The sequence below is a fragment of the Scomber japonicus genome, chromosome 17, assembly GCF_027409825.1.
Source record: "Scomber japonicus isolate fScoJap1 chromosome 17, fScoJap1.pri, whole genome shotgun sequence".
NCBI classification, from domain to species: Eukaryota; Metazoa; Chordata; class Actinopteri; order Scombriformes; family Scombridae; genus Scomber; species Scomber japonicus.
The window spans coordinates 17,845,507-17,915,834 of record NC_070594.1 but is presented as its reverse complement, the minus strand read 5'-3'; the positions used below and the strand labels follow the sequence as shown (position 1 = coordinate 17,915,834).

Sequence of the window (70,328 nt, the reverse complement as noted above, 5' to 3'; positions counted from 1 at the left end):
GTTATGTGGTCAAATTCAGTATATTTGTATTTGAATTTGGGGAAATATTTAGTTCAGACTGGCTGGAGTTTTGTGCAGCTCTGTCTCAACGTTGTTCTCCATGCACAGCTGGCAGAACCACTCCTCTTTGGGGAGGCATGATTTTTTTTTATGATGACCAGGCTGTGCTCACTGAGTCTGTACTATATCAAGGTAGTTCTTTATTTAGTGTTAGTTACCATGGTCAAGTAATCTGCCACACTATGTTGTCATTTTAGGACCAGATAGTGCAACATTTTTCTTTTTTGCCAATCAATATATTCTCAGACTGATCCTGACTAGGGCTGAGCAATTAATAGAAAAATAATCCAAACCGACATTTAGAAACTCTAATCGACTTAATCTTGCTCATGTCAATTAATCGTGGTGTTCACTGTTGCCATGACAGTAAAGGTTGCATATCTTTAAGGAATTTGAAAACTTTTTCCCCGTGATCATTTTAACCCAAACCATGATCTTTACATCATTCTAATCAAGTGGGTTTTGTGCCTAAACTAGACATTAACCACAGTGTCACACCTTAAAACATCATTACTTTCACTCCCTAAAGATACCACAAAATATCGTGTGAGGGCAGCAGTGTAAAATACAAAACTAAAGAAACTGTGAAAATACATAATTGTTCATCAAGGGTGGAGATAATCGTTCATTAATCGTAATCGACCTTAACTCTCACTGGAGCCGGTTTATATACACCTCACAGTACACAATGATGTTAACACCTGTAGTTCATACATCACTATGTGTGTGACAGGTTGACCTCATTCAGCACCAAGCTATTTGTTGGGTAGGGGTTCACAGGGGGTGCACAGGAGAGGCTGGGTAAACATCATAAACAATTTCCCCCCCAACACAACTTCATAACTTCATAAACCATATAGTAAAGAATGCGTGTATTTTTCCTAATACACCCTTTTTAGCATTCTATTGCTCACATAAAAATAAAAAATACACACACAAGATATCACATTAGTCCAAAATTCAACATAAACATAATCATGCACTAATACAGACACTTAAGAATACAACAAACAAAGTAGTAAGTAGTTCCAAAAAATGAAAAGTCAAATCATCATCAGTGTAGGGAGGAATCCAATCTGAAGTTGGAAACCCATCAAAAGCATCTTTAGCTTTCAACTGTACATATTGTTGAAGTAGACCTCCTACAACATTTCCGATCCACCTGCCTTGGACACTGGGAATACTTCTACCCACTTACTCAAAGTCAATTCCATGAAATCCAGCCTGTTACCGTCAACTCAGCACCCTGAAGAAAAGACACAAGTTGTGGTGCATTAAGAGATAAGCTTGCTGCTCTTTTAGCTGCTGCGTCTGCTTGCGCGTTTCCCTGTGAAATCAACATTGTTAGTATAGGCTTCACATTTACAAATAGCAATATGTTTGGGTAACAAAATAGCCTCCAGTAATTCAGCCACTAGCTTCTACAACTACTACTAAGGAAAGTTGTAGTGTGCCATGGATTTCTTGCAGTATTTGGCTGCCATTGTCAACTTGGGCTTCTACTGCAGGCGTACTGGCCCGCTGCGGAGGGCTGCAATATGATGTTGTCACTGAGCTTGATGTGTAGGAAGGTGGCAGCACTACTGGAGACACAGCGGGTGATCTTGGTGCAGGTGATGATGACAGAAGTGCTGGATACAGATTTGAATCTGACAGGGTTGAACCAGAGGAAATCAGACCTGAAGAACATGTACCCAGGGTTGAGGCCACTTGTGGTATCTGTCCCAGACGTCGAGGGCCTGTTGGTGGAGCCGAGTCCAAGTCTGCATCTATTTGACACACCGGACAGATGGATTCAATTTTCCTTGCCCTGCCTGAGATTTCCTTTCCCTGTACTTGGCTTCTTCTAACCACTTATCATATGCACTCTACAATAAATACAATAAAGGGTGTATACTTTTTTCTTTCCCTTTTTGACATTTCATTATACTTTACTTTCTCTACTCTTTCTTCTCATTGTCTTTTAAGCTCCTGGAGCTGTCTCATACTAAAACCCTTTGTGGGTAAACCACATTCTGCAACCCAGACATCCAGCTCTTCACAACTCATAGTCCTATAATTTCTCAACATGTATAGTACATTACTGTAGGAGCTCCTCTATCTGGTTCTGGTGCCTGGACAGGCTTGTCTTCATTCAGTGCTGTTCTTTTCTTACTACTAGCAGTACCCATTCTAGGCGATTTTCTAGCGGTCCCAGACTTGCTCTAGTAACCCGTTGGTTATAAAGAAACCCTTTTATTCTGATCCTGGTCTTTCCTAGAACCAACTATTAATAAGCAGCAAAATATTAGTTTGCAATTCTGAGAATCACAGTGGAATTTGTTCTCACCAGAAAGACACTTCTCCTGAGTCCTCCTGTTCGCTTTCCACCAAGATTCCTGCCGTGAGTCGACTTCGTCTTAAGTTTGCGGGTCCCACTTCTCTACCCGTTTGTACGGGGAGGTACTGGACATGCACTCTGCCCTGCAGCACTGAGTCCGTCGTCGTCTCACATCAATATTCTGACACCAACATTGTGGTGGAATTATCTGTAAAACAAATGAAATAACAACAAGATAACTGTCTGTGTATGGTTGTATATGTCTGTGTATTGTAGACATGATTGCAGACAGATTGACAGATTGCAGAAAGACAGTTATCTTGTTGTTACTTTTGTCAGTAACACAGAAGGCTTCTGACAGAATGTGTCCTGTATGCTAGGTGGAGCCAGTTTATATACACCTCACAGTACACAATGATGTTAACACCTGTAGTTCATACATCACTATGTGTGACAGGTTGACCTAATTCGGCACCAAGCTAAGTTAAGGGTCAACAAAAACATTCACAGGGGGTGCACATGAGAGGCTGGGTAAACATCATATAAATAAATAATTTGCCTGCCCCCAACACAACTTTATAACCCTAAACCAGTAAAGTAAAGAATACGTGTATTTTTCCTAATACAGGTACTCCTTGGGTAGTCTTGCCACTTTAATGTCTAGGGTATGGGTAGTCAGTATTGATCTCATGATCAATAAGGATTGTTAGGGAATTTAATTTAAGTATTGGCATGTACTGGGTCAAACTAGGCTTTCTGGTCATCGCAAGGCCACACCAAATCTTGACTGTGAGACACTGTCTCCCCTTGAGATCGTAGTAGGCAGTGAGGCTGCACTTTTGGGGAAAAAGGGAGGCACCCTGATAGTGTTGCTATAGCAGCAGGTCAGATATATGTTTACCTGTCTGTCTGAATAGGGTAGAGGTAACTGTAGTCAGAGGACACGGTGAACTCTGTGGGATGGAGGACAAAGGCCCTGAGTTGCATCTAGGCACTATAAGTCAAGTAAATAAACATTTTCAATGCAAGACAACCTATCCTAACCTAACCTACAGGAGTCCAGGATGTCTTGCGTTGAAAATGTTTACTTGACCAAGGAGAAGTGAATGAATAATCAGTACACATTCTGTTGTGATGCTCCCTTCAATTCGGGAAGTTTCTGTCCTCGGGGGATAGTCTTAAACCACACAGATAATGCCACTAGTTGAGCCATGCCCAAATATGGGCAGAACCAACACATTTACAGCATATAGAATTTAGTCTACTAGTCTACAGATAAACAATATTTGATTTCTCTTTTTTTTTTAAAGTTGATGTGTTTCTCTCTCTTGTCATTTTTAAAACGAGTCTGGAAGCCATCAACAACGCCTAACTTTACTTTTAACATTATCAAAAGAAGAAAAATGTCCTCCCTTCATCCTGGTAACATCTTTGTCTTTCCCTCATCGCAGCATTGTACATCTCTGATCAGTCTGATTGGAGATGATGTTTGGAAATGTCACAGAGAGTAATTCATGTTCTCAAAAGTTTCTGTTCATTCTGTCCTCTTTAGAGAATGAAACTAAATACGCCTCTTTAATCAAGCTAGACTTAATTGCCCTGGCTTAAATCTTTTCTTCTGACAGTAACTGGCTCCTCCAACTATGATAAATAGATCCTTGATTGTATCACTCACTCATAAAATGAAGCAATCATGATAAGTGATAAATAATTCTCAGTGAAAGCCAGGTTATTATGAATAAACACAGAACATTTAAAGCTACTTTGGAGATGCCCAATAGCATTTTTTAGGCCTCAAATACAGAATATTTGGATACATTCCCAGCCTGTAAGGACTCATGTTTGCATTACCATAAGTAACATCCCACTAATGCCACACTGGGTCTCTGACATCATGGAGTCCTATGAACTCTGAGCTCTTATCAGCTATCAGCATCAACCTTTTAAAAGCTAACAAAACAAACAGCTGCAGTATAAATGCCTGGTGTTTACAACTTAAGTGCAGTGGTAATGAGCTGCTGAGTGGATAATCATCACAAGGTCGTGTTTACTACTGAATACCACAACCAACACCACGCTGCATCTTGCTGTCATCACCTTTATTTCATTCAGCTACCATATTTTCATTGTTGAGTAATCAGCTAATTATTTTCTCAATTATTCATTTACACCAGAAAATTGTGTATGAAATTTGCTTATTTTGTCCAACCAATAATCCAAACTTAAAAATTATTCAGTTTATTGCAATTTGAGACAAAGAAAAGCAGCAAATCCTCACATTTGAGAAGGTGAAGCCAGTCAGTTAATCTTTTCAGCTCTACTCAAAAAACAGATACATGACCTGAACATGAGATGCTGGCCTGAGTTGTGTGTCTTTGCATGCATGTTTGTATCTATGCATATGTGTAACAGTACAAATTAGTCTTCAAGCCAGGATGATTCAAACCTTTTTTGACCCTTCATGCCACACAAGTTAAATGTGTGCATCTGAATCCAAGTATTTCCTTTCTGTTTAGTTTTAATGAGCCAAAGATGCAATTAAGTACCTGCCTTCTTGTTCTTGCTTGAGTTTACACAAGTCAAGGAAAATTCATGACACGAAAATCCACTTGAACTTCAAGCCAAGCTCACTGTGCCCCTGTTTCTGTAAGTGGTCCTATTTGGGCCTGTGATTAATGATTGATGGGTGCAGTAGGCAGTATTGACTTACTGCACCTTGTCTTGGCTGGATTCAGAAGGACCACTACCAACTGTGACAGTGTTTACCTTGGCCATTACACTGACTCGCCATCTGCTCTATTTCCTCAGATGGGAAATAATCAAGCTGTGGAAGTATAATTGAACTAGGTCATTCATGCAGACTGACAATGGTAATTTCAAAATGTAACCTTGAAGTGAACAGCTGGTCAGCTTCAACATCTGAACACTAACCAATAATTAACATATTTTTTAATGAGACTCTCGGTTGAATACCATAAATAAACACAAGAAATGTATCGAGTTGTTGTAAAACACACAAGATTATTGATTTATGGCGCAAACAGATCAGACAGTGGTTGTGGAGCTGATGATTTGCAGATGTCTCATAAACTGCATGTGAACTGAAAATGTGAAATACACAGAGTCACAAGTGAGTCATTGATTTGGTCACTCATGACTGTAAAACAAATCTGGTCAAACTTATTTATTCACAACCACACGCTATTGCTTATAAAATGTAGGCTAATTAAATAATTTTAGATTTTTAGGAGAACTAAATCTAGTGCATGTAGTCAACAGCTGCTTGATGACCACAGGAGTTTGATTCATTTGTTGAAGGGCTGTGTTTTTATGCTGACTTATACATTCTTTTCTCCTCCCACTGACCTGTCAGCTTTTGTTTATTGTCCTCCTCCTTACCTGTTTTCAGAGATACTGTGAGAAAACTGATAAGTGGTCATTATGGATGACAAAGCTGCTTATTGTGCGTTAAGAGGCAAATGTTTTGTTTTTTCAGAGGTCCTATTCTTCTCTATTGTTTGTTAAAAAAGACGCCTGAGCAGATTTATTGTACACCCTCAGAACCAAACTCTAATTCAAGTTAAGAAGTTCATATATTTTTGAACTCAAATTCTGGGTTTGAGATAGATGCAAGTGTGTGAGTAGCTGTTTTGATCAGACTGTGAACTTTGTGTGTGTGTGCAAGTATGTGTGTGCGTGTAGTATTTTGGGCCCCAGCCGAAAGCAAACACTTGCTAACCTTCACCTGCTCCTGTCACAACTGGCTGTTTCCCACCAGTAGGTTTGTCCAAGTCTCACCGTATCTCCAGCCAGGAAAACCGAGCAGACTAACCCATTTCAGTCCAGTTTAGTCTAGTTTTACTCTGTGTGTTTTGAAACCTACATTATCAGGAGGAGAAGCTGATGTTTGTTTATCTGCAAGTACCCTGCACACACTATCTTGTATGTCAAAACCCCAACTCACTTTGTATCTCTATAATCACACTTGTGCACATCTTTTGTGCAAGAAATTGCTGGATTTACACTTTTCTTCTTGTAGCTGAGATGTTCTTGTCACCCATCTGACACCATTGTTCCCTCTTAATTCCCAGGAGGCTCAGCTTCTAACACTTTTTTGTTTCCTAAGCATGAACAGAAACTGAACTATGTATTGGCTATAAATACTTCTGTGCTAAGTCTTGTGTAAGAGTTGTGTAATTTGTTGACCGATCATCTGAGCCATCCTGGTTAAGATTTTCCTGTCAATGTGATCAATGTTTTTTCATTATCTCTATCACACTTATGGTATGGTATGCAGTCAATCTGTTGAGTCAGTAGTGGGCCTCCACATGACCTCTGTTTAACCTTTGTGCTGACTTCTGTGCATTGCTAAATAAGAAGGAGCCAGTGGATCAAGTTTACATGACCTCTGCTCTCTGGACAATAGGAGAGGAGATGAGATGAGATGAGAGAGGAGACGAGAGGAGAAACTTACACGAACATATTCCAAGTGGCAACAGATTTTGTCCAAATCGTTGCAATATGTGAAACGCCATCTACAGAAAGAGAGAAAAAAATCTCCTGTGTTCCATCTGAAATAGCCGTAACAGAGAGCCTGTTTCTGAAATGAATATCGTGTATGATGTGTTGAAATGTTCTCATGTGCTGCCATGCAAACTTTTATACTCACCTATAGATACAATTACATAAACAATGTGAGCTTTGCACACATGCCACATGTATTGTTTGTCACTCTATGCTCAGGTGCACTGGGTTCATTCTTTCCTCATTCTTTCACTTCGTTTTTTTACCATTACTCATACTAAATTGTAATCCAATCCATATGGAAGTGATGTGTTCATAATTTACCACTGGGTGGCAGCAGAGATTGCTTTTGGCATATTTCTCCCTAGACTTGCTATGGATGTGATTGATTCTTTGTAATCGTTTAAAATGAAGTAATTCCATTTTCAATCCCAGAAAAGTAAACAACATGCACAATCAAAGGCTCTATAATGAGTAACTAATATTTCTGAAGCCTGTTATTTAAAAACTGAAAATTCCACAAATGGCAGCGATCAAGCAGATAAATTCAATCTAAAAATGAATGGCTTGAAGGTTTTGTTTTGACCCAAGACTCATCTCATAACTGTTTATGACTCTCACTTTGATGAGACCTACCCAAAAATAGTATTGTATAAAAAGACAAACTGACCTTTCAACCAGACTGTGACTGAGAATTAGCTTGATTGACTGATGGATTGATTAATAGAGCAACTAACTAGTGAGCATACCATCTATTATGGCCAGTCACATCCGTCTTATTCAATTCTTTAACCCCATTATGGTTGCGTTTATCACCATATTGTTCATCTCAGTGTGTATTTTAGACCTGACACATGCTTCTCCTATGCACATAAACAAAGCAAAGCTAATTGATCAGCCATAACAATAAAACCACCTGCCTAATATTGTGCCTCATTACACAGCTCTGACCCGTTGATGCATGGGGGTCCAGTGGCACCAAGATACTGGCAGCTGATCCATTAAAGTCCTGTAAATTGTGAGGTGAGGTCTTGGATTGAACTTGTATTTCCAGTACATCCCACAGATGTTCAATCGGATTGACATCTGGGGAATTTGGAGACCAAGATTACTGTGAAGTCTTTGTTCCATAAACCATTCCTGAACAATTTTTACATTTGTTCAGGGTGGCAGGGTACAAAGAGACCACTGCCATCAGGAAATGCCATTGCCATGAAGTGGTGTATTATGCAACAATTTTTAGGTAGGTGGTACATGTCAAAGTAACATCCACATGAATGCCAGGACCTACGGTTTCTCAGCAGAACATTGCTCAGAGCATCACACTGCCTACGCTGGCTTGGCTTCTTCCCATCATGCATCCTGGTGCCATCTCTTTCCCAGGTAAATGACGCACATGCACCCAGCCGTCCACATGATGAAAGGAAATGTGACACATTGGACCAGGCTCCTTCTTCCATTGCTCTATGGTCCAGTTCTGAGGCTTAAGTACCCGGAAAGAAGTGAGCCACAATTTTACATGAAAGTCAGAGTCATGAACCTGTCTGCTCTCATCACAGAGGAATTTGAGAGAAGATTATTTACACTCCAAAGGGGGCAGTAAAGAGCTACATATAAACTCATGTGCAAGCCCAAGTTTGTCATTGCTTCTAGACAGCATAGGGAAAGGAGCTTTATCATTATCCTCTACTTTCTTTGTTCTAGCTCTGTCAGGATGCTCTGTGAAGCCTGGAAAATTTCCATCCAACAATCAGTGCTTTTTCTCTATCCAAAAATAATCCGCTTTGGAAGTCCTGATAAATTATGTGTGTTTTCTTTTCAGTGTAAAATATCAATAACATATTTAATAATGAGGAGCACTAGGAGGGGGCTCTGATTATTAATTTGTTTATAAATAACAGCAGATTTAGTGGTCTTGGGAGGAAAATCAATGGCAAAGTTAATGAAGTGACTTTAGAGGAGAATGAGCCCAGAGTTGGCTTCCAAATTATTAAATTATTTTGTTAGATTTATTGCCAGGGAAATTAAGGAACAGAAGTTAGTTTCAGCAAGTTGCCAGAAATTTCAAGACCTGACTGAAATTAATTTAGGAATGAAGAATGTAGTCAGTATTAGACGTAAGCTGGGAGTCTTGATTGGATCTCTGAGGTATTGTGAGTGAGATCTGCTTCCAACATCAATGAAACAATGAACCTGTCTAAATGATCCTTGGAATGAACCATCTCTGTATGGAAAATAAATTTCACATTTTGCTCAAAAGTTTTTATGAGTGTGTCCTCATAAAAAATAACCTTTGATGTGCCCTTTACTCTTAAAATGTCATGTTCATGTATTTTGCAGCAAAACAAATTGCTTGATTCAAGCATGAATGCAAGTCGATCTACTTTGCAAATCCAGGCTGTGCAGTCCAGCTTTGTGAGAGAGCCAACTCATGAACAGATGCTGAGAGAGACCTGCAAGGACCCATGGTGGAGCAATATAGCCCTGCCCATGTCTAGAATTACACAGTAACCCGAGATTCAGTAGGGTGGGAGAGGCGACCCGAGGGAGGGAACAGAGCAATGTAGGGGTGTGTGTGCGTGTGATGTGAGCCAGATAGAAAAAGAAAGCAAATTAAAGGGGCGTGTGTGTTTGGGGAAAGGGGGACTTGAGAGTGTGAGGAAGGAGTTCCCAAAGTTTTCAAAGAGTGCAGCACACATTGTACTTCTGAATCTGTTTTCAGACCACAAAAACACACACTCACTTGGACACAGTCATTCAGATGTGTGTGTTGGTTTATGAGCAGAGATCTTCTTGACATGTCTGTGTTTCATTAACTTGCCTCTCTTTAGCCAATGGTTGACTTCGGACCTGCAGCAAAGGAGAGGCTGGACGAGAAGAGAAGAGAAGAGAAGAGAAGAGAAGAGAAGAGAAGAGAAGAGAAGAGAAGAGAAGAGAAGAGAAGAGAAGAGAAGAGAAGAGAAGAGAAGAGAAGAGAAGAGAAGCGAAGCGAAAACAGGAGAAGAGAAGAGAAGAGAAGAGAAGAGAAGAGAAGAGAGGAGAAGAGAAGAGAAGAGAAGAGAAGAGAAGAGAAGAGAAGAGAAGAGAAGAGAAGAGAAGAGAAGAGAAGAGAAGAGAAGAGAAGAGAAGAGAAGAGAAGAGAAAACAAATCTTGCAAGGACAGGAAGAATGGGATAGAAAAAGTAATGGGAAGGCTAAACTGTCCAGTTGAGGAGATGGACTGAAGCAATCAAAGGAACAAAAAGGACATAACAATGAACTACAGGCAGCTGTGGATGGACATGTGCAGAGAGCGACTCACCCAGGGACTGCTGCTGCGTTTGGGCATTCTGCTCACTGCTGTGTGTGTAAGCGTTCATGTTTACCTTGAGTCGGGTTGGCGGGGCACACCTGCACCCCTGGCTGTGGGACATCCCACCCACTCTTGTCAGAACTGTGGCCAACAAAGCAGAAGTAAACGGGTCTCTACAGAGCCTGGGGACCAGGGCAGAAGCATTAAAAGGAGAATCTCCTATATCCGTATGCCGAAAAAGGACAGCCCAGCTGGGAAGAGAGACGAAGATAAAGAGGACCCCTCACCTCCTTGCTGTCCACCTCTCCACCCACACAGAAAGGTATGTTTCAATTTAATAAGCCATCAACTTCTGAGTTCTTAATTGCTGCGATTAAGATTCTTGTTAGGTTATCTGATGCTAAATCAGTGCTGTGGGAGACAGAGCAGCTCAATAAGGAGCTTTCCATCCATATCTGTGAGTCACTGGCTTAAAGCTCAGTAATCCCTGGAGGGTGATGAAGGAAGAGCAGAGAGCAGAATCAATGCATGTTCAATGAGTGCCTCTGAAATGCTTTGAAGTTGAAGAAGAGAGTTTGTCGCCGGGGTTTCTGAGACAAAGCTGCATTTCTTTTTTGATAGATGCATATAGTTTAAACAGGTGCAGATTTATCTCAAACAACAAACACGCACTCCCCTATGGCTGTCTTTGCATCACAGACAGCTCTAACAAAGGACCATTCAAAAACACACCCATTCACATATACACACAATCCAGGATTTGACCCTTAACCTATGAAGGGTGTGTTAAAGCACCCGCTTAACAAAACTCCCACTTCCCTCTCTTTCTTTGTATATATATTATATGCCTTTTATTTTTCCTCTTTGAGATATCTCTGCTCTTTGCTCTTGCCTTTACTGTGTCTTTTGATCTCTCCATCCATCCATCACTTTTGTGTTCCCTTCCACTGCCCTTTTTCCTTAACTCTCCATCTCTCCCACCACCATTATACACACAGACATACTCATAAACACACACACACCAAATCCACCTTTCTTTATTCCTGTCTTCCTCTCTCTGTCTCTCTCTCTCTCTCTTGTTATAGCTTGTTCGGTTTTGTCTTTAAATTTTTAATGACTTAAACCAACGAGAGACAGAGAAGCAACAGTGCTGAGTTTTAAATGCCATGACTATCACTGCAGGGCTATTATGCCACACCGAGAGATGGGCATTTGTGCACCATCAATATTACAAACCACCATATGCTCACTCTCCCAGCCTCTTAAAACAAAATTTGTCATATAAGATGCCCTGGAGGGGCCCTGATGAAATTTCTGTCATGTGCTGCTGCCATTTAACTCTCTCTCGCTTTCTTTCTACACTTGCTTTTCTCCCTTAAGGCTCTCATCTCAAAGATCACTGTTGCTCTTTTGCTCTGTCATGTTAACTTGTCCCTGTTCTTCATGCTCTCATCCTTCTTCTTGCTTTTTCATCCCCCTTGTCTGTCTCAATTTTAAACTTCAGGCTCACCTCCCACTTCTAACCCATATTTCTCTTAGCTTTTCTGCCTTCTTTTAACTTCTTGTTCTCTCTCTCTCACTTTCCTGCTCTCTCTATCCAGCTCCCTGCTATCTCCTCTCGGCGCATACTCATGCATAGCAGATGAAATAATGGGCTGGAAAAGCAGGAAGATGACAAGAACGCCTCCAGTGACCTTGATGAATAGCAATGTATGGACTTATATAAGAGAAGACACCTACAGTCGGCAAGATAAAAAGAATGGCCTCATAGCCAATGGCCTGCACAGACTGGTGTTTCCCAGAAACACTGGGGGACATTAGCTTTAAAAGCTCCTCTCCAAAGAAGCTTGTTATAGTCGGCATATCAATAAAAGTGCTATATTTAGAATTTGTATTTGTATTCAATGAGTTCCAGACCAAAAGTGATTATACAATTCATAATGTGAAAATTAGATGTTTGTCAGTTTTTGAAATTGTCTCTGTTCACTGTCATCTACAGTATCTTACAGTGTTTGTATTTTTTACTACCTTGTCATGAGGTCTGGCATGTTAGCTGTAACTTTTAGATCTTGGGCTGTTTCTGCTGTCACCAGAGTTACAGTAAGCTTGATGTTCCTGCAAAGCAACAGAAACTGTTAGCTGCGCCTCACTTTCATCTATTTATGAGCTGCTGTGAATCTGAATCAAACCAGCGAAACATTTTGTAACAGTCAGGTCTACGTTTTCAGCACACAGATATTTATGCAAATGCTGCCACACTGTCACCTATACCCAATTCATGTATCATAGTTTTCTGTTTGTTTACATTGTGAGCATGACTGATGACCTAAAGACAATTGTGATGTCATGCAACAATTCACCCCCTGATTAAAAGATTCATTTGTTGTACACAGACAAGGACAGATATTTTACATTATAATCCCTTAATGGTAATAAAAACACCAAGTTCGAGAGCTTTCAATTATTTTGAGGATCTTCATCCATCAGCAGGTGGAGTTTGCCTGGTTGTTATGCAATTATGTTAAAATAATTTTTCTTAGAACTATAGACACTGAATTGGCACTTAATGCATTTCATGTATATAATAACACACTATTAATCGAATCATGTAATTACATATTACACGATTCGAGTAATATAAGTATCGTAAATACTCAGAAAATTGGACATTGTGGCTTTTATGTTTAAATGTCATACATTGTTGTGTATGGTTGAGCTGATGGTGAGGGATTTATATTATATTTAAAGAGATATATGAAGTTATTATTATTATTCTTTTCAGAAATGACCTCACACCTGAAAGTACATGATGTTTTTACATAATTCATATGTATGATTGGGGCAAATGCTGAAATCACAACTTGTACTTGTTAGACATGCTCTCTTCTCTACTACTGATTTTGCCTGTTTAAGGTGTTATAATTGCGACCCAATCCTGAATGAAACATAGTCATTAACTCCTACCTAGAGCAATCGCCAACACGTCAGTACACAATCATTTGGTGACGCTTTTTACTGCATACCAGCATCAATGTCTACAGGGTGACAGCTTCCAAAACACAACACCAGCTGCTCAGTCATCTTCGCCACAGTTTGAAAATGATGAAAGTTGGATTTTAGCTTTGAGGCTTTCTCTAAGCAAAATGAAGTGAGAAATTGCTTGGAAAAGTTCTTTTCAAAACTCAGCCCAGAGGCTATAGTGAAGATAGGTGACAAGACAGACTGTTGCTGACAAATTCTGTCTCCTTTAATAAAACGTGTGTGTGTATGTGTGTGTGTGTGTGTGTGTGTGTGTGTGTGTGTGTGTGTGTGTGTGTGTGTGTGTGAGAGAGAGAGAGAGAGAGAGAGAGAGAGAGAGAGAGAGAGAGAGAGAGAGAGAGAGAGAGAGAGAACCTAAGGGTTTGTTTTAGTAAAAAACAATCTAAAGGAAATCTAATCTCTTAGCTGTCATCCACATAAATACTCTCACACACTTCCTCTTTAATCATTTACCTCTTGCAGGCTTTCTTCCCCCACTGCGAAAAGCGGAGAGGGATGAGGTGGTAAATTATAGACAGACGTGAAATGTGTTAGCCTAGACAACAGCAGCAGGGATGAAGGGAGATGGAGGGGGGGTAGATAGACAAAGAGAGCAGACACAGCATGCAGTGATGACTCAGCCTTCTGACTTTAACAGAGTAATATACAGACTTCTGCCCTGAAGTCATAGTGACGCACACAAACAAACACACACACACACACACACACACACACACAATGCTTATACTCCAACGCATTTCTATCTCTATAGCTGACAGCCACTAAAAGCTTTGGAAAAGACAAGTAGCTCAAAAAGTCACCAGGAGATGACGCAAATTGCTCATTTGCATAACTGTGCTTCCTACACCAATTCTGCTCTTACCCACTGTTGTTATTATACCTGTCTGTATAAGAGAAGCAGGCGTTATTAGTTCATACTCTGATTTTCAATTCTTCTTATTTATTTGGACAGCACTTTACTTCATTCTACTCTGAGTGTGTGAATATGTCTCTCTGTTGTAGATAAAGTAAGACAGAGAAGCACAGGAACAACAACAACAACAACAATAGAAATATGACTTATAACAGCAGTAGCAGTGGGCAAAAATCACAAATTGCTAATTAAATTGTTTTGTTACTTTTCTTTACAATGAGCATTACAGTTTTTTTATGTTTTATTTATAGAGTTATATTCAGGGTATTCAGAGACACTTCCTGTTTACTATCGCTATGAGATGTTTAGCTGTAATATAATGCTACCCTGGGGGACCCTCCAATTTATCAAGTATTCAATAGTATTATAAACATACTTGTGGGTCTACTTGAAAGCTAAAATAAATATTTGTGAGACTAAGGGGGAAAAGGCAAATGTAAGAGACAATAGAGTTGTATTTATTCATGTAGTCTTCATTATATTCTGTGTGTAGTTCAGTTTTTACAAAAAAAAGTCTTGCATTCAGCTATTTAAACAGAAATTTGGCAAATAAAGCAACAAGAGGAAGTCAGCAGTGAATTACAGCAAGTGTCTTATTACTCCTCAGAAAAATCAACTTTGAAGTCCCCAATTTATGCTTACTCATACGCTGTGAATAGTCCTGGAAGAGGAAATCAGTGCTTAGAGCAACAATTGAGAGTTTCTCAAATTTAACACCAAGATTCCCATCAGTCAAACTGGTTTGTCAAAAAAAATACTGCTTTTGTTTGCTGGTGCCAAAAAAGTTGATTGCTGTGTCTTTTCTCTATAATATATATATAATATTCTTTCAATGAATGAGTCTTTTTCCATCCTCTGCTATTTTAAGATGCTTTGTTCTGGAGAAAGAAACAGTAATATTTCTAATTTAATAGAAAAATGAATCATTCATGTTAAACTTCTTCACATTAAGCCTTTAACTCTTCCACTGCATAGATCCATCTAATCATTTTTGCCTGCCGCTCATTTTACAGTGATGGTATTCTGAGTATGTGAGCACTGCAGTACTTTTCTGCAAGAAATATGGCCCAGCTTTCTGAGATTTCTCCCATATAGGCCAGCTGTCATTCACGTGTCACACACACTCAACCTCACAGCATATATGCAGGCAGCACATAAGTCATAACAAAGAAGCAACCATGGATCCTTTCAGACAGGCCTCACAGTTTTGGAATGTTTTCCAACAATGACAGCCCGCCGAAATGATCATGCAGTGATGTCGAGATGGCAAAAAGGCAATCTTTGCAACAACATGCAATGAAATCTCTGATCTTTTAACTTATCTTCTAACACACAGCCATGGATACAGTGGACACAGCATAAACAAGGACGGAAAATTACATCCACTGATGAGCTTTGTGACTTGTTCGAAGCTTTGAATTTAAATAAATCAGTACACTCCTATACTGTATGACAGAAAACACAGTCATAGTCAGAAATTCCAATACATGTAGTGCAGGTAATCTGAAGCAATGATACCTGTCTCCAAGACAGTCCCAATCATCTCCCCCCTGGTTGTCATAGAAAAGCTCAAATTGATACTTTTTGAAATAAGTTTCTTTTTCTTGTTTTTGTGTGTCCTTTTGCTCATTTCTGCTTTATTTTTGTCTCAGATCTAAGATTTATTAGTTCAGTCTTTTTCATATTATTCAACTATTGTATAGTGGGCTGAGCTACAACCAAAAGTATTTCACTGCCATTATTTACGGAATGTATTTGATGTGTATGTGAAAAGATACATACACATCAAATACATGCACTGATCAATTGGAGGTGGGGCAGTTAACCAGGCGTGCGTTTTCCAAACCTTTAAGTTTTTACTTAAATAAATCCCATCTTTGTGTTGATTATCCAGGTAAATTGTCAAATGCAACGTCTTATCCCATTAAACCAGTACTTGCAAAGGGAGCTACAGCCTGTGGACTTTCTTCTTCTTTCCTTTGTACTTCTGGCCTTTTGGTCCAGCATCTGTATTGAAGTGTTTGTTGTGGGATATGCATATCTACAACGCACCTGAGAATTGCAGTCTTAGCAGGTGTTCCCCTCCCAACAGCTGCAAACAGCAACAATGACCTCACTCGAAAACAAAGGACAAGTGCCATAATGTTTTTAAACAGTATTTTTCAGTTTTATAAGAGAAAAGGCTTCAATGACAAAGACTATCTGGATGGTTTGGGAAATGTACATCTAGTTAACTCACCTGTCTCCGATAAAGAGCAGAGCAGCACACAGCTGCTTCCCTGAGCTCCTTTATGTGAATCATGCAGTGGATGAGATGCCTATCTCCTTTACTAGCACTTCAAAACCAACAGTTGTCATTATTACCCTGTTGATGTTGGCAACAATGGCAGTTTATTAAAAAATAAATAAAATAAAATGCTTGTATGTGTTCATAGACAGTCTAAACAAAAATATAGAGGAGCAGAATTAAATAAATACAGATGCAGCCATTTGAGCTGACTCCAATTCACTCTGAGTAAATTTGGGTAAAAATCGAATCATTTTGATTAAGTTAATTGATTCTACCAAAAACACATATAGGCCAAAACAGCCTGCACTATAATTCAAATCATTTCTTTTAATTAGGTAAGACATAAGTTCATTTCGCTGCAAGGCAAGTATTAATTACTTTTGTTCAAATAGGTATTAACATGATTCCAAATGAATACTTTGTTCCCTAACGTTGATTAGTTCAGTGTTGGGTTAGAGTCAGAACAGAAAAAGCCACTTTGCGCTGTCTGTACCAACCACCACCAACCAGACGGTGGAATTTCTAATGCAGGAACCCAGTGACCTTGGTCTTGTCTTGGAAAACTGAGAGACCTCGGCTCAACTGAGCGAGAGGGAGAGACTGTTAGAAAAGAATGGGAGGGGTTGACTTCTATAATCCCAAAGGTGTGACTAGAGTCAGTTCTCAGGCATCTTTAACCCCCAGCTGGGGCATCTGGGGAACAAGGGAGTCACAAGAAATCAACGGCTGGGAAGGTGACATGTTACTTGCGGGTCACATTCTCCTCTCTGCTGTTGAGCGAAAAATTTCATCTCCTTCACGAATAATACCTACTGCAGGTGGCCTTACATTGTTGTGTATTTATACATTTATAACCAAGATCAATCATGGCCTCTAGTGACAGTTGTTTAAGCAAAAACACATGTTTATTCACCTTCTGTTGGAATGGAAAAGTGTGATAGTGAAGCTTGTATTAAGTCACAGAATCTCTTGAAGTGTAAATATGAATGTAGATAAAAAGGTTTGCAGCAGCTAGAAAAGAGGAATTTCAATGTACTATATTGAGTATTTCAGGCATCCATTGGCTTCTATATTATTACAAAAATCTTCCCTTGCATCACATCAAGTCATCAAGTCTGCATAAATTTCAAGTTACATTCTTGGTGTGAGACAATGCAAGCACATATTTCAAATGCATGTATACTGCATGCAAAAATAATGCAACATTCACATGTAATGCAGCTCAATCATTACTATAATGTATTACGTAGATCAAGCAAGTTTCAAGAGTCTGCTAATTGATTTTTGATTCATGTACAGAAATGAATTGAAGCCAATAGATGCCTGGATCAGATAAAACTCGTACAACCCTGTAACATTGCCTACAACGGTGCAAGAACTTGTTCAAAACATTCTTTTAGTGTTAGGTTGTACGCAACAACAATAGCGGGATAATCAGCTCATACTGTGCGATCACAAGCACCTCAAAAGTAGCTTACACACAAGGTATAATAACTCCAGGCAATATAACATAAGAGAACAGAAATAAACTTGTTAAAACACACACACACACACACACACACACACACACACACACGCCTTTGGTTTCCTACACTTTTGGATCATATCACTGCAGTGACATTGCATCCCTCCTTTCGCATACACCGACCACCCTGCAGATGTAAACAGCTTTACAGAGGTGCATAGCTTTGCTCGCTCAATGTGAGATTAGTGTCCCACCAAGTCTGACCAAGGAAAAACAGGCCAGACTGGAATCTGTGTCAAGTTATGGAAGGGGGGAGGGAGGGGGGGACAAAGAGACCTTTCAGTTAATCAATCACCCTCTCTGTCACCCTCTCAGAAATATGATTTTTAATTGGTGTGAACTTTTTTTTTATATTAGAAACAGCTGAGTGTATCACCCTGTAGCTTGGAAGATATTAGTACTTCCATTGTGTCATAAGAAGGATAATTATAGATCCCAAATTATACTCAGTTTTTTTAACTGGCTGTGAAAGAGGATCACAGCACACAAATGAAAACTGAAGGCTTGGGATTTTTAAATGCAACTCTACCAAACAAACCCTCTCTCCAACATGATGATCAAAACCATACATTGCAGATGGAGAAACAGAGGCCACTCAGTGCAATTTATGCTACTGACTGAATAAACAGAGGGTCTCTTGTGTGTATGCTAACTGCTATCAGGCAAAGACGCCCACCGTAGAGGAAAAAGTCAGTGTCAAACTGTCAAGTCCAGGGTCCCGGTCACACAATACTCCCCTCAGACATGGACGCCTTGTTTGGAACATTCCAGAAAGTTCTCAGCCTCCCTCCCAGCTGATATGAATGAGTGCATTGACCGGGATGCCTTTGCTCCCATCTTTGCCCCTCACCTCCATCACACATCCATGTGTACATGCATTCACACAGACCATGAATATCTGCTTCGTGCAAATGGTACTTTCTGTGTCTCTATAAAGGTTTATTTGTTTAGCAGAAATCTTGTTTTAGTATCATTTGACATGCACCTTAGCTACCTGTGTCTGGTTACAAAGACAACAGACATACAGACCCCCATTTAGCCCAGAGAAGGTCAATGAACCTTAAAACTGTTAAATAGCTTGTTGCTGTAAGCCTCTTTATTCACTGGAAATAATATCTCTGTCTGTCTCACTCTTGCTTTGCACATGGAGTAGTTATTTGATAAATGATATTGAGTAATAATGAGAATGGAAAACATATGCCGAGGAAGGCGCAGAGAAGGGAGATGAAATTAGTAACACAAACACAAGCTAAATGCTTGTAGAGATGGCACTGCTCAGTAATCATGTAGGCAGGACATTAATCTCGCAAAACAACCATGAACATTGTCAGTTATGCTATAATGCAACTAGAATTATACATTGTATTCTCTCCTGCCATCTCTTTCAATTTTCATATTTCCATAATCATTCATGTGTAAGACACAAACACACAGATTGGCAAAAGAAAAGTATGGTCACGAGCCAAGAAAGAAGATCACAGCCTCTCATCGCGTATCTATCCGCCACATTCTCTGTTTTTCAAGATTTGTCTCAGGAACTAGGCCTAAGTGTCATATGGTGCTCAGCATGCTCCCTCTGCTTTTCCCAAGTGAACATCAAACACATATTTCATGATCTCATGTCTGGGATATTGTCCAAGAAGACAGGCACACATGGACTCAGACACACATACAGGTTTAAACTGCAAGCCTGCTGACAATAAGACTCCATCTGCCTCTCGAGATGCCAGATTGCAGCAGAGTAAAATTCAAGAGACAACAACACATCTTTAGTAGTGTCCAGAACTTTTTTTTTTACATCCAGGTTGCATTTTCTGCATGACCATTTCAATACATGTTGTGATGACTGGGGGCGTCTGTGAATGCCCATATGCTTTTCATGAATTCTTGCATGAGTGAACTTACCATGGACCGACAGGAAGGGGACTGCGTTTCCAAGGCAACAGCTAGTTCCACAGAGATTTAAGTTGATTGCATATGTCAAGACAAGTCAAAGGACACACCAGGGAGAAGAACACACCATCCATGTGTATGCATGTTTGTGTATGTACTCTATGTGTAAATGCATATTTGTGTATGTGTGAACGAGAGAAAGATGAAAGTTGTCAGCTCTTGTTACTGCTGAAGGGAAACCGCAAATGACTGATAGGAATCTATCAAACAGGGCCACACACGGCTGCTTTTAAAGCAACAGCAAGCAGTATTGTGTAAATTCTATAAGGCTGTTAACCATAATTTCCCACTGGCTTAGGCTTCATATGGAAAAGCTACAGATATATATGTATGTTGTTGAGGTTCTGTCAGCTACTATGCAAACCATGTATTTTTAATACCTTATTTTAAGACAGCTGCTATCTGCACAGCTGTATTAATGGATGTCTTGTTATCACACTCTCTTGCAGTGGAGTGCATTAATGGCTGCCTTTGTTCACCCTTACCATTAAATGTCAGTGCCGGAAATGGGCATTAGTCACAACAGTGTGTAAGCTGGAAGCTGTTTAATTCATGCCACTGAATACAGCAGCAGTGATTGCTTTGCATTCATGTTTTTATTGAACTTGTATGTCAGTTTTTCTGAGAGGTTTAGCCCACTGCTTACCACTTGAAATGATCCTGTCCTTGTTATCATCTTATAAATGTATGCTTCATAGAACTACAGTTCATCAAGTGTTGCCATTACAGTTTGTTAGTCTTTTGTCAAGCTACATGAAATGAAATCCAAGGCTGCAAGGATTGATATAGTTATGTGAGTCATTTAGGGTGTTTGTAAGTGCACCTGGAGGAAAAGAACTGGAAAATCACACAGAAGATCATGTGATTGAAGGTAGATGTGCAGATAATGCTACTGCCAAGGAGCCTGCAGGGTGAAGAAAGAGAGAACATGTGTGCTGTAACACAGCAATACAACACAAACCCTTAGTGCCATAGTATTCAGAGGGCAATTCAACTCCACTAAACAAACTTTCTATTATCAGTCAGTTGTTTCCATTCTGTCTCCCTCCCTTTCTGCAGCACACACACACACACACACACACACACACACACACACACACACACACACACACGCAGTCTTTCTGTAAATGCATCCCAGACGTTGTTTTTTTTGGGTTTATCCTACGAGGGAGAAACAGAAGAGAGATACAGAGAGGAGAACAATCTCTTCATCCTCCATCTATGCCATCTGTCCTTCAACCTCCAATTTCTTTCCTTCCTTCCTCTCTCTCTCTCTCTCTCACACACACACACACACACTTCAACCCCCCCCCCCCCCCCCCTTTGTATCACAACTCCTCCGCAGGCTTCCTCCACAGCATCACTCTGTCTTTGTGACTGAGGCTAAACTCCTCTGAGATTACTGCCTTTATTAAAAAGATCAGCGTAATCCTCCGCTTTAATTCTGTTAAACCCTCTCCATCTCCCTCTGTACTCCAGCAGTGAGCTGGGATTGGCCAGTGAGCCGGGCCTGCCAGAGGAATAGAGATGACACTGCAGGAAGTGAAGACAGCTGGGTCTCGTCCGACTGCCAGTTTCCTCATGCCCAGATTAAGTCAGAATGATAGAGTTTAGAACAGCTGATTCTTGGTGATTATCCTGTATGCATCATACAGTACATGTACTGGGAGCTTATCTTGAAAACATACACTGTCCCGATGACTGTAAATAGTTTTCAAAGAACAGTGCCCAGCCATTTGAGAAAGTTATGGTTTATTTTATGTCTTCAGTAAAAACAGATGGTCTTTGGACTGAGTGCCACAGATCAGGCAAGTTAGAAATTATTGACAGACCGACTATTAATGAAAATATTAATAAAACAGAGTAGTGTCAGTCTTATCCTTAATGGTTGGAGAGAAGAGCTATTCTTGTCCAGATTTTCTTTCAATCCACTGGTCATCAATCTTTCATCTTTCACATGAAATACTAACAACACTGAAATGTCCTCTGACATAAACAGCAACAGTTAGTTGTTAACAGAACCTGTGGTTAGCATGGCCAACAATAATCATTAAAAGTGACCATACAAAGAAAACGACATAACTCAAAATTACTCCACTCATCTCACACAGCAGTATCTACTTAAACTTCACAGTTAACACTGATAGACATCCAGTCACACTTGTGGCCAAAAGTTAATCTCCTCAGTCTTTTGTTTTGAAAATTTGTCAACTGAATAACTCATGGTAAACATCACCACTACCACGACAACAATAATCAAATGGCATTCTTCATTAGAACCTACTAGACTTCTCAAATAATAATTACAGGAAAAAGGGAGGTAGACATACTGTATGTTATAGCAAGATGAATTACTTTTGGCAGCCAAAGCAGTAACCAGAGATGAATCAGCAGTAGTGTTACCACTTTGTCTGATCTCAGCTCTAGGGCCAGTAGATTACACCATTCACCATCCATAATCATGTCACATTCACATTGCATAGCTATTATATAAAAATATCATGATGCACTCTTGGCAGAGGAACTCTAACAGATGATTTATGGACAGACTTAGCAGCAATGTTCCAGTAAGATGTTCATTTTTCCAAATTTTTCTTCCTCATTTGTAGGTATTACTAGTTATGGCCAATTTTGCCATGTACAGTAATAGAGCAGATCATCAACAACAGTTAACTATCAAATGAAATAGATTGAGTACACCTGTCTTCCACTGCATTTATGCAAGAATTAAACCAGAAAAACATTGCTTTATCTTAAGATTTTATCTAAATCACATTAGCACAGGCCCTGTGGAACACCAGATATCTAATATGGTCTTTCTCCTGGGTGCGACCAGAAATCAGCAGGAGATTAATGTGAATCAGCCTCCAGCTGCTTCATTAAACTACAACTTCTCTTGCTGCCCTCATGTCCACAGCATGTCTTGACCTTCATTTGGCATGGAGGTGCTAGAAAATACAACCTGTCAAAGAACATTTCCAAACGTCAAGACACTCCGTAGTGTTAAAAAAATATTCCACACACAGTTTAACTGAAAGCTTTGACTTCTTGACAGCACAGCTTGGTGGTATTTTTCTAAAGCGTCTGAACTCTTGTGAGAGCAATCACAGAAAAATGAGCAGCAGGGCTGACACTCAGCCACTCTGGCATTTAACCAAGAGACAGGGCCGACTTGGCAGCACTTCTTCTGTCGCCTTATGGTTTCCAAATGGGCAGACACAGCTCACCTGTGGCTGGCTCTTTTGTGACATTTGATACGCTCGTAACAAATTGTTAACTCAAGTGCTGATTGTGCTGTGTCCTCTCAGATGCTGTCATTGATTGTTATGAATTGGATTTGTTTATTCTTGGTGTAAATCTATATACATGTGATGATCTCACCTTCTTTCTTTCACTGTTTGTGCATTTGCTTCTCCGTCTGTGTCTGTCTACGACTCCATACTCCCCTTCCGCCTCCCACTCCTCCTTTCTTCTCACCTGCCTTCATTGTTCTGGCAGAAAGTCTTCTCTTGTTTTATCCAGTCATCTCTTGTTCACCCATCCATCCTCTTTTCCCCCTGAGGGGTTATTCATGCATGGCCTGGCTGCTCACACCTCTCACACCCAGGCTGAGAGGCACACATCCACTAACACACTGAGGTCCATCAGGTCATGCAGGCCAAGCAGAAAGGGCCCAAAACAGAGCAATCAAAAACAGAGTATAAGTGTTATAAAAATAACATCCTTTTTCTAGAATGAGGCATAAAGACATGAACCTATCAGGATAAACGAATGATAAAATAAAATTCACTGATGGGAAATTAGTAACTTTACCTCAAGATTAGGTATTAATTCAATTAATTATCATTATTCTTTATTTGAGTTTATCTGCTTTCAGTGATTACATTTCAATGACCCTTCAAACACTTTTTAGGTCTCATCTTTGAGCAAAAGAAGCTCATCTCCCACATACACAGTTTACTCTAACTTTTTCAGCACACTGAAGTGAAGGAAAACTTCCGTTTTAGTTTCTGGCACTATTTTCTTTCATGACCTTCACTTCAACAGACTCTTCAAGCTAATTTATTACTCAGTCTTCAATTGACATGCAAACTCCTTTTAGCACTTAAAGTTCAGCAGAATATTGATCTCTTTTCAGCTCTCATTTAGCAGATACTTTAAGTTTACTTATCTCTCATATTTTATGGAAGTGAATGGAGCTGTTACCGTGCTACCCATCTAATACGGTAGCGGGCAGAGCAGAAGGTATTGATACTGATGTGTTGGAAGAAAGACTGAACTTGATGCTGTTCCAAAGCAGCAGTGGCCTCCCTCAGCAGCTCTGCCAGGGTTTTAGCCATGTTTTGCGATGTATCTTCTCACCACGCTTTTCACTTTCACACGATTCTTCCCTTCTCTTTCTTCAAGTTGCTGATCTGTGATGCGTCCATATATCAAATGTGCACACCGCAACCCTACCGCAGCCTATTGCGGTAGGGTTGCGGATGAGTAGCACGGTCAGCACGGAGCTGAAGAAGAGCGGCTACTGACGTCACTCTCCTGCGCTGTCAGATTGCCAAATAGTTTTCGATGGGTTTTATGGGCACTATTTTGCAGGTCAGACCACGAAAACGAAATAGCAATGTCCTCTTTGTTTTCTTTTTGATTGTGACATAAAATTTGCAATCTAGAAGAAGAAAATTAAAATGCAAACAGGATGATTGATGATTAATTTTATTTATGAGTCAAATAATGCAGCCACATTCTTAAACTGAAAAGGCATTTCTGCAAATGCATTTTAATTTAAATATTGGTCACGATTCGCTTCCATAATATTTGAATTGACACTTCAGCTTTATTCAATGCTTACACTTAAAGTCTGTGTAAAGTTAGAATAACTATGTGTTCTGAGTTTGATGTTGTTGTTAACCACCCTGCCAAATATGAATGATTGAAAGAATCGGCAAATATATGAAATTAGGCTTCAAAGTTGTGTAAAAATCAGCTTCTGTCTCTGCTCCCAAGTGTATAAGTATGATGTATAATATGTTTAGAAGTTAATCAATGAATTGACTTTACACAGACTTTAAAGAGACATTTCAACTTCTTTCAGTTTTGGTTTCACCACTAATTTTAAACCAGCAAGCAAGTTTACTTCAGAAAATGTAGCCTTTCTAGTGCCCCATGTCACTGTAGCAACGTTATAATAATAAAACTTTCTATAGTCCATCTTTCCATTCATGTAAAAACAAATGCCTGAAATCCTCATGCTTAACATGTAGATATATTGAATATCTATAATATATATAATGACTGAGGTTAGACTATTCTGGCTGACTTTCTATATGTTTGTTATTAACACTGCTTATCTCTGCTGTCCCTAAGGTGCTGATGATTTGTTGTTGCTTGACTGAATACAAGGTTTGACACTAATCTCATCATCTCAGTGAAGTTTCAGCAGTTAGTGAGAGCTCATGGGCATGCACAACTAAATGGGTGTAGAGACACACCATTTTGCACATTTAAAAGAAAAGTGTATTCCATGAATAATTTTAGATGTTAGTTTTCATTCAAATCATGTTGTCGAATAAAGTTTGGATTATTTCTCACTAACTTCCAAAGTAGAGAAAAATAATTGCAGCCCTTGAGGGAAACAGACTGAGTTGTAAAAGTTAGTTTCACAACTACAGGGGAATATTTCTTTCCAGTAAAGTCTTAAAACTAGAAACCTTGGATACACACCTCCTCCCTTTGCAAAATCTGCCAATATTTCCATTTCTTCTCTGCTGTAAAATTTTGCAAGTATCTCTGTGCCATCGACCCTCCCTCTATCCCTTGCTTTCTCACTTTTCCTATGTCTGTTCCTATTCAACCCTACACGACAACCTCCCAGTGAGTCCATTGTCCCAGATATCTGCCCTCAGATCAGTAGTCCTGTCCCAACCTGTACCAAGTTGATGTATGTGGCCTGACAGTCAAGCTTTGCAGGGAGGACTCAGTAAGTACATAAAAAGGGCAGCTCAGAGACAGACAGTTCTGGGAGCTTTCAGAGTCCCTAAGATGCAGAAAGGTAGATGTTATTTGTTTGCATGTAAATAACACGTTTAAGCAAATTAATTAAAGGCTGAAGACCAAACAGTCGAGTATAATGCTGCATGGATCCAGCTCTGCAGACTGCAAGCATTAAAGGGAGAGCCGAATCTTAGTTCTAACAGATCCAGGATCTGCATCACTGGGGGAGGAAATGACAAGTTGACCTGTCATAAATAATAGCAGAGTGCTGTGAGTGTGTTTCCATATACAGTGATTGCATGTCTTAAAGCTACCCATACCTTTGTTACATGTTTACACATATTTTTGTTTAGGTTAAAATGCTATTAATAAGGTAATGGCACTCTAAAATGTTAGAGAGATCCACCAGGCATAGAAACTCATCATTATTCCATTCTCATATGGTTCTATGAAAATTATGATTGGCCAAGCGACCTGCCTGTTTTCCCCTTCCGCATTACGTAATCTCGCACCCCCACCCGGAAGAGAGTCTGTTGTGGATCCGCGGCATTATAATACAATCTTTTTTTTTTTTTAATCTGTTGAAGTCACTTTTTTTTAACAGTGACTTCAATCAACTGAGTGAGTTTACAACAATTGTGATCATTAAAAATTAATAATTATTAAGGACAAAAACTAATTATTACTAATAATAATAATTGCAGTAGTCATACAATGCAGTAAAATTAAATTATGGCCGTGTAAACCATCCAAAAAAAAAAATGGCCCTAGCTCTGAGAGCTCTGGGCTGAGCCCCAGGTCTTCTCAACTCCAAGATCTGCCCCTGCTGTCCACATGCATATTTAAAAGCTTAAAAGTTGATATGCATGTGTGTTTATAATGTTTTAGCAAGTTTTATTTCCATGTTGATAAAGTGTACTGAACTGCAGTGAAATTAATAATGCAATTCTGACTTAAATTTTAGAATTCTGAGAAAAAAGTCAGAACTCACTTTTTTTTCCACAGTGGCCCAAAATCCTCTTCCATAACTATCCACTGACTTATCACACAAATGAGAATATGAGTTGATCAATGCAATCTGGGTGATTACCAAAGTCCACAATCTTCACAGCAAATCACACAACACCACTTTTGTTGAACTCAGCAGGGTGATTGAAAATGACAGTGTCCCATTTTGTTGCGCCTACAATTGCAAAGCTAAACTGGAGATTAAATCTGGGAGTAACGACAGAAAGAAAAATGGGCATGGAAACACAGGAGTGAATTCCAAGACGGTTAGTTTCCTAAACAGACCTGATGTCACCACATCACATTGTCTTTTACAGATTGTTCAACAGATGTGCCAACATAATTGAACAAACCCAAACACGATCTTGTTAGCTAAGCCAACAATTATCTGTGCATAACCTTGGAAAATGTTCAAACTGAACTGCAGTGCCCATAAAACATTGATGAAGGCTGGAGCATCCCAGGCAAGGGAGCACTCTATCGTGAAATCACCCCGGATAATTAATCGAGGGTTAACGAACACTTGGCCATGCTGTTTGACCCAAGAAATGACTATGTATTCAACAAATGCATCATCACGACTCTGAGGCTATTCCTCTCCTGTTCTCGCTCTCTCTACTTCATGGCCTCTCCTCTAATCATAAGCAGACACATTCCTGTAGAAGTGAACCAGGCTGTAAAGCAGTGCTCTGCCAGGTTTCAGGAATGTGATCACATAGCAGCTCTTCACATGGCTCTGCAGCACCCGGCTGCAAAGTCCCGATGATGATGGGGAAGGTCTTATTTTTTCACTGTCAAATCCAGCTGGACTTTCTACAGTGGATGTTTTTTCTATCTGTATCTTGCAGTCCAAAATACATAACAATGAATAGCCACCCTCATTTTACTAAAATAACAATGGAAATGAACTTTAGCAGTTTATTTGTCACTAACATGCAGGTGGGAAAAAATCCCCTTATGAGAACACTGCGACCTACTTCCATCAGTGGCTATGTACAAGTGGGCTATAAAACTTGAAAGAATCTTTCTTTTTTTTTTGTTGTCCTTGCAGTGGATTTCTTTTGTGTGCCCTACTTTGATATTAGTTAACTGTCAGTTTTCTTGTACTTTTCATTGTTAATGATAAGGTGTGTGTGTGTGTCTGTGTGTGTGTGTGTGTGTGTGTGTGTGTGTGTGTGTGTGTGTGTGTGTGTGTGTGTGTGTGTGTGTTTCACTGCAGGCTCCTCGGTGGCACATACACCTCGAGCCCTGGGCCAGTGAAAGTAATTCTCTGGAGGACGAAGCTAGAAGGTTTCTCAACTACATCACAACACCACAAGTGAGTAATCATTGTTTCAACCCTCACTGGTTCATGTTGTATGAAATCAACTTTATCTGATGAACAATGTACAATAATGAAACACACATTTGGTGTATTGCACCAGAGTTGATTTAAAGCTTACTTTCATCTGCCACTTAAAACATACAATGATGAATTAACAGTACACAAACAGTGCAAGACACATATAAGGGATGGTGTAAATGATTTCAATGTTTTAGCCAAATTTTAGAAAAATGATGGTAAGTTATCTGCTCTAGGGGGGTTACATCCCCACAAAATATCAAATATTCATAATTGACAATGCACATCATCAGATCCTCTAAAAGCTGAAAGAAAGCTCATTTTTTATCCTCAATATTCAGTGATAAATTAATCCCAAAACACAATGGATCCATATCATTCACTAAGCTCCTCCCATTCTTCATGTTTATGTGCGTGTCAAAGAGCAACAGCCTGTACCAAAGTTTCCTCCACAGGCCATGCACAAATGTCTGATACAAGTACAGATATGTCTCAATCACCTGCACGCCTACACAACTAAAATACTGTCTGCTGATTAAACAAATGCGATACAAACTGTAGCATACTTCTGGGATTTAGAAAAACTGCTAGGATTAATATTCAACTCAAGAGTTGATGCTGCTTCTGTTCTTTATGCTAAACTAAGCTAATCCCCTCTCAGCTCCAGCTACATACTTAACGTGCAAACATTAGAGTGGTATCAATCTAACCCCCAGCAAGAAAGAGAACAATTTCTCAAAATGTCAAACTATTGCATTAAGGTTTATTTCACTGAAACTCCAGTGAGTCATCAGGTGAGTGTTCCTCTCTGCTGTGGCTTTCATAGAAAACAGTGACTGCTCAAATGCAGTGCAATGAATGGATACAGTACAATAGGTGATTTGCAGAGAAGATATAAATGCAACAATATTGTGTAAGTGTGAAAACAGGCCAAGTTAAACATGCCTTCACAGGGCACAAACAAATCTCCTTTTAACAGTGTACATTCACTATCATAACATCTAGATTATTCTATTATTTTACCCTACTTGTCCCTGGTTGTCCAGTTTTCTACCCTGGTCCACTATTGATGTTATATATTTTTTTGTTTCTTCTGTAGTCCTAATAATTCATGATACTGTCTGTATTTGATGCTTTGTTGTGAGCAATGTCCCATCAGGGAACACAATATTTAAAATTTTCACCCAACATGTAACCAGATTCATAAATGCAGTATGAAGACAGTAGCTTAGAGACAGATAATAGAAGTAGCTGGTGCTATTCAAGGCTAGGAAGTGCATTATTCAAACAGGTCTTTTTTAAGTATATCAGAGTGAGCCTGTGTCTATCAGCCCATGACTGAGCTACACTGGCACCTCTTTCACATTCAGCTCAGCTGAGGAGTATTTGTCTTGCCCGACAGCACACACATAATTCATTATTCTATTGATTACCATACAGATGGAACTCACATCCTCTTTATTCATACTTAATCAATGAGATGTGGTTTGTTTGTTGGTCTGTATGAGTATTAAATTACTACAAATCAATTAAGATGTTCAGCATCATAATTTGAAAAATATTGACGGATTGAGAAAGACTGGAATCCTGCCCTCTTGTCCCCATTGAGGCGGTAACACAATGATAGTTTCATTTTCACTGTCCAGAACATAGTCGGACATTTTCCAGATTACATGTACTTTGTTGGTTTTTTTTAATTATAATGAAATTGGCTTGGGGATGAATCAGCAACTTATCGTTTCCCCCCTCACACAGTATGGCCAGAACACAGAGTACTCCACTCCAAATGACGAAGCACTCATTCTATATCTTACACAAAGCAGACATTCAGCTCATAATGAATTAGCCCCAAGATATGTGTGTGTGTGTGTGTGTGTGTGTGTGTGTGTGTGTGACGTGTGTGTGTGTGTGTGTGTCTACATTTGTGTGCAGCCACTTTTTTTGTGTGGAAGGAAGAGACAAGGACAAGAACAGAGAAGAAGAGATTGTGTGAGTGTGTGTGAGCGCGTGTGTGTGTGTGTGTGTGTGTGTGGGAAGCTGTTGAAGGGAACTGTCCATCATACACAGTGACAGGCGAGGGTGGAGAGAGTTGGTGGGGGTACAGCAGCCTTCTCAGCTGTAATGCTGACTGACACAGTGCCTGGTGGAGCTGTTACTCAGAGAGATGGCCTGCGACACAACTGTCCAATCAATAGCAGTCAGTGTGTCTTGCATGCATGCACCAGCACACACAGAGAAGAGGAAGTGTTTCTATAAAAAAAGTATTCTATACAATAGGATCATTTTCTCTGGTTAGCTGAAGGACAGTGACTAGTTACTGTTCATTCATTAAATTGTATGTTTGATGAACACATGATTTCAGGTCAATTCTTACAATTCAGTTTTCAGTATAACAGTGTTCAAGGCCACTGATACGTCTGCAGATGTGACACGGATAAACTATCAAGAGGGATTTTGCATTTCATTGCACATTGGGTATTATGGGCTAATGAATGTTTTCAGCTGAAACACATGAGCAGTGACAGGTATAATGGAGCGTGTTTGAAATTCATTTGTAGATTATTGCGCCATCCACATATACAATAGAATTCTTGTGCTCTTTGCAAGAAAGACCTATCGGGTGATTTTTAATTCCTGTCAAACGGTGACACTGTAGTTGACTCAGCTGTTCCCTTCCTGCCTGACCTGTCACTGAACACTCTGATTAGAGGGAAAGGTTGATTCAAAAGGCCACACAGCAAGGGAAGAGGAGGTTCTGTAAAAATCGAACTCGCTTAACAATGAACTCTTGGATTGGTCAGAGCATGTAATTATGTATGATGGACTGTTTCAAATGTCAAAAAATGTCATGCAAAGACTAATAATTTCTCTATTATTCATTCATTACTTTAGAAATGAACATTGCTGTAAAACATTTTTGCTTAGGCCTCGTTTCAGGTAAACCTCAGTGAACATAGAGAGAAGTAGATGTTGTATAATTCACAATAGACTGTACAAGAATACACACATTTACACCCACACTGTTATGTTTGTACTTGAATGTTGTACAATGGAGCCACAGATTTGTTTGTCATATCTTCACGTCTGAGCCAATATTGTTCCTTCCTCTGCAAACTGAATCTCTGCAGCAGACAGAGCTTAAAGAAAACACACTGAGAACATTTAAGCAGCTACAGCTTAGTCACTGCTGTTGCGCTGTGCAAAACCAACACACTGACATGAACCCACACGTATGTAGTGTACATACTGTATGTATGTACAGAGTATATATATGAGTCCATGATTTATATAAATACACAGCAATTACTTTACAGGTTTTGTCTGGGTATGGGATGAGTTGAGCACACATTTATAAAGATAAGAGACAATGAGGAGCTTCAGAGCATTACTGTTATCCTACAGTATTTAAAGGATGATATCGATACTTTTTATTGTATTATAAGAACCTTGTGCCATATATGAGATATATAACACAATATATCTGTAAATGTTAATTCATTAAGATTCATCAATGAATACACACAACTGCAAATCACGAGGACATAAAGTGTACAATCCTCTGTTATGTTCAACCTTTTTATACAATATTAGCCAGGTTTTCTTAGGAGTATTTACACATTTTGGGAAATACAACTATTAACTTTAATGATGAGAACTACCTCCGTTCAATTTGAATTGCATTGCTTAGCATAGTGGAATACCAAAAACAGCTGCCGTTAAAGAAATAGTGTTACCCTGTGAAAAACCACAACTTTTCTACACTTCAGTTTTTGGCCCAGTTAAACAAATGAAATATATCATGTTTATTAGTGAACTTAAGACGTGCTGGTTGGCAGATTTTGTACCTCTAGACAGAGCCAGGCTCGCTGTGTCTTTATACTAGCTGTCACAAACTGGCTCAAGGAGGGGAGAGAAATCAGGATTTAAGTGCCAAATGAAAATGTTTTATTGTAACTTGCTGCTGTTGAGTGTAAAACGCCAAAACGAACCCAGAACCTGTAGCGGCGTAGAGCCTAGGAGAGAGAGAGAGAAAGAGACTAGGCTGGCATTTATCACCTTGGTAGAGGCCTAGCCAGGTGTCAGCACCTTGCCCTAACAACCCTCCCTGACTGCCAACTCCTGCAGGAAGTAATCAACTGCATGATGGTGAGCAGAAAGGGAGGGGCCGTAACATAACATAAACTGTAACCAACTGCTGGCTCCAGCTATAGTCAATGGACAGGTGTGAAAGTGAGATCCATCTTCTCATCTAACTCTTACCAAAGAAGCAAATACTTCCCAAAAAGTCTTTTTTTTTCTTTTTATCTGTGAGACAGATGTTTCCTGGGTCTGAAACAACCTGAACTTTTTTTTTAACATGTAAAGTAAATAAAGAATGAATACTTTAATCTCCTTGTTTATCATCTGTCTTTCATCCCTGTGTTTTACTCTGCGTTTAACATTAAGAAACTTGGCAGTGCTGTTGATGCATCAGCCCCAGCTGTGCATAATGATGAATGAGCTATAACGTAATTCAGTGCTGAAGCTGAAACAGACACAACCTCAGGGTCAAATTCAGTAGCTTTGTAAATGATAAAGCGCATTTGTGTTCAGACATTTGGAGAATGAAAAAGGTGGCGTTCATCACATCAGGACAGTTCAGACACAGTCAGCCAAGCTGCCACTGACTTTTAAATGTAGTATATTTGTTCAAACCCCCTGGCACTCAAGTTACTGTTACACTCAAAACAGAACTATCAAGAAAAGAAATGTCTAAAGTTTAAGAAAGAAACATTGAGAAAATATTTCAACATCGGTGGCCTTGAGTGTTGAATGTTACATTTAGTTTTGACAGATACTAACATTTCACAAGCAATATTTACTTTTTGTGCAGCTCTATCCTTGTGGTTAAAGGCTAGATGTAAAATTATCTTTGAGAACAGGATTATTGTGTTAAAACCAGAGAAAGTCAAAAGTCAATAAAATTAATTCCTGTAGTGGAAAAACCATTCAATTCCCAATATAGTGCCTGCTTTTGTTGATAATATATTATTTAATTATAGGTCTCTAAGTTTAAGCCAGGGAGGGCAACATAATCTTGTCAAGAATTTCTGCCCCTCATTACTGGAAATCGCTATTATATTTCCCTTTTTTATGTTTCCAGGTATCTTGTGCATCACTGCCTGGTGAGGAAGCTGCTCAAGGGGGGGCCAAGGGAGCCTGGACTGTGTGCCTAGACCCCAAGTACAGTCTGATCCACAGAGTGCAAAGCAAGCACTGCAGGGTCTACTCTTTCGGGTGGGTATAGACTCAACACATAATCACACATACACTTGTTTTAAAAGGTCATCCACCGAATACATGAATTAACCCTAACCTGAATGGGCAATATGGATTAAATCAAACATCACCATATTTTTGACCAAATACCTCAATATCAGTATTGCCACAATTTTGTAGGGATGACTAGTAGTGCTCTCACAAATATTTACACGAGGGGATTTTTGATAAATAATCATCTGTAATTTAGATATAATGACTAGGGGGTAAAGGCAAATAATAGAATAGCTAAAACAGTCTGGTAAGTTCTGGTAAGAAAATGACCTCACTTCCCTGTAACGAAGGCTTTAATAGCAGGAAAAGACAACACTTCTGCCATATTACAATATTATGATATCCAAGACTATAACTAGTATCATATCACAATATTGATAATATTAATATATTGCCAGGCTGTAAACCTCACCACCATGTCAAAAACCCTGCAGTCTGTAGATTATAGCTTTGTTGCGTCTGAACCACATCTGAAGGAGTTACAGAATTGTTTACAACATTAATTGTGAGATAATCACTGAGTGATCTGCAGATGATATTAGGAGACAGTTATTTAGAGCATCTGGTTCTACTGTGATATATCAAGCCACAATTGCAGCTCACTTCACCCACAATGGTTTTGTTTCATTTATTTACTTATTTGTCATATATATATATATATATACAGTTGGGTCAAAAAGGCAGGCAAAGGAATTTTTCTCTTTTCCCTTTTTCTCTCTCCCTGTTTCATCCTAGAATGAAGACCATTTTTAACACAAAGAGGAGGATATTTGTCTTTGTCTTGATGTCCCCTGTTAGCCGTTTTTTATCTTTCCATTTCAATGACTAATTGGTCACTGAGGCTATATTTATTCAGGATCTCTCTTTGTGTCTTATCTTTGACAGAGTGGAGGTATTCAGCTGACTTTTTTGGGCCAGGTTTCACTCTTTTTTTTCTCCATCCTGGTATTGTTGACAATCCTTTTTAATTTGTTGAGTAACTCTGTAATAAAAGCAAAAATAATACTCTCTTGCTTAACTGTACCTGGAATGACACGTTCACTGCACTTCAGCTTCCTCTCCATGAGTGGCAAGTAATCTTGAAGAAAGGTCAGTCAGGCCACCACAGTGTTTGAACCTAAAGATTGGAGAGTCAATCACTCCTAGTTGGCTTTGTGTCATGGATCAGCTCAGTCCAGTGCTGCCTTCCTGGGCCCCCGCTGTGCTGAAGTGCTGCAGTGGTCTGGAGGGATTTTGCCTGCCGGAGAGATGGAGCTTATTAATTTGACTGCTGAGAGACAGCACAGGTGCGCTGGCATCAAGGCAGGCAGGCAGGCAGGGCACGGATACTGATGTGGTAGGGAAGGGGGGAATGGGGTTACTGCTGTTTCTGGCTTCCTGCCTCTCTACGGAGAAGGGGTCAGAGGTCAAATGGAAAACATACCTGATATTCCCTGGCTGACTGATGGGAAGTCACTCATGCAGACAAGCTACATGCACATGCACCAAGGATAATAACAATGCTGTTATGTGTCCTCTCAGTGATTTATGCAAACATTCTAACATTTGACCTGAATATCAGTTTGGGAAAATATGACTCATAGCTGTGATTTTCAAGTCAACGAAAGCTGCATTACCATTTTTGCTCCTATCTATCTGAGCCCTGAAGACTAACGGAATGAATTTAATCACATTAAATCACCCCTCAACTCTGGCTAATGCAATAACAGTGCTGTAAAAAAAAAACAGAAACTTCATGAATGACAAAAGCAACGTCCTCAGAGTCTAGTGTAACAATTAATCAAGTCAAACTGCTCTTCTAAGTTCCATTTTTCTGGATAAACCAAGTGTTCCTCTCCTCCCCATGCCCCCTATCTGACCTAGATTCGTGGTGTACACACACACACACACACACACACACACACACACACACACACACACACACACACACACACACACACACTTCTTGGTCATACTGTTGAATCTGTGCCAGTTAGGCTGCGTATCCTATGCTCATGAGAGGTCTGCTCTGCTGTACAGGAGGCTTGCAAAAAAACCCCAACTGCAATCCACTGCTCCATATAACTTTAATAGGCTTTAACAGAAATGTCACAAACTATTAAATGAGCTTGTGTGTCCACTGTTGAATGCGTTACAGTACTGAGGCTGTACACCTGTATGCATACATTTGTGTGCACATTTTTGTGAATGTGTGTGGTTGATGTGTCTCATTTGCATGCTGTTAAATGAGCCGTGGATTGCTGTGCCTGGACAAGAGGAGCAGCTGTTCTCTGATTGGTCTGTCACATGGTGGGGGGGATGAAATGTGTTATTCCACATTAAAGGACATCCAATGCTACAATGCTATATTCAGGCCAATCTTGTGCATTTAGTCATCTGCTGCACTTTTAAAATAAGCATGGGCATGATGTGATATTCTGAGTAAAGCAACAACACACATGTTAACAGTATCACTTGCAACAAAAATGGTTTCAGTGCACTTCTATAATTACAATATTAATACTGTTGTTGTTGCCATAGTGGCTGCTGTTATCAATCATTATTTTGTAAGGAAGCTTGCCAAGCTACTGTTCAGTGAGGGATGACTTCAGTGTCAGGATTCATTTTAGAATTGAATTCATATTTTAGATTTTAAAAGGGTGGCTGTAAGCTCAGGTGGTGAGAGGCTCATCCAATAATTGCAGGGTTGGTTGTTTGATCCCTGTCTCCTCGTGTTCACAGCTTGAAGTGACCATGGGAAAGACACTGAAACCCAAAATTGCTCCCTATGTGGGTTTAAAATGTGTCTGCCTCTGTGGTAACCAGAAATAAGCCTTTTTCTCAGCAGCAGATGTCATTGCAGGAAAAGCACTATTTAGGTGAGTCAGTTCCAGTGTCCTGCTATTGTGCATGCTGGGGCACTTAAATGGCTTGTTAAGACACTTTAATGCAAGTGAGACATCATTAGTGTTAATATTTACACCTGTGCTTTTCCTGTTTTGACAGGTTAAATGTCTGCCATGGAATAGGTTTATAGAGGTAAAGCTGAGGTCTCTCTTCTTCCTACTTCTCAGATATTATTGAAGTAGCCAGACAAGAATCCCACCCTTGACTACTGTCTTGTTTTTTTGCCCAACGGAGCATGGTCTAGCAATGTCAGTCATCCCACTCTTTTCATGTTACCCCTCCAGCTCACTAACACACTTTACTTGAACTCACCTTAAGAAGTTCACAAAGATTTTATTCCCTGAATTTGAAAGAGGTCCAACGACTGACACGACTTTCCATGTGCACAGTAGGCTATGTTTAGATGTTTAAATTTAGAGCAGTTATTTAGGTTAAAGCATGGCAAGGGAAATAAAAATACCTGCACTTTGTCCCTCATTCATCATACATATGTTAATGTGCTGCGATGTATTAGGAAGGAAGGGGAGAACTACAGGGAGAGAAAAAAAAGAATATTGAGATGGGCATGGTATTAAAGTCAAGGGGAATATAAAAAGGAGAAGATTTAGTGTCAAATATGTAAAAAATAGAAAGGAAAATTTGAAGACGAGAGAGACTAACAGACAGCTGAACCCTTTGCAGCCCACACAGTATTTGTAAAGTAGTGTCACCCCATAGATTCACAACATCCAGACAGGCTGTTGACATAATAGTTCAGTGAGAGGATGGGCTCTGTTTATCAGATTTACAATCCACTGGGTGTTTGTGACCATTACACCCATCTTCACATCTGGTTGCCATGACGTCCTAGTCAACAGGGATCTCTTCATAACCCCTGTAGCCCACATGTTTGAAGTAGACTTTCCTCTGCCACACACGCACTTTCATGTAGCCTTTAATCCAGAGTGTCTGGATCCCTCTCTGCACTCTGCAGTCTCAGGAGAGAGGATATTAGAGCTAGTAGAGACCCTACTTTATCAGCATTGTCATCCAGGAGAGCTTCTGATACACTATGACTCCCCCCCGCAGCCCCCTTTGCTCTATGAGTAATCCCTGATTGCTGAGTGTCACTGCAGTGATTCGCGGCTAAAACAACCCACCAGTGACAGAGAAATTCTAAATGAAATATTTAGTGCGGTAAAAAGAGACGTCTAGTTGCATCTCAATCTCTCCCATACACTCCATCTCTCATCTTCCTGCTAGTGGGATGCATTCAGGGACCAGATGCCTCATCTGTACAAGACGCGCACTGTGAAATGTACTCCCTCTGCCGCAATTACAGGATACAGCCACTGCACAAACAAGACACAAGGGAATGTGGAGACAGCAACTGAGAAAGGGAGAAAATTGCATAACTAGAGAAGGGAGGGGTGGGATAAGGAGAGAATAGCAACCAGAGAGAGAGAGAGTGAGTGCATGAAAGAAAGAATAACACAGAGGAATTTGTCTGTCTACTTAAATTTACACATCATATTTCAAAATGGAGAAGCAGGCCACTTGGAAAAAAAAGGAATGGTAAAGTAGGAGAACAAGAGAGAACATGAAACAAAAGAGACAAATGAGGGAAACAGAAAGAACAAAAATCCCCTGGCCAAAACCCTCCATCCTCCACTTTAATTGGGCAGGTCATTTTACAGTGACTCTGTTTTGTTTATTATGTAGCTTGTTTTTACCTCTATGCAAATTCACTGATCCTCTCTTTTTTTGGGGTCTTTGATCAAATGTTTTTTTCTTTTAAAACACAGAATATAAGTACATGTGTTGTAATAAAAAAGGATGCCGTTACTTTTCCAGTGAAATCTGACCTACTAAGATATTGAGCTGTAGCAATGTCTCTGAATGAATGTGTTAAGGAAATGTTGAAGTTAGAAAGCTACATCCATGCATCCATTAATTCATCTCTAATTTCGGCTGGGTGTTGTAATCCTACAATAAATGATTCTCTACACCTGTAACAAATTTTGATTTTCCACAAGCCCTTTTTTTAGTTTTTTTGCTACATTAGTGGTGTGACCCTGGAAAAAAGTCAGTCTGATGGTCCACCGCTTTAGTTCTGGCTGTAATATTTCAAAAGGATGAATCCTAATGACCTTGGTGATTTCCTGACTTCATGACACACTGCAGCAGGTCTTGGTTTCCATTCAGTTTGTTCACAGTGACTTTGAAATTGGCTATTAACTTACTAACATGTAAGTCGCTATCTGACTATCTGATCATAGAATAAGTGAACACACTACGAATTCAACTCTACTTGTACTTTCTATGCAATGTGGCTGATACTAAAAATACTGAGATCCAATACTCAGCTCTGACTCTTTACTCAACCTTTTTTGTCTTGTCCTGTGTGGGCTCCAGGTTGGGTGTTGAGGACCGGTCACTGGAGCGTTCTCTTGCAAGGTCAGGGTGTGAGGTCCACTGCTTTGATCCCAGTCTGAAGCAGCCTCATCTACAGCATGCTGAAATGTGGCTCCATCGACTGTCTGTGGACTGGAGAGATCCCAACCCCGCTATTGTTGCCCAGCGTCAGTACGCCAGCACCAAGAAACTGGCCACCATCCTCAATGACTTTGGACACAGACAGGTACGATGTAGTCTGCAACAGTGGGTTTGAATTGTCATCTATAAAAGGTGTGGATTATGACCCATAGTGACCAATCTTTACTCTTCTACTGTTAGTTAAAGGATTCCCTCATATGATGCAACATGCAAACACAGGTCCCTCCCTGTGCACCCTATCATAATACAGCTCATCAAGATTCATTCCTGTGTTTTCCATCTCAGGCTCCAGGTGGATACACTCCGGTATATAATTTTGTTTTCCTCCTCTAAATATTATCATGCTGAACGTTACCTCTTCACAGCCCCCCAGGGATTGTGATCCACCTCATCAGATAAGGATCTCCATACAAGATCAATCATGTACGCACACACTGAGCCCACTGATAGCATGCATACTAATAAACACAGTTATGGATCCAGTGAACTTGCCTATTTAGGAACAGACTGAATGATAATTCAAGGTCAGAGAAGCCAAGCTCCTCTTACGTGGCTAATCAAATCACAGCTGAAAGGCATAGAGATTGTAGACAGAACATTCACAGTATACTAAATTGATGGCCTGATTGCATTACAGTCCTTATGTGTTGTTTTGTGGTGATTATAGTATCTTTCAAACTATTTTTATATCATAAGGTGGTTTGTAGAAAGACCATTGGACCATTTGGGGGGCGGCGGGGGGATTTTTTGTTTGGTTTTACTGCAAAGAGATGCATAGGTTGGACATTTCCAAATTTCCAAGGCTGTCATAATATTGTTTGATTAAACCAGTACTTCACTATTGTGGGTTATATTGCAGCTACAGCTACTAGCAGAGCTTTTTATTTCTTATTATGATTTCTCCAGACAACATACTATACATTTATAATATATTCTAAATATGATCATTTTTTTTCATTTTATCTGTTCATTAATTTGAGCAGAAAATCAATAATTTAAATTGTTTTCTGGATCAGAATGCTGCACAATGGCGCTTTAAGCTCAGTGATCTTCATTTATAATGTCCTTTTTCTGGAGCCAAAAACGAAGCACACCGGCTCATACACAGCGATTTGGAAAGACTTGAAGATGTTAGAGTGTGACAAGAAATTAACACATATATGGCTTTGTACACTGTACTGTTTTATAGATGACATAACCCACCTATTTTACATGCAGAGCCACAAGCGCATCCTTGTAATGAGGTTTTAATGTGAGTACATAGTGTGCCAGAGGACCAAGCAGCAGTAGCAGCCCAGATTCTTCTATAAGGCTCTCACCAAGTCCTCAGCCATGACAGGAAAAGCTGCAGTCAAGAAACAGAGTCACACTTGCAAAGGTTGAAATATGCATTTGTGCAGCAGTGTTGGCTGAATATGCTATGACTCATTCTCAGAGCTTTGGTGTCCAGCAGAGACAGCAGACAGTGTCACGACAGAGAGGCAGACAGTAGCAAGTAGTCATATCTCATTCAAAGAAATTGCATAGTGGACCATTGATCATGTTGGTAATTGGACAGTACAGTATCGGCACTGACAGTCTGAATTAAATTATGTAATATGTACTGCTACATTGCAACGAGTATAAAACCAACACACCAACCAATAAGATAGTCTAGAGGCTGCTACGAAATGGTGTTTTGAAGTAGCTAATGTCAGTATGCTAAAGTAACATACTGACATACGTCTCTGTTACTATGCTGATATTTAACAAGTATAATGTTCAACATGTTCAGGATCATAGTTTAAGCATGTTAGAATGATAATATTTGTTAATTATTTCTTAACACAAACTGCAACTAAGGCTAATGGGAATGTTACCTGGGATACTCAATTCAAACTGTTGCCAGAGACATTAGGATATAATCTTAGAACCATGAATTTTTGTGCAAAATATTGTGCTAATCTATTCAGTTTTGTTGGTGTTCTAATCTAACCATTTTGGCATAATTGTGGCATAATTATGTAACGCTTCAGCTGTGAGCTACATTGGCAGTAAACACATCTAACGTCTAACAATAAGTCAGATATTGTCAGTTGGAAAAAAGATTGAATACACAGGTGAATGTCAAGATGCTGATCCTGTCTATGTGAAGATGTCTGTAAGAGGCTCTGACCTGTCACAGCAGCAGTTGCTAAGGTGTTTCATCAGCACAGAATCAGTAAACCACATAATATATTTAATTGTGATCTGCTCTCTAGTGGCAGGCACACCAATTAAACACATAAAACATAACATCATAATCAAGGTCAAATATGCGGTCATGTTTGGTGTTCTGGTTTACAAAAAAAAAAATCTGTCAGGGCCAATTGTTTGGAACAAAAGGAAAAAGTTGTTCATTTAGCCACCATGAATGAATACATTTAGGACCAATTAACAAGCCAATGTGTAAACTTCCATTTTAAGTTCTTTTCTCAAATCAGTGAACTTGTTTGTTTGCAAACACTCAACTTTTCATCAAAAGCATCTCTAAATTAAACATTTTTCCCAATGTGCTCCCTAATCCTGCTGCTTTACAGAAATAATTACCATGTGAATTTTGATCAAATACTGTATGAGTCACTGGGAGGAAAGGAAACATTTGCACACTGTTTACAGCAGTCTGATGCTGATTTCTCAGCTGTGGAGAGCAGGCTTTTTCTGTGTATTTTTGTGAAACCTGTGTGATTTCAAGGCCACACAAGTACATACAGGTCAGCTCTACTGTAGAGCTATCATGATTGTTTTAGGGTGACTGACAACGTTTTGGAGTTTATTTTTTATTTTGGACAGTATAGCAAAGATACTCTAAGTTAAAACTGAAAAATGGTTGAGAAATTGAATGTTATCCACGAGAGCCCGTCATTAGAGAAACCTGTGTGTCAATGAAGTAAAACACACCCCAATGGTCAATTTGTTCTTTAAAATCTGCTTAAAGGAATATTTCTGCATTTTTTAAAATGCATGAGAACATAATTTGGAAGAGTAGAACTATCAATGTATATGTCTATGTATTTCAGCTACATGAACCATTTTACTTTGCTTTCCAACCACCAAGAAACTTATATCTCAACACCCTCCTAGTATTAAGAAACATTTAGCAGGACTAACAGCACAGCAGTGGTGCTAAAGTCATCTTTCTCAGGCTACAGCACCATATGGACTTTTGGCAACGCTGGATTAAGGACCACTGAGGCAGAGAGGCACTCCATTGAAAAGTAGTTTACATCTGTCAGACAAATTGGAGCTGTAAGAGTTGCTTACAAGACCTTTAAATACCATCCCATCTTGACAAAAACATCCAAACTCAGTGTGATATAAGCAGACAGACAAACTCTCCTTGGAGACTAAGTGAAAGCATAACATCTTGATGATACCGTATCATTTTCCATTACAAGGTTTCTTTCCAATTAAGGAACACATGTCAGCTTGTGTGAGTTTTAGGGCTCGGTGGGAGGAGAGGACATTTGGACTTGTTCTCCACAGATAGCTTGTTTTTGAGATGTGTTCAGTTCCACTAATAAGGCCTGGGAATTCTGTAGTTTCACCAAGGGCATCAATTGGAGAGGAATTTCATGGGACCACTTTTTAATGCGTGCACTGTCATGGTACCAGATGTTTAGTTGTACATTTCCCACAATTGAAAAAAACCCATAACTATGCATTTCCTGTCTTTAATGTAATAATCGCTGACAGGACAATACTCTGAAAATCTCTCTGAACATTCCTGTGATCTAAATCTCTCCTCAATGCTGTCACTACTAATTTAGTGGCTACATAATGCGCTACCTGAGAAACTGTAAGCTGAGACATTGTTGAGCCTGAAAAGAAAAGCACTGTCACCAATGAGACTGTTAAACATATAAAAGGTCAGACAGTGGACATCATTAGCAATCCAGTAGACTTGAGAGGAATCCCAAGGTCCTGAGGAAGTGTATTATACTTTGGGCATGTATGAGTCTCCTAACATGAATATGACCTAAGGATGCGATTAACATTCATCTTATAAAGCATTTCCTCTGCAATGCTTTGGCTGCCCTCTCTTTCAATCCATCACCAACATTGCTAAAGGAAGAACAAAGGCCAAGCATCCATTACTCCTTTTTATCTTTTAATAGCTTTCACGTTCAATAACTCTGCAGTTTAGTGACTTTCCAATATTACCTGAAAATGAAAAATACCTTAAGTGTTTTTTTTCTTCCTTCTGTTTTAGGTGGATGTGCTGAAGGCAGACATGGAGAGCGCAGAGTGGAAGATTTTGGAGAATTTGGTCCTGGAAGGAGTTCTGGACTCAGTTGGTCAGCTGCTCTTGGAGCTTCATCTCCACTGGGCAGGTTTTGAGGTGGGCGGTGATGATCCTTCAGTGGTGCGCTATTGGTTCAGCCTGCTCAAGGAGTTGGAACACGCCAACTTCCGCCTCTTCCATGTCCACAACAACCCAGCCAAACCCCACCTCTTTCTGCATAAGAATGTCCTCAACGCCAGCAGTGCTTACACCCTGAGCTGGGTGAATACGCAGTGGAAGCCTTGATGGGCACCAGACTGATACAGGACAGCCAAAAAAGTATTAACAAGAACTGAGTGGATACGTGCAAGTTTTTGTAACATGGAGTTTTAAGTCTGAGTGCAAATGCTTGCTAGAGCACGTCTGTTCTTCAGCTTGCTCTTATCTGCTCTGACCTTTTTACAAAGCTAAAAATCCCTGCTCCTACTTATCCTTCTGCTCTTCATCTCCTGGCCTGTAATGACCTCAGCCATGTAGAGGGGCAGAGTAATTGTCTCCAGAGGCTCTCTGTGTTCTACCTCATAGTGGCTGTGTTGTTGGCTGCAGGTCAGCCTCTGAGTCACAGCCAGCCCTGTCGTCATGGTCCTATCGACGCTTGGCCAGCAGCCAGTCGTCCTGCCTGATATCGGGCAGCATTTCCTCAACCCAGTATGTAGAGATTACACTAGTCTGCACGAGCCCTAACTACAACCCCTCAGTGTTACATGAATTAAATCAAATGGATACATGATGTTAAAGGGGTAGATGGATTACAGATCCTGCCTCAGTGACAGCAAGTGAATATCTGTGAGTGTTGAATGTGGAGCGTTCCCTCTCCTGCACCAGAAGTTCATTGACAAATTTCATCTAAAAATGTGTCACAAGGCTGACACCCTAAAAATCCAACACATACTGTATAATCTGCCAATTAATGTAACTCACTAAATCTTTTGATGCCATTTAAATAAAGAGAGAAAACAAAGTCTTGTATTGTGTGTTATTTTCCTGTCTGTATTTTAAGTAATATTGAATGATGAAAAATAAGTCTGACATCCAAATAATATAAACAGTAATAACATATATAGGGAAGACATTGTGGACATTCTTCATTGGTAAAACTTACAGAATGTTTATTTCCACTAAAGGCTGGTCATACAATTGAAAATGGAGACACAGGACAAATTAAAACATAAAAACACTTGTTTAGAAAATGGCAAGGTAACCCTCTAATGCACATTTTGTAGTAGAAAGAACTTAGTACGCATGTGTTCATCTTTGTACAGATATTACATGATGCATGTCTGAGCTCTCACAACAGGATACAAAAATACACAGCTACAATAAGACTGGATACCAGTCTTGTGGCTCTCTTTCAAAAAAATTTAACAAACTCCATGCGACATTCGTACATTTCTCTCTCTAGTCACTCTCTTGTGTCCCTCCAAAATTCACCTACTTGAACACACACATAAAGGGACACTTCTAATCCCAGAGTTTGATTTGTCCGTCCCAGCCACATGTGATGACCTTAGAGGTTTCATGTGGATGCCACAGGGCACTGATGCACACCTTGTCATGAGCCTTGATCCTGTGGTAAAGCTTTGTAGTCTTCCAGTCCCAAATGTTCAGCTTTCCATCTGCATCTCCTGACACCACATAACTGGTAAAAAAAAAAGAACAGATAGAGAAAAAAGACAGAGAGAGAGAAAAAGAGAGAGATGAGATGAGCACATGAGCAAAAATTACTTCCGTCTCCACTTCACCTGCCAAAAAGGTGGGAGTTTGAATTTTCGGTAGTTAATCTAGGCAGGAGTTGCAGTGTTGCCATGGATACCGAAAGGAAGTTAGGGCACCTGTTCACAGACGTGGGTGGTGGTAGTGGGTGACAAGAGGGGAGAAAACAGGTCTTAATGGTTGTTTTGACTATAATTAGGGTGCTGGACTGTCCTACTTAGCTCAGTATCACAAACCTCACCTCTTTCACATACAGTGCTGCTTGAAAGTTTGTGAACCCTCCATATATGGTCATTGTTTTGTAAAAAAAAAAAAAAAATAACCTCATTAAATATTATATATTTGAATTATTTATTCAACAAAAATAGTTCTCAGAAAAAATAAGAATATTTATGTCAACCCTTTCAGTTAACAGCTCATGGCACCTCCCTTCAACCAAACGTCTTCTGTAACTACTAACCAATCTTTCACATCTGGTTTTGGGGATTTTTGTCCTCTGTTCCTTGCAGAACTCAGCCAGTTGAGAGAGGTTGGAGGGACATCTGGCATGTACTGCCCGCTTCAGGTCTTGCCACAACATTTCTATTGGATTTAGGTCCGGACTTTGACTAGGCCAGTCCAGAGTATGAATACGCTTGAATGCTTTGGGTCGTTGTCCTGTTGCATAATTCATTTTCGACCCAGCTTCAACTCCCTGACTGATGGCATTAAGTTCTGATCAAGTATTTGTTGATGGGCCTGAGAATTCATGGTTCCATGTTTCACTCATTTTTTGGCCAATCACACAATTCCATCTAAACTAGTGCATGCAATTGATAAACATAAACCTGACATTACATATATAAATAAAAACTGTTGATAAAATAAGAAAGTCATGATGAAACAACAGACAACTCTAAACTGCTCAAGGGGTTCACATACTTTCAAACAGCATGTACATCTGTTTTCCATAACTCTTCATTAATTGGATGCATTTTAGAGGATGGGGATAAGACACAGAGGACTGGAGGCGAGCAGAGGTTATCTGAATGTACTTAGCATCTCTTTTATGCTTTCTTCAATTATTCATTTACTGAAATAAAGTGATCATAACACATTGGTAAAGTTTTATTTTGGCTATTTAAAAGACGGTTCAGTCTGTCCTCTGAGGACCTTTAGTTTATTTCTCTGGCATATTTGAAATCAAAATCGATCCTGTGTTTCCTAACCACCCGTTACAAGATTATTTAGCTGTGGGAAACTTCACATTGCATAATAATGTAGCTTCAAGTTAAAGACATACCTCATGTCTGGAGAGAAGTCCACTTGGCATGCATAGCCAGCCACCATGTGGCCCTTGAAGACCTTCTTCTTATTCAGTCTGAAGCGGTTTTGGGCTCCAAAGATCAGAATCTGGTTGTCCATGGACTGACACGCAAGCCACTTACCTAGGATTAGAAATAAGTAAGCAGCACGTTCAAGTATTATTATAGTCAGTATAACAGTATCAAACTTCAAAGTACATGATAGCAGTGGTATTAGCAGTAATCACTTCAGGAAGCAAACATATCTCAGTTTTTAGAGTTGTCAAAACAAGTTTAAAGGTGCTTAGTAGTAACTTGCCAGTTTGTCTCATTAGCATGAGTCAGTACAGCCATATGTTTAACAAGCTGCCTCCAGTATCTTTGATGTGGTATCATGATCTTTCTTGCCACTGACATACCTGTATATATTAGCAAGCGCTAAAGCGGGCAGTGTGACAACTTTGATCTAGTGGGACATCAAGTGGAGTCAAATATTTGGAACAACAGGCACGTAACAATTGATAGAAATATATATCTGAAGAACAAAAATCATCCACAAAAACAAAAATGTGGAGTGGACACTTTAAAAAAGGGGATGAACTCATTATTGAACCACCATTAACTTGGAAACATTGAGGAAATACGCATAAATAAAAATGGAGAGAGGTTTTTCATCAGTGACCACTCACTCGAAATCTACTTTCCAGAGTGTTTCAGCCCGTGAAAACGCCACACGTCTCAAAGTCCCAACACAGTGATAAGAGGCAGCGCTTCAGTGTCAAAGCATTACATGACTCACTGCACCTCTTGAAAGGAAACATGATGGAAATTATTAATGTGATATGAGAAAGAGATTTAGTGTCGGTGTAAGTGTGTGTGCTGCATCCTCTCCTAACATCCTCTCTCACAAAACACAAGTGAGAAAAGACGCTACTGTCCACAAATGTGAATGTGAATGCACTTGGGCTTTGTTTCTTTCTTTAAGATGGTAGGAGACAGGGGAAGAGGAGGAAATAGGTAGAGAGGCAGTGGATGTGTTGGTATGGAGGGCTGGGTGTCATTTAAGGCATGAGAGGAAACTTAACGGCCTCCCACTAAGAACGCATTCATTATTCACTCGCTGAAGAGAAACAAACCGTGTTGGGACAAATACAGACACTGCCCAAAGGAAGGCAGAGAGTATGGAGGGTACATGAAACAGAGAAATTAAAGTAGGTAGAGTGGGAATGAACAAATGGACAGAGGAGCTGAATTTGAAGGTAGTTTGAAGCCGATTGGGTGCGACTGGGACTTCTTGATTCGAACGGAGTCATCGCATTTGAAGAGGAGGACGGCAAGTTAATTCTGTCATCGTTTTAGGATTTTAGGATTCTAGGATTCTCTTTATCTTCAATGCGAACATAAATACCGACACACACAAACAGTTTTAACCGACAAAAATCAACGTATTTTCACCCGCTGCAGCTTCTGCCACCGCTCACTGACACACACTGACATGTCATTAATTGAAACTGCCGGCTGCTGTTTGCGCTGCAGTTTACTGGCATTCAAGTGTTTTCACCAAGCTCAATAGGGCAATATATGACAGCTGGCATACACGCAAGAAACAAACAAGATAATACAGCCTATAATGATCTATCGAAAAATGCCTGGATCAGGTCCAATTCAATCCTGGTGCCAGGCTGTGCATGCCCTGAGTCTGCCTTCTTGTTTGTCTGTAAGAAGACCGACACTGGGAGATATTAATGCACTTCAATATGGCAATGTAGGTTTATGCACCCTAGAGACCTCTGTACTGTGTGCCTGGCTGTGTTTTCTAGTTTGTTTGGCCATGATTTGACTACTTACCGTTGGGAGAAAGAGTCACAGCTGGCATTGAGTGCATACTGGGCTCAGCGATGTACTTGAAGTCCACAGGGATGTCCCTGAAAAAAAAGAAAGAAAAGGCATAGAAAGCACAGTGAGTATACTTGAAGAAGGGTTAGATCAGAGAACAACCTGAACACCCCTCAAGCTAGAAGAACTCAAAAGCTGTTCACTAGTGCAGCTGCTTATACCAGTTCAAAAATGTTGGTTACTGATGAGAAAGCAGCTATGGTGGAGAAATCACCCAGTAGCACCATTACAGCTGCAGTATGTAAATAACTCTGTACAATCTGAAAGAAACTTTTGATGCTTATCTGCAGACCGTAGAGTTCACCCCCATCAAATATTTTATGCTCTTCTATGTCTCTCTACTTTAGGGGTGATGTGAATCCTGGCTACTTGATCTTAAGTGGTACATGAAGATCATTCAAATCTACAGTGTTGTGTGTGAGTGTTCGTCTATTCTTGCTCATTTGTTCATACTGACCTGGGTACATGTGTGTCTTTCTGTGCTGCATGTATGTCTGTGTCAAGTAAAAAAGCAACAGCCTTGATAGCTTTGAACTCATTCGATGGTGCTGTCTAGTTAAACTGAAGCTATGTCTGTGTGTGTGTCTCTCTCTGTGATGAATAACAGCTGGAGCAAAGTGATTGCACTGCATTTTGCAAAGACTAAAAATGTTGAACTTCAGACAAGAATTAAATCAGAAAAGCAAACCCCTTGTACACACAAAACACACTTCCATTTATGCACATATACACACACACACACAGGCAGACATTAAAAAGGGCCCCTGGGTTAGTCAGAGCCAATGTCTTTAGACAAGCCAAATTAAACTCTGAAAAGATAACAAAGTCCTCAGATCTCTTCTTCTGAGCTCCAGAAATAACCAATGTGAAAGTTGTGTTGTCTGGAGAGGAGCTGGAGGGTAATGGAAAGAGAGGAAGAATGGGAAACATATGACTATACACTAATGATATTCGTCAATTATAGATGATTGATTGATATTTGTTCATCAAGCTTGGGAACAATTGCAAAAACATAAACAACATGTTTGCATATTTCATATATCTACTTCATTTTGTCAGGCGTACCATTTGCAGTGAGGTTAAGGTTACATTTTGTAATCAACATGTGGTAAAAATGTCATGAAAACCCTTCAGCTTCTCATACTGAGAGGGGAAATGAAACATCTTTGTTTATTATTTGGAACTAATGTGAAAGGAGGATTTCAACAAACATAAATACTATTGACAGCATTGTAAATTAAAGGTTTTATTCTCTGATATTACCACTGCTTTGGTACAGTCATTTTAATCAGGAAAATATTCTTATGATTGATTTAAAAAGGTTTGGCAGGGAGCTTTTTGTTTTTAAAAGAGGTCAAGGCTATAATAAAAGTAAATCTGGAAAACTCATTGAAGTCAGCATTCTTACTGTGTAGAGTGTAAGCTAAACCATGGTGAAAATAAACGAGGGTAGAGGGACTACTTGGATGAGATATCTGTGCACTTTCCATCCTCCAACAATGATTCTGATGTCCTTTATTCCGTCTACTACACCACCTTTCCTTAATACATCATCATCCCAAATGTCTCTCTAAGCCCACAGTTTCATCGCTCTCTGAACGATGTATTTATGATCAAGAGCTAATTCCCCTTGTTGGCACGTGCAGCACATTTTTTATTGATTGTAATCCTCCCCCAACGCACACACACACACACACACACACACACTCTTCGCTCCCTGATGATAAACCTCAGCAACAGATAAAGTGGTCTCCCACAAAACTTGTGTGTCTGTGCGTGAAAACGAGAACAGAATTTAAATGGAGTGTTCGACTTGTAGCTGCTCGCAGTCTTTTCTCACCATCCATCATTCGCCCTCACCCCCGCCTCCGCTTCTATTCTAGTGATAGGAGGCAGTTCTGGTAAATTCAGCCTAAATTCAGGAGGGTGGGAGGGGGGTTAGTTTGAAGAAAAAGGAGGGAGGCAAGTGCTGAGAGCCAGGTGGCATCCGTGGGAGAAAGAGGGACAGTAAAGCCACTCTTTGGCTCAATATGCCACTCGCTTTCTAGATCCCACGCTGCACTAAAAAAGCCCATGGGAGCCTCACTCTCGAAGCAAGTGTACAAAGTACTCTGGGGATGTAGTTATTTTGCTCCGTGCCATTCCATTGACATTTCACTCTATCTCTTCAACTTACAGAGTGTGTGAAAAATAAAAAAAAATGTTCACCAGTTAATCTCCCCATCATTCATACTATGGAAGAAATAGGAAAACTGGGCAGCTTAAAAAAAAAAGGGGGAGGGGGAACACAGCACTGATGGAAGTCCCTGAAAGTCCCTGGAAGTCCCAAGAATCCACAGGAAGCTTCCTTTATCAGCTGGGTTTTTTTTTTAAATATTTATTTTATAGATCTTTGAGCCACAAATACCACTGTTTATTTATCAATACATGACCCTCCAGCCTGGAAGTAGTTATTGGTGCTCTGTCTAGATTGGCCACAGAGCACAGACAATAACAACGCACTGGAACATGAAATGACTATTTCTAAAAGTAAATAAACTTGTGGAAAAAGCATGTGAACATGACTTTTTCAATAAGTGCATATTTTATTTTTCCCATTTTAATGAAAGGGAAAAGAGGGATCATTTTAAAGTAAAATATTCCTGAACTGTATCTGACCTGCCCGTCACCCCAGCACATCTCTCCATCAAATAATATAATTTGTGGAAACATTTCAAAATGAGTATTTATTAAAATGGGTTTTTGCTCCAGGGGGGAGAAAAAAAAGAAAAAAAGACTGTGACAGATGCATGTATTGCATGGGTTGATCGTGGCAGAGGCTATGACTCAGAGCAGATTAGCAGCACAGCTGGGAGAGCTTTGTATAAGATCGGGTCGTCTGGAGGTTTGCTGATGTTTACTCCTTTTTATTAATGACTAATGAGAAGAGCAGTGCAGGAGTACACCATCAGTAGACAGTAGATCAGAATATTGTGTTGTTTTATTGGCATCACACTACATGCCCTGTTTCCTGTAAATTGTACTCCTCATTAGTCTTGAACCTTCACGCATGTTAAATGAGTTGCCTGAACATCGTGACTTCTTCCGGGTTTCACCTTCACACTGTTGGAAGAATTTCTCAGAACAGCTGCCCAACGATACCACAGCCATTCATTATTAATCATTCGGTTTTGGGGGGATTATGTGCCTGGCTCGGAGGCACGATACCAAAACACTCAGGAACAGCACATTCAAGTTCTAAATGCTACATCAGTATTTCAGTGTGTACTCACCACTCCCAAACTCGAAGACTCTTGTCGTCTGATGTGCTGACAAACCGACGGTTCTCATCAACAAATGTGATGGTGTTGACGGCTCCCAGGTGACGGTCGTACTCCTGAACCACCTCGCCCGTCCTGCTGTCCCACTGTCAGAGACACAGAGGGACAAAGGGGGTTAAAAAACACAATATCCATGACGAGTCAGAAGAAACCAAAGTGGGTTATTAAAATGGGTTCACGAAATCCCCCCAAAGGAACTCTTGTGGAGCGCTTGTGTTGTGGGAGACTTTTTATGAAAGCAGATGTTATTGTGCTGATGTAGTGAAATAACAAATAGCAATCAAACAAGCGTCATTATATTTTCTGGAAAACATATGCACACATTAAAGTTAAAAGGAAAGGAAACAATATAATACAGACTCCCAGGCAACATAAAATAGGATGCATTTCTATCCAAACAGATTTAACATCCAATTCTATTGATGACATCTTTTTTTAAACCTTACTTTTACTGCAACTCACAGGAGCTTGATACAGCAACATCCACATATTTTCAATTGAAATAGACACAAAAATAAAGTGCTTCTATGTACAGAAATCTTTCATGTAAATGCGCAACATAAAATCATATTAGAAGACTTAATGTATTCACTATCTATTTTTTTCTCTCTGCATGTTGCTGCCACAGAAATCTAAACTTTAATCTGTAGAGGTTCAGGGTTCTTTGTAATACAGCGATATGGTAGTTATGGATTTCCCACTATTATCACAGATTGTTCTCTTCTCTATGCCTGTCTTCCTGCCTAATGCTGCCTGTGATTAATGGCTTGCTCTAGTCCTGTCAGCCCACTGAACCTCTTGCCATGTGCACACACAAGCACTGGAAGATGAGCGGGGAGTGTGCTGCCGCGGACACAGTGGGTACACACAGAGATTCACATGTGCATCTGCTTGGTCAACTTGGAAATACACATGAAGTGATTGTGAAACCCAACCTTACCTGAACAATCTTTTTATCTGACATGCCGGCCACAAAAAGGTTCTGTTTTTCCTCATCTGGGTTGAACTTGACGCAGTATGGTACCTTCCTGTTGGTGAAGCGGGAGATGCATTGGCCTGTGGAGGGAAGCAAATTGAAAGTAAGAGACACAGAATAATCCATGGTGGCTGTTCAGTAGGGGTGCAACGGTACAGGTAACCCACGGTACGGTCCGTACCTCGGTTTTTGGGCTACGATTTCGGTATGTGTTTACAATGTAAGGACACAGTCTACAGTTTTCAATGGTGTGTGCTATATTCCTGGAAGCAGCAACAGTTTAGCTGCTACACAGACATTTAAGCATTTCCTTGTATTTATTCAGCAGAGGTGAATCACCACAGGAACGATGCTGCCACCACTACTAGAGCTGAGAAAACAGAGAATTAAAAATGACTGCAGTCCATTAGAATAGAATCAATGCTTCTTATCAACCTCATTTCTATATTAGAATTGCTTTAACTGCAACTAGGGCAAATCTGGAATAAAATGCTAAATTCTCAGTAGAGCTGCGGGGTAGAAACTGTTTATACTGACAAAAACGCAACAACACACAGTGTAGTAAATTCAGAGCAGAACTATTTGGCTTATGATATGGATATGTCTTTAGGGGAGATCCTGTTAGCAACAAGTGGGGGAATTAACTCTTTTCTGCCCTCTGCTGGATTGGCACTCCTTAGTTGCGCTGTTGTTGGCAATTAAAATAGATGGATGGAGGTGGTGGAGAATGATAACAAGGAACCATGTGGCACAGATGAGAACATAGGGAGTTTTCAGCTCACACAGACACAGATTAAAAAAGATCACTTGAAATTAAAGTACACTGAGACATGGAAGACAACAAACTAATTCAATAAACTGTTGAAGGGTGCCGCCTGCTTAGATGCTAGGTTGGACTACTTGCTAGGATTGGCACTACTGGAGTAATGCCAATTAAATTACACAAACTGTGACTTTAATTCTTGAACTAAATTTAAAAATCCATCCTAAAAAACACGGAAAACAAGAAAACCTTATGATGTTATCTGTTACCAACACTGATTTAATAAGAGAGTCTGACAACATTTTAAGAAGTATCACACAAGCAGTTTCATGTTTTTGTTAGCTCTGCAATCATGGAGTCTTATCTAGTTCCATGTTGTTTCCAATTATACGTATAAAGGTGTTTATATTATGCCTGTTTTGGGACTTATTGTAGAAATCATTTCTGACAAACGTGTGGGCATGTAGCAATATTCAGGTTATCAACTAACTGCAGGTTTACATTTGATGACTCAGTAGCATTGACGATTTACATTTGTGGCAGCTGTGACTTGAAAGGTTTGTGTGCCAGCGAAAAGTCCACTTGAAGGGAAAATTTAATAACCAATCTGCTAAAGTGTCTTTTAGACCTAATACATCTTCTAAAAAGTAAATGTGCATGCTGGGTAAGTAAAAGCTTCTGAGATTTAGGATCACAGATCTAAATGTTGAAATATAACTCTACTTAAAATACATGCAGTTATTAAACACACTTTTTCTTCAGTATTTCTTTAAAAATAAATGTATAAGTGAGATGTTCATGTGGCGTACATTTTCCTTGATTCCATTCTTCTTCATGTGAACAAAAGTAATAATTCAGAATAGGCAGCCTACCTGTCTCAGTGTCCCACAGTTTAAGGTAGCGGTCATAGGCAGCGCTGAGGAACTGAGTGCCGGTGTTGTTGAAGCAAATGTCTCGCACTGCCTTGCTGTGACCTGAAGTAGAAGAGAAGAGGAAATTTACACACATATTAGAAGCAAATAAATAAATACACGCTAGAAAAAAAAAGTCTCTTCATATGCTCCCTGGTCTTGTTACCAAGTCTCCCCCAGCTGTCTTGCTTTGATGCCCAATTAATTTGAAGTATGTGAAATCTGGTTAAGGGAAAACAAGGGATGTTGAGGGAGAAAGATGAAGTGGGCTGTGGGAGACGAGGGAAATGGAATCTTTAAATGAGCCTGGAGAGGAGTGAGGAGGGAACAAAAAAAAAAACACATGCTCCATCTGTTTTTTCAACTCTTCTTCACTTTCTCTTATTCTCTTCCTAATCCCAATCTATACCACCCTTTGGCTTATTCCTGGTACAGTGTAGGTGATGCGAGGTCCCCGTGGGCCCGGCGCACACAGATGCCCCCCTCGTTAAAACCGGCTTTCATCAGGGCTACACTGTTTCCACTGCGATAACAGAGCCCACTGAGGCTAAGCGCCTGCCTGCTTGCTTGCTTGCTCTTTCCCGGCTTGCTGGCAGACCAAAGGCGATGCCGCTGCTGCAGAAAGCCTTGATGGTGTGTGAGTGCGTTTGTGTGCGCAGGAATACACAGATACACACAACTAGTCAAAGCAGGGCACGCATGTAATCAAACATACCCTTTGTCCAAGACTTACATCCACACATGAACATGCACATGTAATGATATGCGTACTCGTTCATGCACATCCTGCAAGTCTAATGTATTCTTAATGGTTTCCTCTTGCTTGGTGATTTTCACAAGCTACATACACATACAGTGCATGGGCTAATTAAAGATAATACAGAACAGTGTGGCAAATAAAGATTTGATGTAGCACTCAAGATGACGATAAATATAAAACTCTTCTTTAAGTAGGAGGAAAACATAAAGAGATTTAAAAATGGAAAAGCAGTGAAGAAAGGTTCTAAAGATCTTAGTCATCCATATAAATAAGAAAACAAATTAAATAAAATTTAACACCCCTGAGAGATATAAAAGAACAGAAAACATCCTTTATTAAATGGGGTTGAAATAACGAGCAGCAACAACACAGTGAAAACCTAATATATCCCTCTACAACATGGCTGTATATTTTTTAACACTCCTCTAATTGAAAAATAATTTATATCATCATCTGCTTCTCTGCTTCTTCTCCAAGTCATGAACATCTCACTCTCTTCCAGTTTATCCACCTCCTAAACTGTGTTTTTGCTTCCTGTGCGCGCCCCGCTCTCTGTGTCTTGTGCCCCCCCCCCCATGCCCCTTGTTCCCCTCAGCCCCTGGGCTGCTGAATTATGCATATTCTGTGAAGGAGCTGACAAGCAGAACCACAGCTGCAAACAATCTTTTTCTGACAGTGTGCTGTATCTGGGAAGAGTGTAAGACTGACCTGCATGCATTACCCTAACTACCCCAGACCCTATGTCTAGAAAAAAAAACATGAAAAAAAAACACACACGCTTTCCACCAATGGTCCGCAGACATGCCATTAGTGTTTCAGTAATGCTGAACTCACAGTCTGTCACCGCTGTGTATTTCCCAACAGGCGGCGTACATTTCAGACATGGAGCATATTTCATGTCAGCATGTTTGCTTATGATGCATCGTTCATGAAATTTTAAAAACATTTCATGCTGATTATCTTACAATGGATTGTCAGCATTTTTTTTTGTTGAATGGGGATGTTTGATGAGAACTGTGCTCACTTACCGATAAACGTCCGTATACACCTCCTCTCTCCGTACACCTCCCACAGCTGTGGAGAGAAGGGGATTAAAACACAGTGAAGACAGATTTGTGACACCGCTGCATTAAGTTAAGCCAGAACTGGTGTAGGCAAAATGGTGGGTTTGTGGTTAAAATTACACTGCATTTAGTGTTCATGACAGTATACACAAGCTAGCAAATGAAGGGAAAAATTTAAGCCCCCCTATTTAGCATTTATAAAACAGTATATAAAGTTAAAAAATGTTTAGAACATACTATAATGCATTTGTAAGCAGATATAAGTGTTTTATTCATTTCTGTCAATTCCTATACTGGATGCTGATATATAAACATACAATGAATGTCAATATAGTACAATACAGCTGTAATAATATAAAATGTCTTCACAGGGGAGGGGCTGCACATTAATAAAAACTTCAAAGTGTACTTATACCTGCTTATGACTACACTGAAGTGTGTTATAAACCATGTATCCATTGTTTTATACTGTTTAAGAATAATAAATATGGGGAATTGTCGTCTGTGATGTTCTTATAGCACCCAGTTATGTGTCTTACCTTGATCTTACAGTCCATGGAGCTGGAGAGCAGGAGATGACCAGAGCTTGGGAACAGTCGAATAGCACTGACACCCTGGAAAATATGCAGAAAGATGAGAAATGAGTATCTATATAACCATGTCTTCTTATTAAATATACTAATACCATCATAAGTTGACATACAGCTCAGTTTTCCATATATAATGCAGTTTGTACGTTCATGCTGTTGACACTTCATTTGAAGAGGCTATTAAATCAATTTAAAGGGGAGACATCTGAATCCTGAACTCAAACACTGCAGATAGTATATGTAGACAACACTGCCTCATCGACAGACATAGAAACTGACAAAAGAATTACTTTCTGAAAATTACTAAACTTTTTCCAAAAGACTTCTCAAAGCCTTGATGACAATATGGGCCACCATCCATCTAGTATCTACATCAGCACTTCCACATGCCTATTATCTTCACAAACCTCTTTGTATTTCAAATTAGGTTCTGGAGGCGGTAAGTTCCCGCTGAAAGCAAATAGCAGCCAATTTAAAACTCAAGTGTTTCCTCTGTCCCTGAAGTGCACCGGCAGATCTGAAGCTTCAATCAGATCTTTTTTTGAATAACCAAATATTTGAATTTTAAAATACCTTTTTTTGAATGAAAGAATGATCTCAGTTATGTCAGGGACAAGCAGCTCGTATACAGCTCTGTTATCATTTTAAAATACCCAGGTGGTTTTTACTTAAATTCTTAGAAATGCATAACATCATTTTTTTACTGGTATGTAAAGCGACATTGATGACATTAAGAAACACAGATGATATATATGTCCTTTCCTACTGACCTTGGTATGTCCTGACCAAACATGAATCTGTTTCTTAGGCAGGTAACACTTGTCTGGAGCTTCTGCAGAACGCAGGTTGATACCCACATCCTGAGGGACGTGGAGGTATGACCTGCCCTGGTAATCATACATGTCTTTAACTAGAGGAAGAACAAAAAGAGAAAAGGTGACATTATGTAAAAATCCTGCACCATCCTTGCAAAGGAGAAAGGGCTCTTTGTTGCCCAGAAGTTTCTTGTGGGGTTAAATACTTGACTGGCCAAGATGTGGCTCCAGAAAAAGTATTTAACACCATCACATCTGGGCACTCATTTGTTCCACAGTAAATCTCAATTTACCATATGAATTGTGATCAAAAGTTCAAATAAAATAGCTAATCATTTCTCATTGGCCAACTGTACCATGGAGAATAGTCTTCTCTTCTGCTGGAGCTTCTTCTTCATTCCTTCCCTTCTTCTGCCTTTTGGCTGTGATCTCATCCAGCTCCTTCTGCTCATCCTGTAAAACAAAATAAATTACAACCCAGGAATAGCCAACATACTGCAGGTGAGTTGATTTATGCTATTAGATATGTCAGAGGACCAAAAACATTTTGAGGAACTAAACCAGTAGACTGAAGGAACCAGGGACTTCATCTTGTTCCTGTGTGAGCAAAGTGTCTGTGGGTAGTGCTTTCAGATGGTTCACAGACTTTCCTACAAGTTTGACGGGCCAACTATCGCCGATTGGTTAAACAAGACACTTCAGAAACAAAGAGGCGGGGAACAACCAAAGCAAACCGGAGACAAATAAAACTTTGCTGATAGTTTCAAGGCGGTTATGATCCAAAGCAGAAACAAAAACTCAGCAAGTTGTCTGCTGTGGAGACAGACAGTTTTCAGTCTCCTTTACCACCTCTACATTTCTCCTTTTTAGCAGAGACGTGCACATAGGAGGCGTTCAGGTACATGGTTAAGTGTAGGTCACAGGCAGTTCAAAATCTATCTCATCTATCTGGGGTACTCTACTCTGAAAGGACGTATTAAAGAAATGTTAAATAAATATTGAAATGTTATAAGAAAGCAATGTTTTTTGATATTCCTAATGTGTAAATTGCTATAGTAATCAAACAATGGGAAAATAATCGATAATCGAGAAACTAATCATTAGATGAATTGATGAATCAAAAAAATAATCGATAAATTAATCTTTTTTCCCCAACCCTAGATGAATCTTCAACTGTCCTCACGATTCAGAGAGCAACAATTTGATGATAAAACAATTGTTGATGCATCAAAACGTTTCTATACATGAATTTTGCAGTTCTTAGTGAACTGAAAAGCAATATATGACACATAACTTACAGATAAGATAAACAGCTTGCGGCTTTTTGATTTTAAAATGTTAACTGCATTTTACTTAAATTAATTTGAAAGCACTCTACAGTCTCCTGCCTGTAAAAAAATAACAGACTGAGCGGGGAGTCGGAATGCACCGCTGTGTTGTAATTAATATCATGTCTCCAGCAGTGAAGAGCAGCCTCTCTGCTGCACTGTTAGCTCAGAGAAAGACATCGCTATACAACAAGCTGAGCAGGCACAGCGTTGTTGAAATGAGACAGACTGAGCATCAACTTATTTTTTATACCTCAGAGTTGGTTTATGTTGTTTAATGCTGGAGTTTGCTGCTTTGCTAATGTGAGCCTCTGAGTGACAGCTTAGAAAGTTCACTTTATACTTGCCGTTCTTCTCCCAAAAGGTAATTATTTAGTCATTAAATTAAAAAATGCTTGCAGCCACTTCCCTACTGTGATGATGAACTCTAACATGTGTGTGCTATAGATTGTACAGGTGCTGCGCTGTCCTCTCAGTTGAGCTCCACCTTTTTCTTTCTATCAATGTTGATTTTTGACTTTTATGAATGGACGCAGAATCATCCTCGTCCACATCACAATGGCCACAAATCAAACAACTGCAGAGAGCCACTGTATTTGATCTACAACACTAATAACGGCAATCTCAAACATTCAGAATATTGTTTATATTATATGATGAACAAAGCATTACCTCTGATGGTTTGGCCACATCTTTCTCATCCATATATTTCGCCCACGGCCCAAGGAAGTTGTCAATCTCTGCTGCATCCCCTCCTTTGATCTTTTTCCTTTTCTCTGACTTCTTATGTCCAGTCTCAAACACAGTTAGACCTGAAGGAAGAACCATAAGACGCTGTCATTTTTTCTTGCTTTCTACTTGTCCTTAAACAGTAGTACATATAGAATTAGAAACACTAAATAAAGTCTGATTCATGCAGTCAGATGAAGACAATCGCAGCAGATAAAAAATGTCACTAATGATTACCTTTATTTTTCTCAGCCTCTTCCACTGCACCAATGTAGCCAGTAGTGGCTACTGTGTGTGTGTCAACAGATGGATCTAAAGCATAACCTGTTAGCAGAGTTGAGGAAGTTGTTAAACACATGCAAATTTAAACAGGGTCAATAAATTGATCACATCAATCAGCCCTGTTACAGAGGTCACAGAACAGCTTACCATAGGTTGAGAAGGTCCTCCTTTGCTGTTCAAACATAAAGTCGTTGACGTGAGCAGGTTCTGCGTAGCCAGATAACATGTTCCTTGGGGCAGCCATCTGCTGCGTTTTAAACGGGTTTTGAGGACCAAACTAAAGGGAAACAATACAAAAATATTAACACTTTTAGTTAGTATAGCTGTAGACACTCCAAAGGAGCAACTCTTTTGTATGATCCATTTGTTTCACTTCAATATGATTGGATGACTTTGATTAAAAAAAAAGATGTGAAACAATGTCAAGATAGATTAACAGATAAACAAACTACTTTATTAATTTAAAATAGGACATTATGGTGTTATAGCAGCCAAATCATATACTGTAAATCACAAAGCAAAATAAATGAGGACACTTAAGGAGATAACAGGGTGAAAAGCGAAATATAGTATTATCCATGAATAGTAACAACTAATAAACATGACTTCATCACAACAAACACTGTAATTATATAACATCAGTTACATTAGAGCTGGGGGATTTGGCCATAGACATACTTTTTGAGAAGCTAACCTAAGAGCAATAATGCAATGACAGTTTAGGATTATTACTACACTACTCACACATAAGTAATGTTAAAGATTATGATAGGGATAACCCTAACCCACAGCTTTTCATTTCATTAACTTAATCCAACACTTACCTCTGGGGCAAACATGGTTTCAAATGTTGGGTTATAGGTGACTTCTTTCAATGAAGGGTCCAGATGTACGCCGGTCTCAACAGACTCCTGACATGAAGATGTACATTATCAGTGGTGGGACAAGCAATACGCTCATAATGTGGTGAATTTGTTATCTATTTAAGAGAAAGAAAGGCTTATCAAATGTAAACAGTAATGTCACTTTGGCAATATCGATAATATAATCATTTCTAAACATTTAGCAGTTTTTCTTTGACTTGCAGACTAACTTGGAGCTTCCCGCTACAAGTTAGCACTATTATTTGGTGACGTCGACAACAAATGAGTAACATACACACACACAAAATAAGTACTTCTTATGCATTACTGCTAACCACTTATATTAGACACAGTGCTATACATTCAGCACAGTGCAACAAACACTATGCAAGTGTAATAGTATGTAACACTATGCTAACGTTAGCTTGGTTAGCCTACCTTAACGGCGACCTCCGGGGCAGAATTGAGCAAAGCCACAGACATCGTATGTCCTTGCTGCAAAGGTTTAAGGTGAGCCGTGGCGTCCGGGTCGTTCGGGTCCACTTTCTTTGCATCAATCTTAGTTTCCGATTCATCTTCTGAATCTGAGTTGCTACCGTAGGAAACGAGGGAGCTTACGGCGGCAGACATGCTGGATGTTGTGAGTGTGGCGGAAGCTGAGAGGCTGGTGTTGTGTCGATTGTTTCCCTTCCCCTTAACCTGCACCCTATCTTATTTCTAACTCTGAGGTACTTAATCTGAACACGAGTTTACTTCAACTCCAGCCAGTTATCTATACTACACCAAACCAAAGCCACAACCCGGAGGTGCAACGGAAAACACAGTAGTTCTACTTCTTCTTTGATTTTTTACCGGCGGCACCTAAACCAACGTTACAGTGGCATGGCGCCACCTGCAGTATCGGAGTGTATAACACCGTGATTTAAAACAAGAAACAAAAACAAACGAAAAACTATTGATAAAGAATCAATACTCTGGATATTCAATATGTTCCGTGTAAACACTATTCTAACAGAAGGGAGAATATTAACTGAGAGGGAGACATGGACATTACACCTTTACTGTACTGTACTGTACTGTAGGGGTGGAGCTGGGGGGTGGCTTTTGAATGTTTTCTCAAAAGCCCCAAATGTATTAAAAATAAATAGATTTTAAAAATAATAATCTGGTGAAAACCACTTTTTCTGAACAGTGACTTCAACCACCTGCTGATTGAATCTGAAAGAGTTAATAACAACTGTGATTAAGAGTGAAACTTCTGATGATGTTTCAGGTGAGTCAGTGTTACAGAGTGAAATGCAATTTAAAATGTAGGCTGATTGTTATTTATTTATTTATTTCTATGTGCATTGTTTTTGGAAAATTGTTGATAAGGACCAAATTAAATCACAATGTGCGCCTGGCACGCACACACACGTTTTCCCATGAATTTAACATGAAATAACAAATTAATCAAGAAAACAATTCACAGAAAATTACCAACGCATGTCTCCTATGTAGTCATATTATCTGTGTATTCAGGGTTGGGAAGGTTACTTTAGAAATGTAATAGGTTCAAGATGACTAGTTATTTCATTTAAAATGTAATAAGCAATGGAACTATTTCAATAATTTAATCAAAGTAATGTAACTTTTGAGGTAGCCTAAGTGTACCCATAAGCCCACTAAAATCTAAGTTCAGGTGTTTTTCATGGATACTAACATGATTTATCAGGGAGATCATTTCTTATAAAGCAAGATTTATCTCTCATTTGAAAATATATTCATTAGTTCATCTAGATTTTGGAATATAGGCCTATAATAAAGATATTTGATGAACAAACTCAAAAGTCTGGCAGGGGCTTAATTGGCACTGTGACACCATTTAAGCCCATGTGTGCCCCAAATAAGCCCATGTCATGATTTATTTATAAAGTTTTTTTTAATTATTGATTTCAAAGAATTAAAAACAGCAATAGGCATAGCCTATGTATTCAGTGAGAATACATAGAATACACATGTATGAGAAAAAACCCTCCTCCTGAGCAAAACCTTAAAGGTGAGACTTCAGATGTAACCCCCTTTGTAACTGTAGTGTAATTACACATTTTTTTCTCAGTTACTGTAACTGCATTGAATAGTACAGTTGTATATTTTTAACATATGGCATCATTTACTCGCAATGATGAGTAGCCTATACAGTGAATTTTCGTCTTGTTCATTTAGGGTATTTTAAAGTCAGTATAAAACAATCAGACTGATGCACAGGAGTTCGATTGTGTGATTAAATGATTTCCTATGTTCAGTAAGGGGTGGAGTAGTACTGAAATCGACGTCGCTGCCTGCAATCGATTAGTCGACGGCACTACGTGACGGTTTCAGATAACTTGCCAATACCGCGCGCGCGCACGTTATCCTCCAGCGAGCCTCCCACGAGCAGCGCAGCGCATTACACGGGACGCTTTCTCTCGCGCGCTCCAACAATAGAGAGTGGTACGTACCATTATCTCCGGTTATAACGGGGACGTTTTACTGCGATTAAACGTGATTTCTAACTCGTTGCTGTGGAAAAGAACAGTTTGTCTTCATATGGGTGAAACAGACGGATATTTCTTTTGTTACGAAGCCTGCTGTTAGCTTAACCGGGCAAGGTTTATTGCCAATTTGATCTAAAACAGTGTCCCTTTGGAAAAAAAAAAAGTGCCCGGAGTCCTCTCCGCCGCCGCCTCTTCGAGCAGGAGTACATTTAACATCAGAGACTGTACAATCATGGATCCAACCCGGGGATTTAAATTCTTGGACACGGTGGCATGCTCCGCAGCGCAGTAAGGATGGAAAGAAAATAAGAGGGATTCGACAAACGTATCAGGTAATTTTTTGAACACAATGTGCGCCTGGCACGCACACACACGTACATATTTTTTACTTGAAAATGTGACTTAAGTAATGTACATATTAAATATATTGCATCTCACCACAGTAGCGAATAACTGGCCCAAAACCGAGTCAGTCACCATGTTGTAACATTATACTTAAAACTGGAGCTGGCTGGCTAATAATGGTCGGTAATTCAACCCTGACTGGCCATCACTGACTGTACATTTAACCCCACAACACAGGTGAAAAATGTAGCAGCAGCACTCTGACTGCGAAGTACTCCAAAAGCCTTCAAAAGTACCGACTAAATGTATTAGCGATGTGATTTATTGATTGAAGGCTTCCTTTACATTGCAAGGCTCCACATCTGCATGGGCTCCGGTGTTTCGGTGTAAAGAGTGACCCTGTTAACTGGTGACTTTCAGCCGGATGCGTCGAGATTGCTCGTAGTGAAAACACAACAAGCCTTTAATTTTACTTGAAAAACATTTTAATACACACTGATATATGCCTAATATCTACACTAACCATTTATGTAAGTTCAATTACGCCAAAGAAGCATTCACTATTCGTATTGTTTCTTAACCTATAAGCTGGCAGTGTAGCTATATCATATCTTGGGATTTTAAACTGGCCCATATTCAACTAATTATCCTGTATAATAATGTCAAAATCCACACCCACTTTGTTTTCCCCGGTTTCCCCCCACATTTAAAGTAACTTCAAGAAATGTGACTGCTTATTCTTCATTTAATTTACATCTACTGCAAGACAAAACGGACTAGACGACTATATCTGTATATTAGCCTACTTACACACACTCACTGAATTGAACATTCAAATTAATTTCGACAGCCGCCGTCACTACTAGCAACCACAGACGCATTCGGCTATAAGTCACCAGTTAGCACGGTCACTCGTTAACCCGAAACACCGGCAGCAGCGTCTTGACATGAGGAATATCATGTTGGTGAGAAACCGGGGAGAGCAAATATTTGCAATGCCCCAGAAATTATCCGACGTAACAGAAACACGCCGTTGAAATAGTGTTTAATGTGTGTTATTTGTGGTTGTAGAGTTTCAGGTTGGTAGCTATCATTTAAGCAAACCATGGGGCATCGGCGCGACCGTGATTTTATATTTTTTTCTCCGCTAAGAATACATTGACTTGCCGGAGGAGAGAGGCTGGGGTCTATTCCAGCCAGCTTGGTTTGCAGTCATGGGGGATGGTAGCCTTCAGCCCAGTGAAAATCATGCTTTGTGAAATACGAAACCTTCTTTGTACTACTTCAAGTGCAGCACAAGAGAAGTGGGCATGAGGAACAGTGTAGTTTAAGTGGCTGCTGTACAGTGCAGTGATCAGCTTAAATCCGTCTGGAGATATTCGTTGCATTGCATGATGCCAACCATGTGATGTGGTGCTGTATGATACATGGCTTGCATTAAACTGACAGACATATTTCCTGCAACCTGTCCATTTACTGGGAACATACTCTTGGGATCCTGCTGGCAACTTTTTTTGTCCACAGTAAATACAGTAGTAGTGTAAGAGCAGCCTGTAGTGGAAATGTACATCTGAATCAATAGTCAGTGATGAATGAATTACCTTTGGAGCTGCAGACCTTTGGAAAGACCAGCTGTATACTACTGTGCCAGGTGTTATTGACAGTGGATTATTGGGGTCCAGGCTCAGTTTGTGCCTCTCAAGTATTACAATTACACTCAACTGTAATGAAAGTGCACCATGTCTCAGACTGGTGAAGTGGGGTGTTAATGCAGTAGGGATTTTACCCACATTCAGTTACTCATTAATGATGTTAAGGTATTTATTTCCTGGGGCTAGGTCAGCTCAGATTTGAATTGTCTCACAAGTGGAAATTGTTTAATTCTATACACAAAAGCACAAAGTAGCAACACATTCTTGTATATATATGTGTATATACATATATACACATACATATATATACATATACATCATATACATATACACACACACACACATACACACACACATATATATACATATACATATATATATATATGTATACATATATATACTGTCTGGGCGTACAGTCGATAAATCGTAATGCATTGAGCAGCTGTTGCCAGATTTGATGAGAAGTTTGGTGATCTTGGCACATTCCTATGTTGGATATGTAGAATTTGTACTTTCCAGATAAGCCCAGATGAATGGACATCACATTTGGGACATATGGTTTAATGCGGGTGACTCCTTTACAAAACAGGCTGAGGCCCCTTGCAGCTGTTAAATGTGTGTGTCAGTATCAGTGGCATCCAAACTATCACATGGAAGCTATAGGCTGTGTTTCATAACAGCTCAGAGGGATCATATATGTGCATAAAACATTAGCCATATTGGCTGAATTTCAAGTTCCCTTCCATCCACTAACATTTTTTTTAAATTATCCACTAATCTGTTGATTATTTGGTGTTTAGTCTAAAAATGAAAAATGTGACTCACTGTCTCGAAGCCCAAGATGACATCCTCAAATGTTTTCTTTTGTCCTGATCAACAGTCCACAGCTCAACAATATTCAGTTTACTATCATATAAACCAGAATATATGGAATCAGAGTATTTCTGCTTATCTTAATAAATGACTCCAAACTATTAAGCAGTTATCAAAATAGCTTCATTTAATAGATGGCAACTGATCGATTCATTTACTAATCATTGCAGCTCTACCTTCAAGACATAACCAAGTATCTCTTCCTGAAATGACATTCACAAAACCAGTGATCCCATCAACCGTCACTCAGGTCTGAGTGGATTGATGCCCCAAGTACACTCTCTGTGGTCTCACATCACTGGCATTGTTATCCGTTAATGTGCACTTTTGCAATTGGCTTATCTCCTCTCTTGGGCTTTTGATGTTATAGGTGGTATTTTTGAGCTTGCAGGAAACATTAAACACAGGTGTAAAGTATGAAAGTGTGAGGATCCATAACCCATGCTGTTATATATAGATCTATGTAGTAACCGTTAAATTGCCCTACCCTACAAGTGTATTCCCACAATAGATCAGAATATAATGCCATTGTTTTATCTGATGCTGCTTATGAACTCTGTGCTCTGAGGGACGACATTCCACCACAGTTTGCAGTTCTCATGTTTTTCTCTGTCTTTCGGAGGCCCTTGTGATACAGCTTTGGCAATGCCTCCTGCAGAGGCTTTTGGACCTCTCTTATTTATTGACATTGCTCTGATCCTCTGCCAGTCTCTGGCTTTCTCATGCTAGCTAGAAGAATATCTCTCTTTTTCTCTTTCTTTGTTTCTCTCCGCAGAGGTGGAACGGGGTGATAGTAGAACACGGAATAGCAGAGGGCATAATGAAAGAGCGTGTAGATAGAGACAGAAAAAAAAAAGATGAAAGTAAAATGAGTAGTGATGGCTGCCCTGCATGAGGAGGAGTTGGGAGGAAGGTGGCCAGGGATTCTGGAAAAGACGGAGAGAGAGAGGATTTATGTGTGCATAATGTGCAACGCCCCTTTACGTGCCATTTAGTGGAGCCACAGACAGGCCTCCTATCTCCCAGCTGTTAGGATGCTCCAGAGGCTCCTACACACAGGAGCTATTGTTCTTCCTCTTGGCCGGACCCAGAGCGCTATAATACTGCTTCTGTCCCTGGTTTGAACCAGGCTGACAGAGTTTAGCCCGTCTGACTGGTGCTCCTTGTGTCTCACTGCTACTGCCTCAACTCATTCCCTGCTTTGTCCATATATCTGTCCATCCTTGGCTGTGACTTGTGTTTGTGATGCTTTTTTTTCTCTTCACACACTTTCTTCAGCTGGGGATACTGTCCTCATTGTCTTTCTAGCATCTTCCATTATTTCTCTCTCTACAGCTGATGGCTTGAGAGTTGACATAGTGTGTCTCACTTTATCATGACTCTTCAGATATTATTTGTTATTGATCTTTACTTTTTTATTTAACGTTGTAACAAAGATAGAACAATATTTCTTAACATAACATGTAAAAGTTAATTAATTGGTAAAAAAAAGAAAAAAAGAAACTGATTCAATAAAACTTCTTAGAGCCTCAAGCTCTTTCTCTCTAAAGATGATCCTCACAGAACACCATTATTGATCCTTTACACACTTCATACTGTATATCCACACAATATCACACAGGAAAGAGCACCATCTTCTACTTTTTACCTCTTATCACTGTTCTTGTAGCTGTAGCGGCCCCCTCACCTTTTATCCAACTAATCGTTCTCCTCGCCTCTCTTTAAGTCGCCTTCCTGCTTCTCTCAGTCTCTGTTTCATTCTCTCACTGACACCGAGGAGAAGAGAGGGTGTTGACAGGGTCTCTCACCGAGCTGACAAGACGTCTCTCTGCCACCACCAACAGGACAAAAAACACAAAAGTCCCATCTGAGCACAGAGCCGCCTGTACTCAAAGTGCAGGAACTGAACCTCGTGTCTTATCGCTGTCCTCTTTCTATGATTTTTTGTCCTCCATCCCCTCAGCCTTTCCTCTTTTTTTGCTTATCTCTCTCTTTTCTTCTGTCACATTCTTTGTATTGTCTAAGTCAGTATCTCACACACTGGTATGGCACCTCTGCTGAACAACTAGTTTGACCACAGCCGCTGCATTCGAACTACATGCAAGAGATACGCCACTCGCCACTCGCCACTCGCCACATCACTTTAGGCTCTGGTGAGAGATTTAAGAAAAGGATTCGTCTTGCTTTTATAATGTCGAGCCTAGCTGTATTTTATGTGTGCCGGTTGCAGCTTGGCAAACAGAGAGGCTATGCTCATGTTTTCCGGCTTTAAAAATAATTTCCATTTATTCAAGCCAAGAACTTTAGTGTCATAACAGTCTAAATGTGGTTCAGACCTGATAACACTCTGCCAAAACAGAGAAGAAGAAGAAGAAGAAGGAAAAAAGGTCAGCACCATATTGGCTTAAAACATATTGTTATATTTCCTAACTGCCTACTCTCTCTTCGTGGGCTCATGGACTATTTGCTGCAAAGTGAATAAAACAAAAAAAAAAAAAAAGCCCTCACGACTCACGACAGTCAGCCATGGAGCGCTGTGGTATCCTGTGACTGACCTGGATTATTCTCTTAGCTGAGAGCCAAAATGAGCCGCTACATAATGAGGTAAAACTAAAGGCTGTTGAGGCCGCTCCCGTGGTGTCATGTGTATATGTTTGGATGGTAAACGTAGTCTGATACCTTTCTCAGCACAATAGAGCTGTAGTCTGGTCCAGGAGCAAATTGGATACAGGGTTGTTGTTTCTTTTGTTGACTGGCTATTGGCTCCAGTTCTGATCGTGGGTGTGTGTGTGTGTCAGTGAGTTTTTGTGTTTATCTCCATAGTTAGGGTATTCTTAATGTTTATATTAGCAAAGCAATTACAATGTAATGTAACTGCCCCTTTAGGTCACCGAACACTTCCCGTCCTGTGCATAATCGAGATATAAATGCTGCTAACTGACTTCCAAATGATGTCTGCAGCTGCACTCTGAGCTTGTGTTTATTTTACTAGATTTTAATATGCAAAGTTAAGCAAAACGCGGAAACCCCCCCCCCCTCCGCGCCACGATCTCCTTTTTTGCGCTTCTCTCTCTCTCTCTTCTACTGTGTTCACTACTGTCTTTCCTCTCCTTTACTGATGGGTTCTTATTGAGCTGGAACGGCCAATTCCCTTGTTGTCGTGGTGATGTGCGTTGATTGATGGAGGTCGGAGAAACGGGAGACGAGGCACATTTATCCTGTAGACAGTCTGAATCCTTCTTGTCAGGACTCAGACGTTTGTATTCAATTACAGCCCCGTTGCATTTTCATTAGGATTTCTATAAGTCCTAATTTTTTCTTCCCAGTCGCTCTACTTGTGGTAGAAGTAGAGTTGAAGAGGCAGTTAAGAATTACAGACAAGCAAGAGGTAGATATAACAGATGAGAAGTAATTACCCTGTACAATCCTATTATTTTAACATGACTTACTGGTAGATGAATTACTTAAACTTCAGCTTCAAATTTCAGTCTGAATCTCTCTTTACTGGATAACAGATGAAAAAGGGTCCAACAAGAATCAGTCGAATGAGTAAAACCATGATTGATCTGATAGTCACAAACAGACCCAGAACTTATTAATGGGTCTCTCTGACCATAACACCACCCTGATTATCAGAAAATAGAGTCTACCAATTTTTATGAATGAACATAAATCAGGGCCTGTACTCCCAATAATAACATTTTAAAACTAACTAAATAATATCAATTGGAATGATGTTTTACAAACCAGTGATCTAGACATCTGTGGTAAAAAACAGTCAAGAAAAGTCCCTCTACTCTGACTAAATACTGATATTCACCAGTTAATGAAAAAGTGACCGCTCGCCACACTGACTACAATCCTTTTTATTTTTAAGGGTCTGAGAAATACGGTGGTTTGGGAAATCCGCAAGGTGAAAACCACATACTTTACAACTGATTGTGGAATCTGAAGGAAATCACACCTCTCTCTTGAAACACCTGAACAGTCTTACTAAAGTCAAACCCAGTCAACGAAAATCAATAATTGGGCTGGAAGTCAAATGGAGTGATTAACAGTGACAGTACAGAAATTGCAAATGGATTTAATGATTAAACATTAAATCAGTGGAGGAGCTTGATGAAAATTTAAAAACAAGTAATAGAGTGATAGAGTCATTACAATCTTTCTATATTAAGGTGGCTGTCCAAGAGAAAGTAGCTAAAATCATCAATAAATGACGTAATTAACAGCTGATATATCTCTCCAACAGAACTGATAAATTGCCTGTACCATATCCAAAAATGTTAAAAAGAAACTTTACTAAATGAAAGCCCAAGGCCAAGGTTCACAATATGAGGATGAAGGGAGCAGCT

At 39.7% G+C, this 70,328-nt stretch overlaps 2 protein-coding genes across 2 annotated transcripts; one reads left to right on the top strand and one right to left on the bottom strand.

The window, feature by feature from the left end:
- Nucleotides 1-9,979: 9,979 nt before the first annotated feature.
- mettl24 (methyltransferase like 24) lies at nucleotides 9,980-44,218 on the top strand. The gene is made up of 5 exons (XM_053337055.1): nucleotides 9,980-10,518; nucleotides 28,135-28,233; nucleotides 33,401-33,534; nucleotides 38,851-39,076; nucleotides 43,223-44,218. The coding sequence occupies exons 1-5, from the start codon at nucleotides 10,159-10,161 to the stop codon at nucleotides 43,538-43,540; spliced, it is 1,137 nt and encodes a 378-aa protein (XP_053193030.1). The 5' UTR covers nucleotides 9,980-10,158; the 3' UTR covers nucleotides 43,541-44,218.
- Nucleotides 44,219-44,386: 168 nt separating this feature from the next.
- Nucleotides 44,387-61,405, bottom strand: cdc40 (cell division cycle 40 homolog (S. cerevisiae)). Its single transcript, XM_053337229.1, has 15 exons — nucleotides 61,026-61,405; nucleotides 60,549-60,635; nucleotides 59,872-60,001; nucleotides 59,680-59,766; nucleotides 59,386-59,525; nucleotides 57,742-57,838; nucleotides 57,341-57,480; nucleotides 56,520-56,594; nucleotides 55,945-55,990; nucleotides 54,118-54,219; nucleotides 52,447-52,562; nucleotides 51,459-51,592; nucleotides 48,139-48,215; nucleotides 46,290-46,434; nucleotides 44,387-44,933 (listed from the first exon to the last, which is right to left on the bottom strand). Exons 1-15 carry the CDS (start codon nucleotides 61,215-61,217, stop codon nucleotides 44,756-44,758), a joined length of 1,746 nt encoding a protein of 581 aa, XP_053193204.1. The 5' UTR covers nucleotides 61,218-61,405; the 3' UTR covers nucleotides 44,387-44,755.
- Between the last annotated feature and the right edge of the window lie 8,923 nt (nucleotides 61,406-70,328).

Excerpts from the sequence above, each read along its gene's own strand:
- mettl24 (XM_053337055.1), top strand. The coding sequence starts at position 10,159 with ATGAACTACAGGCAGCTGTGGATGGACATGTGCAGAGAGCGACTCACC. Across the intron at positions 10,519-28,134 it reads CTCTCCACCCACACAGAAAG|GCTCCTCGGTGGCACATACA; the intron begins GTATGTTTCAAT and ends GTTTCACTGCAG. Across the intron at positions 39,077-43,222 it reads ATGACTTTGGACACAGACAG|GTGGATGTGCTGAAGGCAGA; the intron begins GTACGATGTAGT and ends CTTCTGTTTTAG.
- cdc40 (XM_053337229.1), bottom strand. The coding sequence starts at position 61,217 with ATGTCTGCCGCCGTAAGCTCCCTCGTTTCCTACGGTAGCAACTCAGAT. Across the intron at positions 54,220-55,944 it reads GTGTATACGGACGTTTATCG|GTCACAGCAAGGCAGTGCGA; the intron begins GTAAGTGAGCAC and ends CTTCTACTTCAG. Across the intron at positions 51,593-52,446 it reads CAGATAAAAAGATTGTTCAG|TGGGACAGCAGGACGGGCGA; the intron begins GTAAGGTTGGGT and ends TGTCTCTGACAG.